The sequence below is a fragment of the Aegilops tauschii genome, chromosome 1, assembly GCF_002575655.3.
Source record: "Aegilops tauschii subsp. strangulata cultivar AL8/78 chromosome 1, Aet v6.0, whole genome shotgun sequence".
Classification (NCBI taxonomy): Eukaryota; Viridiplantae; Streptophyta; class Magnoliopsida; order Poales; family Poaceae; genus Aegilops; species Aegilops tauschii.
The window spans coordinates 148,267,421-148,339,509 of NC_053035.3; the positions used below are offsets into that span (position 1 = coordinate 148,267,421).

The 72,089-nt window shown below is 46.9% G+C and overlaps 1 protein-coding gene across 1 annotated transcript; it reads left to right on the forward strand.

The window, feature by feature from the left end:
* Nucleotides 1-36,574: 36,574 nt before the first annotated feature.
* LOC141027861 (uncharacterized) lies at nt 36,575-37,078 on the forward strand. The gene has a single exon (XM_073505404.1). It carries the CDS (start codon nt 36,575-36,577, stop codon nt 37,076-37,078), a length of 504 nt encoding a protein of 167 aa, XP_073361505.1.
* Nucleotides 37,079-72,089: the final 35,011 nt, after the last annotated feature.

The window sequence follows — 72,089 nt, forward strand, 5'->3', positions numbered from 1 at the left end:
CTTGGGGTGCCTTAGACATCCCCAAGATTAGGCTCTTGCCACTCCTTATTTCATAGTCCATCAAATCCTTACCCAAAACTTGAAAACTTCACAACACAAAACTCAACAGAAAATCTCATAAGCTCCGTTAGTATAAGAAAATAAATCACCACTTTCGGTACTATTGTTACTATTGTTAACTCATTCTTTATTTATATTGGTTTAATATATACTGTATTCCAACTTTTCCATGGTTCATACCCCCCGACACTACCCATAGAATCGTCAAAATAAGCAATCAACACATAGAAAACAGAATCTGTCAAAAACAGAACAGTCTGTAGTAATATGTAACTCTCGAATACTTATGTAACTCCAAAAGTTCTGAAAAAATAGAACAACCTAAGAAATTTGTTTATGAATCTTGTGCAAAAGGAATTAGTATTTTATCACGCTTCTGTTAAAAATGAGAATTGTTTCCCTGAGCGCAAAAGTTTCTATTTTTCAGCAAGATCAAATCAACTGTCATCGTAAGCCATCCTAAAGGTCTTACTTGGCACAAACTAAAACACAAAACCACATCTAACCAGAGGCTAGATGAATTATTTATTCAAAAACAGGAACTCAAAATATTCGGTTGTCTCCCAACAAGCGCTTTTCCTTAAAGCCTTTTAGCTAGGCATTGATATTTCAATGATGCTCACGTGAAAGATAGCAATGAAACACGAAGAGAGCATCATGAAACATGTGACAAACAAGTTTAAGTCTAACATGCTTCCTATTCATAGGGATTTTATAAGCGAACAAATTATCAAGACAACCAAAAACTAGCATATGTAAGGAAGACGAAAGAAACAACAGCAATCTCAACATAATGAGAGGTAATTTATTGACATTAAAATTTCTACAACCATATTTTCCTCTCTCATAATAATTATATGTAGGATCATAATCAAATTCAACAATATAGTTATTACATAAAATTTTCTCTTCATGATCCACATGCATGCAAAGTTGACACTCTTCCGAAATAGTGGGATTATCATAAAATAAAGTCATGACCTCTCCGAACCCACTTCTATCAAAAACTTCATATTGAACATTATCCAAATATGTGGGATCTAAAGTTTATACTCTTCCAAACCCACTTTCAGTATTATTGCAAACATTATTATCAATCTCATATTCATCATGGGGCTTAAATAAATTTTCAAGATTATAGGAAGAATAATCACCCCAATCATGATCATTGCAACAAGTAGTGGACATAGCAAAACTAGCATCCCCAAGCTTAGGGTTTTGCATATCATAACACAGTTGACATTAATAGAATTTATATTAAAACCATTGCAATTAGGCTTTTTATTCAAGGAGCTATCGTGAATCACTTCATAAATTTCTTCATCACAATTTTTCAGATTCACGAATTTCAAGCAAAACTTCTGTCGTGGGAAACCACGGCCACCTATGGGACCAAAAGCCCCTTGCTGGTTTGGCAGGGGGGATGTCATGTTGCACAAAGAGCAGAAGAGCGTGGGGCAGCATGGCAGAGATCACGCGGGCAATTTTACCCAGGTTTGGCGCGCCGTGAGGCGTAAAACCCTACTCCTGCTTTGGTGGATTGATGGTGGAAGAATGGTGGTGGAACGTAGTACACCTGCCCGGCAGGGTTGCATAGGGCGACAGTGGCTACGCGCGTATGAATGTGTGCGTATCCAACTTTCTAACCCTTTCTATGATTGCCATGGGCCTCCTTTTATAAGTTAAGGGGTCACCACAATGGCAAAGTAGTCATTATGCACTGATAAGATAGCAAAGAGTGCTATCATACCTAACCCTGCAGTCTGATAGGGTGCATTAAATGCGCCGCTCAACGTCACATCGTCGCTTGCCCAGTGAACCTTGCCGGGCTACTTTGCCAGCTTCACACCTGCTCGCTCGACATGTCGCAGGACGTTTGTCGTTCTTAGGCATCTCTTGTAGAAAGAGGTTGCCATGTGGCGAATGGCTGCCACTTAATCACTTCGTGGCTTGACACCGCACTGATTGACAACATGGGTTGTGGCGGAGTAGTTGGGTGAGGTGGCTTTGCCTCCGCGAGTCCCGGCAGGCCCTGCTGGGACGTCTTAGTCGTTTTCCTCCTGGGTGCCCCTTCCCTCGCCGAGCTCACCTGCCCAGCAAGGGAGGCTTTTCTCCTGGTGGTATCTTGCTTCTCTGGCCTGGTCTTGGTCCTCTTGATCTGCTTGTTGTTCCTTCGAAGATCTTGGTTTCTTGTACTCTGGCATGGCTTGGTGCCGTAATCTCGTTCCCGTGCTTGTGCGCAGTCTGGGCAGCAGACCTAGGGTTTGTTGGACCGACAGAAGCCCCCGGGCCTGCCCCGAACGCACTGCCGAGCGTCGTCGGGTTAGGGCTTAATGAGTGCATAGGCCGGGGCGCGGAAGAGGCTGGTCTCTTGGGGTCTTCTTTGCTTCTTCATTAATTTGGATTCTGGGTCAATTTTCGGCTTCCCCGCGCGTCGTGTAAAGCCAACAGTGGTGGGGCCGCCCTTTGTAATGGCCCGTGAATGACTTTAACGCACGGGGTAGAAACTTTAATTCACTCTTCCCACCACGCTCTTATCCTGAGCGACGTATGCTGCATGCATCACGCAGGGTAGATAACGGAGGCGCGTGGCATAGGAGAGCATCAAGGCGAGGGCTCAACCTTCTCGGATTGGTGGAGGAGGATGGCGGTCGCTCGTTGAGGGAGCGGCTCCCCTCTCCGGCCCGCCTATAAAAGGAGGGGCGAAGGGAGGGCGGTCGCTCATTCACCCTTGCGCTCCCCCTCCTCTGTTTTCTACTTCCTGCTGGTTATGTCAAAGAGTAGAGCTTGGGGCCAGGCCCCGGGCCCTAATTTGAGGTTTCATGTGGATCCGAGGGGAGTACTCGGGCGGGGCGGCGACTACGCCAGAGGTGGCAACTTTGGTGGGCTCGTCACCGGGTCGCCCGTAGCCATGACTCTAGTGGGAGGGGACGCGAGCGACGCCGTGTTGAGGCCCGTGGCGGGCATGGCTTGCGGTAGTCGGTCGCTCCCCATTCTTCTTCCCTTCACGACACAGGGAAGGAGTCATGAAAGGTGTTCGCCGCTCGCAAAGGTGAATCTGACTCCCCCTGGGCATTGTCCTCTTGCCGCGCAGGAGGGCTGTTTGCTCCCATACACGTCTTCGGAACGTGCGGGGTTTCTGACGTCAGGGCTGTCGGGGACGACCATGCTCTCTGTGGGCTGACTCAGGGAGCATGGTGCCCGATGTGGCTGCCGAGCTGAGGTCTTCGGGTGGTAGTGATGTGGACGGCGGCGGCAACCCACGATGCATCAAAAATGGGGACGACCGTTCCGATGAGTCGTGTTTGCCGGTGACTCCATGTCCCCCATCTGGTCCTCCGGCAGCGTCACCATCCATGCCTGCCCTCCGGTTTCTTCCTCCTCGCTGGGGAGCGGCGTCATCTTGATCCTGGGGAGGCACCGAATCCCAGCCGCGTACACCCCTGGCCTCCTCGACCTCTTCCTGAAGGAGATGGACAAGGGCAAAGGCATCACGGAGCACTTATCTTTTTTCAATCTTAAACTTGCCGGCACTTGCCAAATTTTAATTCAAATAATGTAATCTCTCGAGTCCATGTTTGTATTCTGTAAAGTTCGTACTTGTAATATCAGCATATTAATGAAAAAGATGAACCTTGCCGGGAACTCGCGCATGTATATGTCCATGCAGAGGTGGGATGCCTCTTTAGTTAAATAAACGAGTCTTCCCCGGCAGGCTATCCTGCCGGTACCCTTTTGATTTTTCTTGCCGGAGAACTGAGCCTACCAGGCAAAACATAAAGGGACCAGCCCCCCACCAACCTCTTTTCACCAAAGGCCACTGCGACCATCCTGACCGAAGCAACATTCGAGTCAAGGATGGGAGCACCTAAGTTTCAAAGAGCGGCGAGGTTTTCTTATGCGCAAGTTTTTGCTTACAGAACACTTATGGACAGGAGGTGGAACTTATCTGTTTGGCTTGTCGGGGATCATAGTGTTGGTCCATCTTCCCAACTCCTTGTAGAGGCCAAGTTCACGGCAGGAACCTGCAGCTTCATGCAGATGGGAATGATGCAAGATGCGATCCTATCTATATGCATATGAAAATGCTTATGCAATGCTCTTGGAATGCTCATGCATGCATGCAACTTGGTTGGGGGCTCCCCAACGCTTCATTTATTTCTCTAATGCTTAGGATCATTGCCTGGCTTTGTACAAGGGGTAACATGCAACTGAGGCAAGACCTGTATAAAAGGGTGCCTGCCGGGCAGGGCCTGATAGCCGCGCCTTACGGGTAGAACTTGTGGAGATGCTCAATATTCCATGAGTTTTGCAATTTAATGTCATCTCCGGTCTCCAAACAAACTGCGCCAGGTCTGGTGACTCGTACTACCTGGTAAGGGCCTTCCCTTGGCAGACTGAATGCGCCTAAGGACAAGGTCGCCTTCCTCAAAACACCGGCCATGGACCCTGCAGCTTTGGTAGTGACGCAGGGCCTGCTGATAGCATGCAGCACGCATAGCAGCCCGGAGACGGTTCTCCTCGAGTAGCACAGCATCCTCATGCCAGTGCTGATCTTGTGCTACTTCATTGTAGGCAAGCACTCGAGACGATCCGTTAATGAGTTCTGTGGGGATAACTGCTTCTGCCCCTTAGACTAGGGAGAAGGGAGTCTGCCCGGTAGCTCGATATGGTGTCGTTCTGAGGGACCATAGAACTACCGGAAGCTCATCGATCCACCGCCTGCCGTGCTTTTGCAGCGTATCAAAGGTTCTTGTCTTGAGTCCCCGCAGCACTTCAGCGTTCGCCCTCTCAGCTTGTCCATTGCTTCTGGGATGTGCGTTAGAGGCAAATGAGATCTTGCTTCCGAGGGTATGAACATATTGCATGAAGGCGCGGCTCGTGAACTGGGTGCCGTTGTCGGTAATGATCCTTGCCAGGACCAAAACGACACACCAATTCTTTCAAGAACTTGATAGCTGACTGAGCAGTCACCTTTCTCACGGCAGTCACTTCCGGCCACTTTGTAAACTTGTCGATAGCAATGAACAAGAATTCAAAGCCCCCGGCTCGGAAGAAAGGGCCAAGGATATCGAGCCCCCAGACCGAAAATGGTCATGATAAAGGGATTGTCTGAAGGGCTTGGGCAGGCAGGTTGATATTCTTGGAATGGAACTGGCATGCTTCACATCTCTGTACTAGCTCAACCGCATCTTGGAGGGCCGTGGGCCAATAGAATCCTTGCGGGAATGCTTTCCCAACCAATGCCCTTGATCCAATGTGGGAGCTGCACATGCCTTTGTGTATCTCAGCCAGCAGTTCCTTTCCTTCTTCCCAGCAGATGCACTTCAATTTCACACCATTGGGCCTCCTTCCGTACAGAGTGTCATTGACAAACTGATACATACTAGCCCTCCGAGTTACTCTTTCAGCTTCATCTTGGTCACCGGGAAGTTATCCGGTTTGGAGAAAGTGCACTATGTGCCTTGCCCAAGTTGGAGCATGGGGCTCGGCAATGAGGACTAGCGGCACCTCCTCAACTGCGGGGGCACATTCCTCGTTCGCGGGGGCCATGAGCCCAGCTGGAGGGTGCGGTCTGGCAGGTGGTGAGGAGTTGTTTCCGGTAGGGTCCCTACCAGGAGCGGAAGGCTCTACCGGGAGAGGCTTACCGGAGTCCATCTTTCTCCTTTTCTGGGCCATTGTTGCTGGGGATACGGAGGGCTGAGTAAGATGGAGAACAAAAGCCCCTGGTTCCATAGGAAGCTTCTGCGCAGCACACTTTGACAGATTATCAGCTATGTTGTTTTCCGCATGGGGTACGTGCTTTGTTTGTAATCCGACAAAGCGCTCCTCCAATCTTCTTACTTCCTCAACGTATGCCTCCATCAATGGGCTTTGATAATCCTTGTTGACTTGTCTCACCGCAAGCTGTGAGTCTCCCCAAATGATCAGCTTCTTAATTCCCAATTCCGCGGCAATCCTGAGCCCGGCAAGGAGCCCTTCATACTCTGTTGTATTGTTAGTCACCTCTTCCCGGGCAAAATGCATCTGGATGACATATTTAAAGTGCTCCCGAGAGGGGGCAACGCGAAGCACGCCAGCCCATGCACCTTGTAGGGAAAAGGCACCATCGAAATACATAATCCATTCTTGGGGCGCCTCCTTGCCGGGGATGACTATTTTGGCACTTCCTCGTCATGGGTTGGCGTCCATTCTACAATAAACTCTATCAATGCCCTGCTCTGGATTGTTGATGTGCTCTCAAGCTTCGGGCCAAAATTGGATAACTCCAAAGCCCACTCCACTATTCTACCGGTAGCCTCAAGGTTTCCGAGTATCCTTTGCAGCGGGAAGTGAGTGACAACCATGATCTCACGGGCTTGGAAGTAGTGGCACAGTTTCCTTGAGGCCATGATGAGACCAAAGATCAACTTTTGCACGCCAGAGTACCTCGATCTAGCCCTTGTAGCAAGGAACTGACGAAGTACACTAGGCGCTGCACCACTTTCTTCCTTGCCGTCTCCTTGTGGTCGCTCTCGCTGCTGTGCTCATTTCTCTCCTGATCCTTCTCTGGCTCTGTCGGTCCTTGCTCGCTCTCTAGTTTGTCCACTTCCCTCTGTGCCACCAAGGCTGCACTGACCACTTGGTTGGTTGCCGCCAGGTATAGCAGCAACGGTTCTTGTGGTTTGGGAGCAACCAAGGTGGGCACAGAGGACAAGTAGGTCTTCAACTCTTGTAAAGTTGCGTCTGTTTCTGGGGTTCACTTCATGGGTCCTGCCTTCTTCAGGATTTCTAAGAATGGCAGGGCACGCTCGGCTTACTTGGAAATGAATCTGCTTAGCGTGGCACCGCACCTTGTCAGGCGCCTCACATCCTTGACTGTCCTTCGCGCTTGGATCTGCTCGATAGCTTTAATCTTGTTGGGGTTGGCTTTGATTCCCCGATGGGACACGAAGAACCACAGTAGCTTGCCGGAGGGGACGCCAAACACACACTTCTCCGGGTTGAGCTTCAAGTTGATCTTGCGCAGATTGGCAAATGTCTCCTCTAAATCCTGGATAAGGGTTGCTCTGTCCTTGGTCTTGACCACAATAACATCCATATAAGCTTCAATGTTTCTGTGCAGCTGTGGCTCGAAACCAATCTGGACTGCCCTTGCAAAAGTACACCTACACTCTTTAATCTGAATGGCATGCGGATAAAACAGTAAGTACCACATGGGTGATGAACGATGTCTTCTCTTCGTCTTCTTTGGACATGAAGATTTGATGATATCTAGAATACGCATCCAGAAAGGAAAGCAAATCGCAGCCTGAAGTGGAATCCACAATCTGATCGATGCACGGCAGGGGAAATGGGTCCTTCGGGCAAGCCTTGTTGAGATGTGTGAAATCTATGCAAAGCCTCCACTTCCAGTTAGCCTTCTGAAGAACCACTGGATTCGCTAACCATGTTGGATGTAGCACTCCCCTGACCAAACCATCTCCTTCAAGCTTCTTTATCTCCTCCGTAATAAACTGCTGCCTCTCCAAGGCCTGCTTCCGGACTTTCTGCTTGACAGGTCGGGCATGTGGGCAGACAGCAAGGTGGTGCTCGATTACCTCCCTGGGAACACCAGGGATATCAGATGGTTTCCAGGCAAACACATCGACATTCGCCCACAGGAAGACAACGAGCACTCTTTCCTATTTGTCATCGAGGGTGGCGCTAATCGTGAAAGTACCATCAACGCCAGCCAGCCCTGCCGGGACCTTCTTCACTTGGGGTGCAGTGACCTTGGATCTTTTGTTGTTGGAACTCTCTGGCAAGTCATCAACAGGCGCAGCGTACTCCAAGGAGGTACGCTTCCCTGATTCCTTTGCAGCGTCATTGCTATCCTTCTTCTTTCCTCTGTCCTCCTTGGCGGGAACTGCTGCTGCCGCTGCCTCTGCCGCGACTGCGTCTCGGTACATCTTGTCCACGCAAATGATTGTGTCCTTCTCATCTGATGGGATGGAAATGACTCCTATCAGCCCAGGCATCTTCAAGGTGTTGTAGACATAGTGGGATGCCGGCATGAATTTAGCCAGGGCTGGGCGTCCAAGGATCCCATTATACGGCAAAGGGAGGTCGACCACATCAAACACAATCTTCTCAGTCTGATAGTTCGGCTCTCCCCCAAATGTCACCGGCAGCGTGATTTTCCCTTTGGATGACTCCTGCCGAGATTAACTCCTTGAAATGTGCCGGTGGCCTTCAATTCTTCCTCCGCTATCTGAAGTTTGCTGATGACTGCCGGGGAAATCAGATTCAACCCGGCCCCGCCGTCCACCGACATTTTTCTGACCTTGAGGTTGCGAATTGTTGGAGAGACCAACAATGGAAAACATCCTACCGTAGTGGTATGGTCAGGATGATCCTCTTCGTCAAAGATGATGGGAATGTGTGACCATTTGAGTGGTTTCCGGTCCCCTGGTGCTGGTTCTATGGCATTGACCTCACGTGCCCACCGTTTGAGTTGGCGGTGAGAGGCATCCAGAGATGCACCCCCGTCAATGCACAGGGCGTCAGTAGCCTTCTGAAACTCCTGCTCACTCGTTTCCTCTTCATCCCCTCCATCACTCTCATCATCACAGGTTTCCTTCTCTCAACCCCTAGCAGGTTTTCCTTGGTTCCGGAAGGGTTTGCCGGGGCGATTTGCTTCACCACCTCGGCCCTTACCGCTAGCGACATTCTGACCCTTTTCCTTCTCACGCTTCTCATATTCTGCTCTCTGCCTCTTAACAAGCTGCTCAACCTGATAACACTCTTGAAGGTCGTGGCCCTTGGTCCGATGAATCTTGCAGTACGACCCATCGCCTTTCCCGGCCTTCTCGGCAGCCGCAGCTTCCCGACAGTCGGCGCACACGGCAGCTACCTTGCCAGGGACTTCGGCCTTAGCCTTCTTGTCGGTACCAGCTGTACCCAATCCTTCGATAGACATCACTGCCTTATCCTTGCGTTTCTTACTGCGCTTCTTGCTCTTCTTCTGACTGGTGGATTCGTCATCATCCTCTGAGTCGACATTGATGCAATCCTCCTCTCCGAGCAGCTTCCTTCCCACCTCCATCTGAGCACACTTATCCACCAACGTGTAAAGATCCTTCACAGTCTTGGGAAACCGCATGTTCATCTTGGAATGGATCCTATGGTTGCGCACATTGGATTGGAAGGCAGCTGCTGGATGGATATTTGGGATGTTCCTGTGGATCTTGCTGAATCTCTGCAAATACTTCCGGAGGGTCTCTCCTTCTTTCTGTTGGAGAATCTGGAAGTCGCTGGGCCTGCCTGGCTCTTGATGGCCGCCGGTGAAGGCGCCAATGAACTCATGGCACTGGTCAGCCCACGACGAAATGGAGTTCAACGGCAGGTGCATTAGCCAAGACCTCACATTGGACTTGAGAGCCAAAGGGAAGTAATTGGCAAACACCTTCTCATCTCTTCCCCCAGCAACCTAAACAACGATGGTGTAGATGCTCAGAAACTTTGCCGGGTTTAGCCTCTCGCCATACATCTTGGGTATCTCTGGCTTGAACGTGCGAACGAACGCCTAGTGGACTTGCCGGAGCTCACGAGTAAAGGCAGGGTACCCAACCTCGAAAGGTAGGCTCCCGCCAATACCGAGCGCAGGCTCGTTAACATCGGGGCCATCGCACCCATCGGTCCGGCAGTGGTCGTCGCGGCATCGTTCAACGATGATGCGCACGTATCCCCTTCTCCTGTCCTCCGGGGCTCGCTGTCGGCCTGGACGTGCTTGAGGGTCGGAAGAGGCCATCGAGACGTCATCGGGTTCTTGATTCTGCGGTGCTCACGCTGGCTGCCGTGGCAGGGACTGCACCATGGGGGTGGCCCCTTCCGTACGGCCAGCAGCATGAGCTGTGGTCGTCGCCTGGGGAGGACGTGGCAGGCCAGCTGGCTACGAGCCCCATCCTTGGTGTGAGCAGACTCTGGATGGTGGCACGCCATTCGTCCATCTGCTCGGCCGCTGGCGGAAACCTTAGCAGCAACTGAGCCCACGCCATGGCCTCCATAGCAGTACTATGGGTGATGACGATGTAGATCGCACGGTCGCTCGGCTCCTGACGGTGCCAACAGCGACCGTACCACGTCCCCGCTGTTACGGGGTGGCCACCTGGATGGCATGGTGGCGTAGCGAAGGCGCTTGAGGGCCAACGGCTTCGCAGGGCATAGCGACTTGGTCGACCCATCCTGGGGGAGGTGCACACACTGCGGTCGCTCCCGCGGCGGGGGCGGCCGGAGGGTGGCGATTCGCCTCGGACCGAGCACCATTGTTGCGGCTGTGCCCGTTGGCGAGAGGAAGTGTGTGGACGGAGTAACCCCTTCACCCATACCTTATGGAGCATGGCCAGCGGGGTGTTACTGATGCTGCTCTCCTCCAGTGTCTCCTGCTCCTGCTTCGGCCGCGGGGGAAGTGGTGACGGTGCCGCCTGCTCCGACCACGTCCCCAGCAGCATCCACGTCCTCGCGTGGCTCCGCATCCCCTGTAGCATTGGTGGCTGTGGGCGGCGGGGGCCTTCGAGGTGGACGGGTGAGCCGAGGCACCGGATTTCTTCTTGGGCGCCATGGTCGAAGGCGTCGTCGAAGATGATGATGGCGATGAATATGACGCACTGCACAAGCATTCAGGTTCGCACAAGTGATCCCCCTACCTAGCATGCCAAAGATGTCGTGGGAAACCACGGCCACCTATGGGACCAAAGGCCCCTTGCTGGTTCGGCAGGGGGGATGTCACATTGCACAAAGAGCAGAAGAACGTGGGGCAGCACGGCAGAGATCACGCGGGCAATTTTACCCACGTTCGGGCCGCCGTGAGGCGTAAAACCCTACTCCTACTTTGGTGGATTGATGGTGGAAGAATGGTGGTAGAACGCAGTACACCTGTCCGGCAAGGTTGGCTAGGGTGACAGTGACTACGCGCGTATGAATGTGTGGGTATCCAACATTCTAACCCTTTCTATGGTTGCCATGGGCCTCCTTTTATAGATTAAGGGGTCACCGCAATTGCAAAGTAGTCATTATGTATTGATAAGATAGAAAACAGTGTATCATACCTACCCCTGCAGGCTGACAGGGTGCATTAAATGCGCAGCTCAATGTCACATTGTCGCTTGCCCGGCAAGCCTTGTCGGGCTGCTTTGCCAGCTTCACACCTGCTCGCTCGACACATCGCAGGACAGGTGTCGTTCTTAGGCATCTCTTGTAGAAAGAGGTTGCCTTGTGGCGAACGGCTGCCACTTAATCACTTTGCGGCTTGACACCGCACTGATTGACAACGTGGGTTGTGGCGGAGTAGTTGGGTGAGGTGGCTTTGCCTCCGCGAGTCCTGGCAGGCCCTGCCGGGACGTCTTGGTCGTTTTCTTCCGGGGATGACCCTGCCCTCGCCGATCTCACCTGCCCGGCAAGGGAGGCTTTTCTCCTGGCGGTATCTTGCTTCTCTGGCTTGGTCTAGGTCCTGTTGATCTGCTTTTTGTTCCTTCGAAGATCTTGGTTTCTTGTACTCTGGCATGACTTGGTGCTGTAATCTCGATCCCGTGCCTGTGCACAGTCTGGGCAACATACCCAGGGTTTGTTGCACCGACAACTTCATAAAGAATCTAGTGCACAAAACTCACTAGCAATTGGTTCATCATAATTGGATCTCTTAAAGATTAGCAAGTGGATGAGGTTCCATAAACTCTTTGGTTTTTTATTTTCAATAAATAGTTAAATACACAATTATTCTAACCAAACAAGCAAACGAGCCAAGTAAGACATAAAGTCAAACGAAAAGACGAACGCAAGAAAGGCGAAGAAAAGGGCAAATCTTTTCGAAAATCATTTTGGAAGTGTGTGAGAGGAAAATGAGAGGCAAGTGGAAAATAATGTAATGCAAGAGGTGACAGTTTATGATGAGTACTTGCTATGTCTTGACTTGGCGTAGATCTCCCCGGCAACGGTGCCAGAAATTCTTCCTGCTACTTCTTGAGCTTGTGTTCGTTTTTCCCTTGAAGAGGAAAGGGTGATGCAGCAATGTAGAGATAAGTATTTCCCTCAGTTAGAGAACCAAGGTATCAATCCAGTAGGAAACAACGCGCAAATCACCAGTACCTGCACAAACAATCAAACAATTTGCACCCAACGCGATAAAGGGGTCGTCAATCCCTTCATGGTTACTTGCAAAAGTGAGATCTGATAGAGATAGATAAACGGTAAAGTAAATATTTTTGGTATTTCGGGTTTATAGATCGGAAAGTAAAAGATTGCAAAAATAGTAGATCAAAAACTAATATTGTAGATCAGAATCTTGTATGATGGAAAATAGACCCGGGGGCCATAGGTTTCACTAGAGGCTTCTCTCAAGATAGCAAATAACAAGGTGGGTGAACAAATTACTGCCGAGAAATTGATAGAAAAGCGCAAAGTTATGACGATATCTAAGGCAAAGATCATGAATATAGGCATCATGTGTGTGTCAAGTAGAAAAAAACAATTCTGCATCTACTACTATTACTCCACACATCAACTGACTCCTGCCTGCATCTAGATTATTAAGTTCATGAAGAACAGAGTAACACATTAAGTAAGATGACATGATGTAGAGGAATTAACTCAAGCAATATGATGAAAACCCCATATTTTTAACCTCAATGGCAATAATACAATACGTGCCTTGCTGCCCCTACTGTCACTGGGAAAGGACACCACAAGATTGAACCCAAAGCTAAGCACTTCTCCCATTGCAAGAAAAACCAATCTAGTTGGCCAAACCGAACTGTTAGTTTGAAGAGAATTACAAAGATATCAAATCATGCATAAAACAATTCAGAGGAGATTCAAATAATATTCAAAGATAAGCTAATCATAAATCCACAATTCATCGGATCTCGGCAAACACACCGCAAAATGGTATTACATTGGATAGATCTCCCAAAACATGGCAGCGGTGGAAAAGTGTTTTTGTGGATGCCTCTGGTGTTTTGGGAATATATGTGAATATATAGGCGAAGGAATTAGGTCAGGGGAGTCACGAGGGGCCCAAAAGGGTGGGGGCGCCCCTACCCCTGGGCGCGCCCTCCGTCCTTGTGGCCGCCTCGTGGCTCTTCTGACTTGATCTCCAAGTCTCTGGTGTGTCTTCTGGTCCAAGAAAAATCATCGCGAAGGTTTCATTCCGTTTGGACTCCGTTTGGTATGCCTTTTCTGCGAAACTCAAAAACAAGGAAAAAACAGGAACAGACACTCGGCTCTAAGTTAATAGGTTAGTCCCAAATATAATATGAAATAGCATATTAATGCATATAAAACATCCAAAACAGATAATATAATAGCATGGAACAATCAAAAATTATAGATACATTGGAGACGTATCAGTGGCCCACCCGTCATTGACCCCCGAGGAAAGCCATCTGGTGCAAGGCACCTACGCACCTCAGATAGATTGGAGATCCCCGTGCAGTGGCGGAGCCAGGATTTTTGTTCTGGGTATGCAGAGTAAAAAAAATTTGGAAACGCAACAATATACAACACAAAAGTTCACATTGATGACACTAAGACTATACGTTATTTTTTGTAGAGTCAACATGTCAAATAATTTAGTTACATTGCAAGAATAATGGCAGTCACAATTTATGTCTACAATTGCCATTTTGGAATTGAGAGATGATTATTTAAACACATAAAATTCACTGCTCGCACTCTTCTTTGCCAACTATCCATACAAATTCTTGCTAAATACAATTGAATTATTAATTATACAATAGATCAATTAATACATTAAGGAGTATATATTATCCTCTATTCTGAATTGACTATTTGGAAAGTCAGAAAATTGAGAAGATGCTAAAAATGTTTGTTGATGTCGTTGTCGTGAAGTTGTAGAGCGTATGCACGCTGCCATCATGCATTGGACATTTGGGCTTGGTTGTTGCCTACCGTATGCGGGTGCCGATGACCGTTGTGTCAGTCTTCGCTACCCAACACAGTACCTCTTGATGCCCCAATCAGCGATCCCCCAATCCCTAGTTTTCCTTTACATGCCAATCCCTAGTTCTGGTTTCTTGTGAGGCTTTTTTTTAGGGAAAAGCCTTGTGGCAGTTTATTCAATAAGTGGAAGTGTTACATCAAAGAGTATATGAGGTAATAAGAAAGAGGGCATCTCCTCGAACCCTGGGGTGTGATTAACTTCCTTGAAAGTCCTTGAGGGATCCAATGATCCGTCCAAATATTTATCTTAGCACCCATGCCCTCTCGCCAAATATGACCTCTCTTGAATGTTTGGAGGCCCGCAACAATACTACCATGTAAAAGATGAGCCATTCTTGGGGCCTGCATTGATTAAATTTCCATATAGGTAATATTCCGATCTAAGTACTTGTGCGCACAAGGTATCGGGATGGTTAGTAGCCTCCAACTCTACTTTGCAAACATAGCAAGATTGAAGGGGTATAAGTCTCTGAATCACATCGGTCCTTTATTTTTTGAAGGCACATCCTCCGCCATGCAAACCAGTGCGTCCTTTTCTACTCTTCACTAGCCCCCCCCCCCACCAAAAAGCACACAATGCATCCATTATCGCCTTGCACACTTTCTTTGGAATTTTAAAAACAACCATAGCAAAAACTAGAATGGATTGAATAATTGCTTTGAGTAGGATCTCCTTTCTACCCATAGATATAATATTCTCTTTCCATTCCAGTTTCTTGCAGTCTGTCTCGAGTCACCGAACCATCTACGAGGCGCCCAGGAAGGTGCCGATCGGGTTGGCAGTTTTTTTTCGTCAATTGCCTGATCTCCTGTTTCATGAACTAGTAAACTTGAAACAGCTAAAGATGACATGCCGGCCCAGGCGAGGAAAGCAATACGTGGGAGAACGCATCGGGCGCAACTCGAGAGCTGCTATTACGCGCGTGGGCGCTCGGAAAAGTTGTAGCACGCACCCCTAGCTCCACCCACGCTCAAACTTGGACCGGCTGCCGGCATGGCGGGGCTCCCTCGTTTATTTCATTTATTTTTTTGTATTTTTCTATTTTATTTGGGTTTTTGCTTTTTGCTTCTTTATAAAAACTTCTGGATTTATAAAAAAGTTTAGAATTTCAAAAAATGTTCACGAATTCAGAAACAAAAATTCTCAAATTCAAAAACATGAACATTGTTTGAATTTTCATGAGATAATAAAATTTTATGAACTTCTCCTGAATTTTGATGAAAAAAATATTGAATATTTAAAAAAATTATATGAATTTTGCTCAACAAAAAATAAAAAAAATTGTGAAAACTTTTTTCAGTTTTGATGGACAAAATTTTGATATTTTTATGAACATTATTAGAATTAGATTAACATTTTTCGTATTTCATGAACAAAATATAAATTCAATGAATTGTTTTTCATTTAATAAACAAATTTTGAATTCCAGAACATTTTATGAATTTGATGAACATTTTTCTAAAATTCATGAACAATTTTGAAATATGATGCACATTTTTTGAATTCAATGAATAAATTTAGAATTATGTTCACCCCCGATTTGAAAATAGTTCAAATATCAGAAAATGTTCACCAATTTGAAAAAAAGTTCTCACATCTCAGAAAATGATCATGAATTTGGAAAAGAAAATAAATAAGAAAAGGAAAAGGAAAGAAAAAAGGAAAACGAAACGGAGAAAAAACTGAAAGAAATAACATGAAAAAAGGGTTTGAGAAGGTTCAGGTTGTAGAACCTTGTCAAGACCGGAATTGAGCTAGTTGGGTCGGCCCACATCTACGCAGCAGGGATGCGAGGCGTAAGCGCGCTGTCGCTATTGGGCCATCTGCTAGGGTTTTCTCGTGCCATCGTCGCCGTTGGCATCTGAGAAATTTAGGTCCCCTCCTCTCCTGTTGCCATCTTGGCGCTGAGAGGTAGGGGGCCTCGGATCTTCAAAACATCTATGTTCTTCGTCAACGTCTAGTGATCATCATTGTTTTGTGAGAATAAATTTCCTCTCATTCTTTTGGCAGTGCCACGAGGTTAGAGAGTTTTTTGCCCTTGAAATCCGATTATTCAGATCTGATGAGTTTATTTTGCTGGTCAAGCTTTTTTGTTGGTCTGGTCTTTTGTCGAGGCGAAATCTTTCATCGACACAATGATGAATAGTGATTCAACGGTCTCCACTTCTAGGGGGTCATCCCCGGCCCAAGTATGTTCATCGATCAAGGTTTCCCATCTTTTTGGATGAACGACTCAAGGCGCTCTCAAAAATCATTAATGGCAAGGTTCGTGCGGGTGATATAGTGACAGCTCGTTGCTCCAGTCCAATTGGAGTCTATTTACCATATTCTTTGGAGTATTCTTCGAGCAGAGATTGATACCGTGAAGTAAGTGTTTCTAAGGTATTTCTTTGTAATTCTTAGTCATAGTAGTTACTTTGTTTTTTTCTATCTTAGGTCCAAATCAGCGTACCTGGAATTATTATGAGTATGAATAAAGTTACAAGTATTTCTAAAAAAACCTACGCGCCAAATAGGATCCACGGCGTGACTATGTGTGTTTCCTATAAATTGCCCGCTGCGCGGGTTATGGACTGGCGTTTTTACCTTCCTTCTGTTAATTTTCAGAAACAATGGTGCGGCCGAGGGGTTCGAACTCTTGACATGTTATACCAAGGAAGGATAGCTAGCACTTTGTCATACAAGGCAGAAAAATCGTATCGTTCTTTCCTTCCCTCGAAAGAAAGGCGATCTCGCCAGCGCCTAATCGCCCGGGAGTTCCTCCGCCGCCGTCCTCCGGTGGCTCCCCTCCACTGACAACCTCGGTCGTCGGTGGTGAGAGGGGTCGCTGGATCCACACGTCTGGATCACTTTTACTGTCGTAGTTTAAGTTTTTAGGTTGTTCATCGTCTAGGCTTCGCCGACGGCGTTGACGATGCTGAATAAAGTTTCTTCAGATCCTACTCCGACAAGCTGATTGGTCCTATTGTTGGGGATGGATTTGGAAATCAGTCTATTCAAGTAAGGATGGCGTGGTGGTGGCATCCTCGTGCTGGACCAGTGTCCTCAGGCTCCGCCGTTGCAACGGCCTTTGCTCCAGCGCCGGCGCGGAGCTTGGGAGATAGTCCAGGAGCGGACCCAGATTATGGTCGGCATCGGCGGCATCTGGAAGATGGTGGATCCGGGTTCGTGGTTTGTGGATGGCAGGTATGGTTTTCTCCTCCGAAGTCTTAGTCGTGTAGGGATGCCAGATCTGGAGTTCGATGGCGTGTCTGGGGTGTTGCCCTGGTCTTACTCGTTCAACGGTAATGGTTTCACCTTTGGCGAGCCACCTTAGAGGTTCGCAAAGCTGCATACCAGTGATGGAGCCGCGTCGAGCTCGTGTGTGGAGGTGATCCGTTATTTTTTCCTTTGGTGGTTGCTACGGTGGTGCCAGAGGTAGGTGACGAGCGTTGCTGTCAAGCTCAGAGGTTTCTTCAGTCTTGTTTGTAATTTTACTTCTTGGCTGATTCCTTTGTGCAATGGCTAGCGTTCTGCTATTTGTTCAGATTTGCCATGTCGGGATGTACGTGACTTGTACTATGATCTTTATGATATAAATGCAACACATATTACCATGCAAAAAAAACTAACGCTTTGTCATCATTTACTTTGTTTCTTCCTTTTATTTTTTCTTCAGTTCAGCCGGAGCCTTGGTTCCCAGCCGGTTTTTTTCTTTTTTTCGATTTGGTTTTGTCTGGACCGGTGTTACTTTTTTCTTTCTTTTTCTAATATATTTATTTTCTTTTTAATTTTTCTATTCCTTTTCTTTGCTCAAATGCATGAAGTTTTTTCAAAATCGATGAGCCTTTTTTCAAATTCCATGAACGTTTCACAAAACCGATGAACTTTTTCCAAAATCAATGAACTTTTTTTCTAATTCGATGAACATTTTTTAAAGTTGATGAACTTTTTTTTCTAATGAACGTTTTTTAAAGTTGATGAACCTTTTTTTTCTAATTCACTGAACGGTTTTCAAATTCGATGAAATTTTTCCAAATTAGATGAAACTTTTTCAAATGTGATGAGCCTTTTTCAAATTTGATGAACTTTTGTTAAATTCGATGAAATTTCCTTGAATTGGTTTTATGATTTTTTGTGAACTCTTATGTAAAAGTCAACAGTCAATAACGACCAACCACTTTTTCCTAAGAACAACAGTACATATTGTAGGAAGCCGGTATTTTTTTCTCTATAAAAGTTAGTATGTACTGCAGCAATTTTCTGAGAGAAAAAAAACAAGTTATTGAATCAGCCATTGAGCGGGAGTCAGCGATCGAGCGGCGGCTAGCGAGCAAGCATGTGGTAACCAGCGAGTGTTGCTGGGCCAAGCCCATGCAACCGACGCAGTGTGCGCTGGGTTCCCCAACTGGCGTTGAAGGCGCCCTATAGGGGGGGTGGTCCTGGGACTGTGTCTCGCTTCATGTGAGATAGATTCAGCTCTCGTCTGAAGGAGCTCGCAAATGGCCCGGTCCAACTAGCGCGCAGAACCAAGCGCTTAACTAAATGGGTCGGGTCACCACGCGGAAGGCCACTGCCTCCTTTCTTTTCATTTTTTTTAGATTCTCTATTTTGCTTTTTTGCTTTTTTCATACTTTTGTTTATTCTTCCAAATATTATAAACATATATGTTTACTACAAAAAATTTACATAATTTTTTTGAAAATTTGTAATCATTGACTTCAAAAAGGAAAACGTTATTCTAAACCTGATGATTTTCTGCTCGCATCAACCGCGTGCTGCGGAAACCACACGTCTTGGTGGGGCCCGCCCACCTGCCAGCCTTGTCTCCTCACCCTCCATCGCTAACAAGATCTGCTCGATTTTTCCACCAATGTCAATTCCCTTTTTCTCATCCCCGTACATCTCACTGTTCGCCATGGCTGCACAAAGACCACACGTCGGTGTTGCCGTGCTGCGACGCAACGGTCCTCGGCGCTGGTGTTGCGATGCGGCGCTTGTCGGCGCCACCGCCGGCTGGTATGCAACACTCGTGAAAGTTGCACTGGCACGCGACCGTTGGTGGCTGCCGGCGGGTGCGATGCATCACTTAACGTTGTTGCTGGTGTTGTGACGCGGCGGTCATCGTGAGTTGTCGGTGATGCAACACAACCTCCCCTTTGCGATGCGGCGTTGCCACGTGGCCCTTGGTGACTGCCGGCAGATGCGATGCAACGTTCGACGTGGCTCTCATCATCAGATGTTGGTGTTGTGTCAGAGGGATTGACCACAGGTAGCCTCGTCAGCACCGCATAACACTTCAAGACATCGGGGCTAGCAAAGCCCTCGCACCTTCCGGACTTACTGCCGGCTCCTTGGGCCGGCTGGTCCAGGAGGCCGGCTGCCAGAAGACGGCGCGTTCTCAGGAGGTGGCCTCAGGGAGCCGGCGCGTAGAAGGCGGCCCTGCCTTCCCTCAAAGTTTGCACCCATTTTTTACAACGAGACAGGGTGTAGCTACAGGACCACCTGCTCCCCCCGAATCCCGAAGGGATGTGGCCACAGTGCGGACATACCAAGCGGACACCCCTCGCCCGACACGGCACTGTGGCCACGCTGCTCATGACGCGGCATACGTCAGCTAGGGCCATGCTCCCACGATGGGCGGTCGGTACGACTCACAGGCGGCGGGCCCTACGTGTCCGTGAGCAACTAGAAGATGGCGCACCTCGAGGGCTAGCCGACCTCTAGCAGGTGGCCCTCCCTCCCCTTGAAGTCTGCGCGCCATTAATCTGATGAGATGGAGTATGGCTACAGTAAGCGCCTGCGAGGCAGCGGGACTGTAGCCATGAGTCTCCGGACAACGCCTTCGTCATTAGGGGCGAGGATACGGCAAAAGGCAGTCAGCATGGCCCGCAGGCGGGCGGACCTACCTGTTGGCTGGGTTCATGGCAGCCGGCGGGACCCACCCGGCGGCGGGCCCCAGCAGCCGGCGAAGAACCCGGCGCCCCAAGGCACTGACGTCTGGGTCCTACACCCGACCGTATTACCATTATACCCCTAGGGGGTAGGCCTATATAAACCCCCCAGGCTCACCCATGCAAAGGGTTCAGCACCCATGCAAACACACACACACCCATAGCTAGAGAGGCAGAAGAGCTAGCCTTACCCTTCTTCCTCCTCTAGCCGAACAGCTCAAGGAGCAACCTTGTAGCCACCTATTGACATTAGTCATGATGCGGAGACCCCACAGAGCAGGACTAGGGGTGTTATCTCCACGGAGAGCCCCGAACCTAGGTATGACTCATAGGCGTTCGATATCTCGCTCACTCCCGCTTGCAGGGCCTCATGACGTACTCAAGTCCCCATCCATGATAAGCCACCCCTGGCATATGTCGCTAGATTACCCCGACATTTGGCGCCCACCGTGGGGCATAGTGCACCGTCGGTCGAAGACATGTTCTGGACGGGAACCCTCTTCCTTTCCGGCGAGCACGCCGTGGTCGGCTTGATCAGCCAGCCCGGCATGCCTGATGGCGTTTGCGTTAGTGTGCTTCGCGACGCTCAAGCAGCTTGCTCCGCGAGTTGTCTCACTGATATCATCAGCGGGATCAGCCTCTCCAACGAGCCTGTGACGCCCGGATAATTAAGCTACAGTAATTCCCTGTTAACGATGCCACGTCACTTCGATTACTATTGCTAATCTCGCGTTAGTTTGAAACCGATTGTAATTCAAATCCAAACTCATGCAAACAATAAAAGTTTTCGAATATTAAAACTAAAATGTTCGGAGTGAACCAAATATTGCATAGGTAATTATGGTGGAGAAACCACACCTTTATAAAATGTTTAAATACTATAAGATGAATAAAACAGCACCAAAAACTATTATTTGAATACCTTTTGTAATTAATAAAATGTCCAACTAATTTATTTGAGGACTAGAATTTTTGTGACCATGGACTAAGTTGAAATACTAATTTAGACCCTAAGTGCATATTTTACTAAAACTAAAATAAAAGGAAAAAACGAAAATTAAAAAATAAAAGGAAAGAGAAAAGGAAAGTAAAACAAATTTAAGCAGAAGAAGCCCCCCCTTTTGCTGAGCCTTGGCCCAGCTATGCTACCAGGCCGGCCCCCTCACCCCACTACTTAAGCCCCCACTCCCCGAGACCTAACCCTAGCCGATCCACTCCTGCCCACCTCCCCCACTCGTCCCCCACTCTCCCTCTCCCCCGATCCAATCGGGGTCGGGCTCGAACCCTGCCGCCGTCGCCGGAGGAACCACATCGCCGGACGCCATCGCCGTCGTCCTCTCCGTCACCGAACCGCGCCCGGCCTCGTCGCCTCGTCCCCGTCTTCCTCCCCGCGCCCACTGCCATTTCCCTACAACCATCGGTCAAGCGCCACGCCTCCCCTTTTCCCCCTGCGCCTCCACGGCCGCGTCGACCATGCACCGTTCGCGCCCGCGCCGCGTGCCCGTTGGCCGTCCACCGCGCACCACCCCACCGCGCTCAGACGCGCCCGCTCGGCCCCTCGCGCCGTCCCGTGCACGCCCAACGCTCGGCTCCCTCTGCGTCCCGCTCTGCTGTGCAGCCCTGCTGTTGCGCCCCGCTGCGGGCGCCGCTCGCCATGCGTCCGCGCCGTTCCGCCGCCGCATCGCCGTGCGGCCCCGCACCGGCCCGGCCGCGCCACCACCTCCAGCCGACACCGCATCCGCCCGCTCAACGCCGACCCCTCCTGCTGCCCACTGCTGCTCTGCTGTTGCTGACCCTGCCCATCGCCGCACACACCCAGCCGCTGCTTCCGTGGCCAGCGACCGCTGCCGTCATCCACGGCCTGGCTCCGCCGCCCGCCTCCTTCCCGTGGTCGTGCGTGCTCGCCCGCCATTCGCCCCGCCGTTGCCTCTCGCCAACGACTTCCCCACGTCGTGCTGCCCCTGCACGCTGGCCGACGTTCGGGTTACGGTCGCGCCCGGGTCCAGTCGCGCGAGCCCGCGCCCGCTAAGACCCCCTATCTATGATGAATGGGGCCCACGCCGCTGTACTGTTAGAACAAAAAGAAAAAGAGGAATTTAAAAAATATTATAATAAAAATATTAATTAATTAATTAATTAAAGAATTAATTAACTTCATTAATTTTGTTTAATTAAACTAATCAATTAACTAAATAAATTAAACCTGCCTAGTTAGTCTTAGACAATGACAGTAGGACCCACACGTCAGTTTGACCAAGTCAACTATCTAGTTGACTGCTGACATCACCCTGACATCACGCTGATATCATAATTACATTTTCTAATTAAATTAATTCTGTTAATTTTAAAATGATATTAAATCCTTAAAAATTAATATAAAATAATCTGTAACTCGGATGAAAATACTTTGTACATGAAAGTTGCTCAGAACAACGAGACGAATCCGGATACGTAGCCCGTTCGTGTGCAACACATCCCTAGCATAGAGAACACGCAACTTTTCCCCTCTGGTTCATTTGTCCAAAAATGTGAAACACCGGGGATACTTTCTCGGATGTTTCCCCCTTCGCCGGTATCACCTCCTACCGCGTTAGGGCACACCTGGCACCGCTACTTGTCATGTCATGCATCGATATGCATCCGTTTGCATTGTATTCATTGTTTGTTCCCCCTCTTCTCTCCGGTAGACTATGAGACCGACGCCGCTGCTACCCAGTACCCTCCTTCTTGCTAGAGCAACCAGGCAAGCCCCCCCCCCCCTTGATCAACCCGATATCGCATATTCCTTCTCTCTACTGCTTGCAATAGAGTTGTGTAGCATGTTCTGCTTTCGGTTAATCCTATTCTGCTGCATAGCCTGTCATTGTTGCTACAGTTGTTACCCTTACCTGCAATCCTAAATGCTTAGTATAGGATGCTAGTATTCCATCAGTGGCCCTACATTCTTGTCCGTCTGCCATGCTATACTACCGGGCCGTGATCACTTGGGAGGTGATCACGGGTATATACTTACATACATATTATATGATACATGTGGTGACTAAAGTCGGGTCGGTTCATACAGTACCCGCAAGTGATTCCAATGTGGGGGCTAAAAGGACAGGTGGTTCCATCCCGGTAGTGGTGGGCCTGGGTTCCCCACGGCCCCCGACTGCTACTTTGTGGTGGAGCGGCAGGGCAGGTTGAGACCACCTAGGAGACAGGTGGGCCTGGCCCTGGTCGGCATTTGCGGATACTTCAATTAACACGCTTAACGAGATCTTGGTATTTGATATGAGTCTGGCCACTGGCCTATACGCACTAACATACTACGCGGGAACAGATGGGCACTCGACGTCGTGGTATTAGCCGAAGCCTTCTTGACGTCAGCGACTGAGCGGCGCGCGCCAGGTTGGACTGGAATGCCTGCTCTTGTATAAGGGAGGCTAGGTCTACTCACCGGTCGCGTACGCAACGTGCAGGTGTGTAATGGGCGATGGGCCCAGACCCCTGCGCGCATAGGATTTAGACCGACATGCCGACCTCTCTGTTGAGCCTAGGTGGGGCTGCGACGTGTTGATCTTCTGAGGCCGGGCATGACCCAGGAAAGTGTGTCCGTCCAAAGGGGATTGAGCGTGTTGGGTAATGTGGTGCACCCCTGCAGGGCAGTTTATTTATTCGAATAGTCGTGATCCTTGGTAACAGGACGACCCAGAGTTGTACCTTGACCTTATGACAACTAGATCCGGATACTTAATAAAACACACCCTTTCAAGTGCCAGATACAACCCGGTGATCACTCTCTCATAGGGCGACGAGGAGGGATCGCCGGGTAGGATTATGCTATACGATGCTACTTGGTGAACTTACCATCTACTCTCTTCTACATGCTGCAAGATGGAGGCTGCCAGAAGCGTAGTCTTCGACAGGACTAGCTATCCCCCTCTTATTCTGGCATTCTGCAGTTCAATCCACCGATATTGCCCCTTTACACAGATACCCATGCATATGTAGTGTAGATCCTTGCTTGCGAGTACTTTGGATGAGTACTCATGGTTGCTTTTCTCCCTCTTTTCCCCCTTTTCATTCTTCTCAGTTGTCACAACTAGATGCTGGAGCCCAGGAGTTAGACGCCACCTTCGACGACTCCTACTACACCGAGGGTGCCTACTACTACGTGCAGGCCACTGCCGACGACCAGGAGTAGTTTAGGAGGGTCCCAGGCAGGAGGCCTGCGCCTCTTTCGATCTGTATCCCAGTTTGTGCTAGCCATCTTATGGCAACTTGTTTAACTTATGTCTGTACTCAGATATTGTTGCTTCCGCTGACTCGTTTATGATCGAGCACTTGTATTTGAGTCCTCGAGGCCCCTGGCTTGTATTGTGATGCTTGTATGACTTATTTTATTTTAGAGTTGTGTTGTGATATCTTCCCGTGAGTCCCCGATCTTGATCATACATGTTTGCGTGTATCATTAGTGTATGGTTGAATCAGGGGCGTCACAGAGTCCGCGCCCGATGCGGGAGCGGCCAGCTCCGTGAGCTACCTCGTCAACCTCCTCGGCTAGCTCTGCATCGCCAACGAGCTGGCCTTCGACTTGGAATCCGTCGGCTCCACCGACCCCTTCATTGAGCCCGTCGAGATGCTCATCGACTCTGACGCGGTTTCCACTGATGCCTTCCCTGGCAACGTGGTGATCATCGACGACCCGCTCCCTCCTGCCGTCGGCAGCACCGACGTCGGCATCATCACAGAGGTGATGGTCACCGGCCGCAGCGGGGACTCCGTTGGAGCGGCCCCAGGACCCGCCGCGAGCCGCCTTATAAGGCCTCGCCACCGCCATCGCAGCCAATGCCGACGGGGCGACGCTGGAAGCATTCCGCGTCTCATTCCTCGAGAGCGCCAACAAGCTGTCGGCCATGAGGCGCCGAGCTGAAGGCCGCCAGCGCGAGATCGCTCGCATCACGGGCGGCACGCCAGCTGCTAGCGAACCTAGCTGAGCAGGCACGGTACGGCAACACGGCACGGCTATCGCCAACATGCTAGGAGTTGGATGCCCAGTCTACGCTACCCCGATGGAGAACCTGCGCGCCGCCCAGCTGACGGCAGAAGAATTGGACAACCTAGAGGGCGACGAGCATCGCAGCCAGATGGCGAGCCTCCAGGATCTCCTCGACACAGCAGCCGCGTAGCAGGACGCGGGCAGCCGCGTGATGGAATCCGGCAAGCAAGCCGAAAACCAGCCCCCCCCCCCCCCGCCGTGAGCATGGAGCGACCTCCCGGTCCCCAACAAGTTGTGCTCGTGATCAGCGAGACCAGGAGTCGGCCGCTAGCTGCAGTTGGCATACCCGCCTCATGATTGTGCGCGACCAGCATGGCCGCCCACGAGTAGAGGACCGGCAGGATGAGCGTCTGCCTCCCCCTCGCAGGGAGAGGCGTGCCTCACCGCCGCCTGTGGATCATCCGACTCTCGAAGGCCGGCTGGGCCCCCGTGAGGGAGTCGGAGAGTACATCGTGCGCCTTCGGATCGAGCGGCTTGCTAGGTCCCTGGCCGTAGAAGAAGAGGATGCAATCGGCCTGGCCTGCTTCGGCCCCCACATTCACGATGAGCCCTTCCCCAAAGGGTTCTCGCTCCCTCAAGATACTCCCAAGTACAACGGCTCCATGAAGCCGGAGGACTAGTTGGTCGGCTACTCCACAGCTGTGAGCATAGCGAACGACAACAAGCGTGTTGCCGTGAAGTATGTTCCGCTCATGCTCCAGGGCACGGCCCAGACATGGCTGAACAGCCTCAAGCCGTATAGTGTCAACAGCTGGCTAGACTTCGCTGAGGTCTTCATCAGCAACTTCACCGGCAACTACAAGCGGTCCCCCAAGCCCCGCCAGCTCTCCATGTGCGTTCAGGGTCCGTCTGAGTCCACTTGCGACTACCTGACGCGCTGGGCCGAGTTGCGCAACTCCTGCGAAGGGGTGCACGAGGTGCAGGCCATCGAGTACTTCACTGCCGGGTGCAGAGAAGGCACTCTGCTCAAGCACAAGCTCTTGTGCGACGAGCCGGCTACCCTGGACGAGCTCCTGATCGTGGCGGACAAGTATGCCACTGCCGACTCCTCCATGAAGTCGGAGATCCGGGTTGACGCGACCGGGAAGGTGCTCCAGCCGGCTCCTCATACGCCGGCTGGTGACTCCAATCGGCGCCAGCAGCCGAACGACAACAAGCGCAAGGCTCAGCAGCCGACTTCCAGCATCCGGCAAGTGGCGACAGTCAAAGACCAGCAGCCGGAGTGGCAGCCCGGCCCCAAGCGTTAGAAGGGTGGCAAGGCCGCCTGGCTGCCCGCTTTCTCCTTCGAGCAAGCCCTTGACGCCCCGTGCAAGTTCGACAGCGGTGCGAAGCCATCTAACCACACCACTCGGAAGTGCAACTGGCTCACCCGGATAACAGAGGGCGAGGGCCTGCCGCCTCCTCCAGTCGGCCCGGTGCTGTCGCCTCCCCCGGTGCCGGCTCCCCGGCCAGTCGGCATGCTCAAGATGAGTTCCCAGATGCCAACGCCACCTACGTCGTCCTCACCAGTGAAGCCGACGACAAGCATAGCCGGCGCCAGCACCACCGTGAGATGAATTTGTTGCCTCAGAGGTTCCCCAGTTCAAGAACTGGTCCGAGAGGCCCATCAGCTGGAGCCGTGAAGACCACCCGGACGTGATGCCATCGCCCAGTGCTTACGCCATGGTGCTGGACTCCACCTTCTCAACGGAGAGGCGGGCTTGCCGCTTCTCCCGGATCCTGATAGACGGCGGCAGCAGCATCAACATCCTCTACCGCGATGATACTTCCATTTTGCATCATGCTTTTATATCAACATTTATTGCATTATGGTCTGTTATTACACATTATGTCACAATACTTATGCCTATTCTCTCTTATTTTACCATGTTTACATAAGGAGGGAGAATACCGGCAGCTGGAAGTCTGGGCTGGAAAAAGGAGCAAATATTAGAGACCTATTCTGCACAACTGCAAAAGTCCTGAAACTCCACGAAAGTTATTTTTGGAAATAATAAAAAATACTGAGCGGAAGAAATACCAGAGGGGGCCCACACCCTGGCCACGAGGGTGGGGGGCGCGCCCCCTGCCTCATGGACCCCCTGTTGGCCCTCCGGTGGCCATCTTCTGCTATATGAAGTCTTTCATCCGAAGAAAAATCAGAAGCAAGCTTTCGGGATGAGATTCCGCCGCCACGAGGCGGAACCTTGGCAGAACCAATCTAGGGCTCCGGCAGAGCTGTTCTGCCGGGGACACTTCCCTCCGGAAGGGGGAAATCATCGCCATCGTCATCACCAACGCTCCTCTCATCGGGAGAGGGCAATCTCCATCAACATCTTCACCAGCACCATCTCCTCTCAAACCCTAGTTCATCTCTTGTATCCAATTCTTTTCTCTAAGTCTAGGATTGGTACCTGTTGGTTGCTAGTAGTGTTGATTACTCCTTGTAGTTGATGCTAGTTGGTTTATTTGGTGGAAGATCATATGTTCAGATCCTTTATGCATATTAATACTCCTTTGATTATGAACATGAATATGCTTTGTGAGTAGTTACGTTTGTTCCTGAGGACATGGGAGAAGTCTTGCTATTAGTAGTCATGTGAATTTGGTATTCCTTCGATATTTTGATGAGATGTATGTTGTCTCTCCTCTAGTGGTGTTATGTGAACGTCGACTACATGACACTTCACCATTATTTGGTCCTAGAGGAAGGCATTGGGAAGTAATAAGTAGAAGATGGGTTGCTAGAGTGACAGAAGCTTAAACCCTAGTTTATGCGTTGCTTCGTAAGGGGCTGATTTGGATCCATATGTTTCATGCTCTGGTTAGGTTTACCTTAATACTTCTTTTGTAGTTGCGGATGCTTGCAATAGGGGTTAATCATAAGTGGGATGCTTTTCCAAGTAAGGACAGCACCAAGCACCGGTCGACCCACATATCAAATTATCAAACTACTGAACGCGAATCATATGAACGTGATGAAAACTAGCTTGACGATAATTCCCATGTGTCCTCGGGAGCGCTTTTCTCTATATAAGAGTTTGTCCAGGCTTGTCCTTTGCTACAAAAAGGATTGGTCCACCTTGCTGCACTTTATTTACTTTTGTTACTTGTTGCTTGTTACAAATTATCTTATCACAAAACTATCTGTTACCTCTAATTTCAGTGCTTGCAGAGAATACCTTGCTGAAAACCGCTTATCATTTCCTTCTGCTCCTCATTGGGTTCGACACTCTTACTTATCGAAAGGACTACGATAGATACCCTATACTTGTGGGTCATCAAGACTCTTTTCTGGCGCCATTGCCGGGGAGTGAAGCGCCTTTGGTAGGTGGAATTTGGTAAGGAAAATTTTATATAGTGTGCTGAAATTTACTGTCACTTGTTACTATGGAATGTAATCCTCTGAGGGGCTTGTTCGGGGTATCTTCACCCCGACCAGTAGAGCAAAGAGTTGCTCCTCAACCTACTAAACCTACTGAAAATGAAAATGTCTACTTTGAGATTCCTTCGGGTATGATAGAAAAACTGCTAGCTAATCCTTTTGCAGGAGATGGAACAATGCATCCTGATGAGCACCTAATATATGTGGATGAAGTTTGTGGATTATTTAAGCTTGCAGGTGTGCCCGATGATGTTATTAAGAAGAAGGTCTTCCCTTTATCTTTGAAGGGAGATCCATTGACATGGTATAGGCTATGTGATGATATGGGATCAGGGAACTACAAACGATTGAAATTGGAATTTCATCAGAAGTTTTATCCTATGCATCTTGTTCATCGTGATCGCAATTATATATATAATTTTTGGCCTTGCGAAGGAGAAAGCATCGCTCAAGGTTGGGGGAGGCTTAAAGCAATGTTATATTCATGCCCCAATCATGAGCTCCCAAGAGAAATAATTATTCAAAATTCTTATGCTCGACTTTCTGATAACAATCGCACCATGCTCGATACTTCTTGTCCCGGCTCTTTTATGATGAAGACTATTGAATTCAAATGGGATTTATTGGAAAGAATTAAATGCAACTCTGAAGAATGGGATCTCGACGAAGGTAAGGAGTCAGGTATGACACCTAAGTTTGATTGTGTTAAATCTTTTATGGATACCGATGTTTTCCGTAAATTTAGCACTAAATATGGACTTGACTCTGACATAGTAGCTTCTTTCTGTGAATCTTTTGCTGCTCATGTTGATCTCCCTCAGGAGAAGTGGTTTAAATATCATCCTCCCATAGAAGTAAAAGTAGCTGCACCTATTAAAGTTGAAGAAAAGACTATCACTTATAATGATCCTATTGTTCCTACTGCTTATGTTGAGAAACCACCTTTTCCTGTTAGGATAAAAGATCATGCTAAAGCTTCAAATGTGGTTCGTAAAAGCAATATTAGAACTAATACACCTCCTGAGTAGGTTAAAGTTGAACCTAATATTGCTATTGTTAAAGATCTATTGGCTGATAATATTGATGGGCATGTTATTTATTTTTGTGATGAAGCTGCTAGAATTGCTAAACCTTGTGCTAAAGATAAACATAGACCTATGGTAGGCATGCCTGTTATTTCTGTTAAAATAGGAGATCATTGTTATCATGGCTTGTGTGATATGGGTGCTAGTGCTAGTGCAATACCTATTGACTTATACAAAGAAATTATGCATGATATTGCACCGGCCGAGTTAGAAGATATTGATGTCACGATTAAACTTGCCAATAGAGATACTATTTCACCAATGGGAATTGTTAGAGACGTTGAAGTCTTGTGTGGGAAAACTAAATATCCTGCTGATTTTCTTGTTCTTGGTTCCCCACAAGATAGCTTTTGCCCCATTATATTTGGTAGACCCTTCTTGAAAACTGTTAATGCTCAGATAGACTGCAAAAAGGATGTCGTTACTATTGGTTTGGGTGATATGTCTCATGAGTTTAATTTCTCTGAATTTCGGAGACAACACCGTGAAGAGGAATTGCCTAGTAAGGATGAAATTATTGGTCTTGCTTCTATTGCCGTACCTCCTAGTGATCCTTTAGAACAATATTTGCTAGACCATGAAAATGATATGTTTATGAATGAAAGAAGGGAAATAGATGAAGTATTATTTAAACAGGAACCCATCCTGAAACTCAATTTGCCTGTTGAAATCCTAGGGGATCCCCCTCCACCCAAGGGTGATCCCGTGTTTGAGCTTAAACCATTGCCTGATACTCTTAAATATGCTTATCTTGATGAAAAGAAGATATATCCTGTTATTATTAGTGCTAACCTTTCAGAAAAGGAGGAAGAAAAATTATTGAATACTCTGAAGAAGCACTGCGCTGCTATTGGATATACTCTTGATGATCTTAAGGGCATTAGCCCCACTCTATGCCAACACAAAATAAATTTGGAGAAAGATGCCGAACCAGTTCGTGATCACCAACGACGGCTGAATCCTAAGATGAAAGAAGTGGTAAGAAAGGAAATACTAAAGCTCCTTGAGGCACGTATAATTTATCCCGTTGCTGATAGTTAGTGGGTAAGTCCTGTCCATTGTGTCCCTAAGAAGGGAGGTATTACTGTCGTTCCTAATGATAAAGATGAATTGATTCCGCAAAGAATTATTATTGGTTATAGGATGGTAATTGATTTCCGCAAACTAAATAAAGCTACTAAAAAAGATCATTACCCCTTACCTTTTATTGATCAAATGCTAGAAAGATTATCCAAACATACACATTTTTGCTTACTAGATGGTTTTTCTGGTTTCTCTCAAATACATGTGTCAGCCGATGATCAATCAAAGACCACTTTTACTTGCCCTTTCGGTATTTTTGCTTATAGACATATGCCTTTTGGTTTATGTAATGCACCTGCTACCTTCCAAGGATGCATGATGGCTATATTCTCTGACTTTTGTGAAAAGATATGTGAGGTTTTCATGGATGATTTCTCCGTTTATGGATCCTCTTTTGATGATTGCTTGAGAAACCTAGATCGAGTTTTGCAGAGTTGTGAAGAAACTAATCTTGTCTTGAATTGGGAAAAGTGCCACTTTATGGTTAATGAAGGTATTGTCTTGGGGCATAAAATTTCTAAAAGAGGTATTGAAGTTGATAAAGCCAAGGTTGATGCTATTGAAAAGATGCCATGTCCCAAGGACATCAAAGGTATAAGAAGTTCCCTTGGTCATGCCGGTTTTTATAGGAGGTTCATTAAGGGCTTCTCAAAAATTTCTCGGCCTCTGACTAATTTATTACAAAAAGATATACCATTTGTCTTTGATGATGATTGCGTAGAAGCATTTGAAATACTTAAGAAAGCATTGATCTCTGCACCCATCGTTCAACCACCTGATTGGAATTTACCTTTTGAAATTATGTGTGATGCTAGTGATTATGCTGTAGGTGCTGTTCTAGGGCAAAGAGTTGATAAGAAATTAAATGTTATTCAATATGCTAGTAAAACTCTAGACAATGCTCACAGAAATTATGCTACTACTGAAAAAGAATTCTTAGCAGTTGTATTTGCTTGTGATAAGTTCAGACCTTATATTGTTGATTCTAAAGTAACTATTCACACTGATCATGCTGCTATTAAATATCTTATGGAAAAGAAAGATGCTAAACCTAGACTTATTAGATGGGTTCTCTTGCTACAAGAATTTGATTTGCATATTATTGATAGAAAGGGAGCTGAGAACCCCGTTGCAGACAACTTGTCTAGGTTAGAAAATGTGCTTGATGACCCACTACCTATTGATGATAGCTTTCCTGATGAACAATTAAATGTCATAAACGCTTCTCGAACTACTCCATGGTATGCTGATTATGCTAATTACATTGTTGCTAAATTTATACCACCTAGTTTCACATACCAGCAAAAGAAAAAGTTTTTCTATGATTTGAGACATTACTTTTGGGATGACCCACATCTTTATAAATAAGGAGTAGATGGTGCTATTAGACGTTGTGTACCTGAGCATGAACAGGAACATATCCTACGCAAGTGTCACTCCAAAGCTTATGGAGGACACCACGCTGGAGATAGAACTGCACATAAGGTATTGCAATCCGGTTTTTATTGGCCTACTCTCTTCAAGGATGCCCGTAAGTTTGTCTTATCTTGTGATGAATGTCAAAGAATTGGTAATATTAGTAGACGTCAAGAAATTCCTATGAATTATTGACTTGTTATTGAACCATTCGATGTTTGGGGCTTTGATTATATGGATTTCCGGCCTCTAATGGATATACACATATTTTAGTTGTTGTTGATTACGTTACTAAGTGGGTAGAAGCTATTCCAACTAGTAGTGCTGATCATAACACCTCTATTAAGATGCTTAAAGAAGTTATTTTTCCGAGGTTTGGAGTCCCTAGATATTTAATGACTGATGGTGGTTCACATTTTATTCATGGTGCTTTCCGTAAAATGCTTGCTATGTATGATGTTAATCATAGAATTGCATCCCCTTATCATCCATAATCTAGTGGCCAAGTAGAATTGAATAACAGATAACTCAAATTAATTTTGCAAAACACTGTTAATAGATCTAGAAAGAATTGGTCCAAGAAACTTGATGATGCATTATGGGCCTATAGAACTGCATATAAAAATCCTATGGGTATGTCTCCATATAAAATGGTTTATGGAAAACCATCCCACTTACCTCTCGAACTAGAACATAAGGCTTATTGGGCTATTAAAGATCTCAATTATGATTTCAAACTTGCCGGTGAGAAGAGGTTATTTGACATTAGCTCACTTGATGAATGGAGAACCCAAGCCTATGAGAATGCCAAATTGTTTAAAGAAAAAGTTAAAAGATGCCATGACAAAAGGATACAAAAGCGTGAGTTTAATGTAGGTGATTATGTATTGCTATACAACTCTCGTTTAAGATTTTTTTGCAGGGAAACTTCTCCCTAATGGGAAGGTCCTTATGTTATCGAGGAGGTCTATCGTTCCGGTGCAATAAAAATCAACAACTTCGAAGGCACAAATTCGAAGGTGGTGAACGGTCAGAGAATCAAACACTATATCTCAGGTAATCCCATAAATGTTGAAACCAATGTTATTGAAATCGTAACCCCGGAGGAATACATAAGGGACACCTTCCAGAACATTTCAGACTCAGAAAAGGAATAGGTATGTGGTACGTAAGTAAACCGACTCCAAAACAGTTCTAATGGTAATTTTTCTCCGTTTTGGAATATTTAGAAAAATAGAAAAATAAGTAGCAGTCCGGGAAGGACACGAGGGCTCCACGAGGGTGGAGGGCGCGCCCTACCCCCTAGGCGCGCCCCCTGCCTCGTGGGCACCTCGTGTGCTCTCCGGACTCCGTTTTCTTGCACGATACGTATTTTGGTCAGTGAAAATTCATTATATAATCTCCCGAAGGTTTTGACTCCTGTATCACGCAAATATCCTCTGTTTTCGTTTCGAGCTGTTTCTCTGACAGATCTAGATCATCATGACATCTCCAAGCGCCCCCAAGGACAAGTTCTTCGAGAAGGTCATCAACCCCTACCTCGCGGAGGTTCTGCAACACCCTCAAACCATTGAGATGCGTGATGGGTTGCTGCACATCCGCGATGTTGAGGGACCACAGAGGTCCGGAAGGGTGGAGACAAGGCTTGAAGCAATGGAGCAACAAGTTTTCAAGTGCCAGGAGATGGTGGAGCATGGACTTGACTCCAATCACATAATGATCACGGAGTTCACCAACAACCACAAGCTGGATGCCAAGGACATTCGGGAGGCCATCTTCAAGGTCTACGAGAAAATTGAGCACCTCCAAGCCCAAATCTATGACCTGCAAAACCAAAACTGTGAGTATGAATATAGATTCAAGAGGATGAGTTTGGCTGCAAATTTAAGGATCCCGGAGACTCGATCATCCTTCTATGATGGTGAGCCTATGCCTTGGAAGATGGACGACAAGCCTACATCATCAACAATCCCTTCACCACCAAAGGAGACATAATCACATGGGTATGGGCACTCCCCTTGGCAACTGCCAAGCTTGGGGGAGGTGCCGCGGTATCGTATCACCATCACACTCCTATCTTTACCATTTTTCTTAGTTCGATCCTTTTAGTAGTATCTTGATCTAGTAGAATAAAGTTTTGGTATGATGTAGTTTTGAGTTTTATTTATGATCCCTTTATGTAATCGAGTCCGTGAGCTATATAATAAAGATTAGTGTTGAGTCAAGGGCTTGATTATCTTGCTATGATCTTGAGTGAATAAAAAAATAAAAAAGGGGAGAAAAGAACAAAAAGAAACAAAGAGATAATATTTGATTTTATGGAGAGTAATGACTTCACATAGAAAGAGTATGATGATTAAAAATTGTTGAGTGTTGACAAACATAGCTTTGGTCATCGTTGCAATTAATAGGAAGTAATAAAGAAAGAGAGGTTTCACATATAAATATACTATCTTGGAAATCTTTTATGATTGGGAGCACTCATTAAAATATGACATGCTAAAGAGTTGATGTTGGACAAGGAAGACAACATAATGGGTTATGTTTTCTTATATCTGAGATAAAGTATATTGTCATGGATCATCCAACATGTTGAGCTTGCCTTCCCCCCTCATGCTAGCCAAATTCTTTGCACCAAGCAGAGATACTACTTGTGCTTCCAAAAACCCTTAAACCCAGTTTTTCCATGAGAGTCCACCATATCTACCTATGGATTGAGTAAGATCCTTCAAGTAAGTTGTCATTGGTGCAAGCAATAAAAATTGCTCTCTAAATATGTATGATTGATTGGTGTGGAGGAAATAAGCTTTATACGATCTTGTGATGTGGAAGAAATAAAAGCGACGGACTGCATAATAAAGGTCTATATCACAAGTGGCAATATAAAGTGACGTTCTTTCACATTAAGATTTTGTGCATCCAACCCTGAAAGCGCATGGCAACCTCTGCTTCCCTCTGCAAAGGGCCTATCTTTTACTTTTATCTTCTACCTTATGCAAGAGTCATGGTGATCTTCACCTTTCTTTTTTACATTTTATCCCTTGGCAAGCACAGGATGTTGGAAAGATCTTGATATATATATATATATATATATATATATATATATATATATATCTAATTGGATGTAGGTTAGCATGAGCAATTATTGTTGACATTACCCTTGAGGTAAAAGGTTGGGAGGCGAAACTATAAGCCCCTATCTTTCTTTGTGTCCGATTAAAACTCCGTAACCACAAGTATTGCGTGAGTGTTAGCAATTGTGAAAGACTAAATGATAGTTGAGTATGTGGACTTGCTAAAAACCTCTGACATAGACTCTTTCTGATGTTATGATAAATAGCAATTGCTTCAATGACTGAGATTATAGTTTGTTAGTTCTCAATAAAGTTTCTGATTCATACTTTGCATTATGAATAGATTATTACTTGAGCATAAGAGATCATATGATAATATCCATATATGTTGCAGTTATGACAATAATCATGATGCCCTCATGTCCGTATTTTATTTTATCGACACCTCTACCTCTAAACATGTGGACATATTTATCGTTATCGTCTTCCGCTTGAGGACAAGCGAGGTCTAAGCTTGGGGGAGTTGATACGTCCATTTTGCATCATGCTTTTATATCAATATTTATTGCATTATGGGCTGTTATTACAGATTATGTCACAATACTTATGCCTATTCTCTCTTATTTTACAAGGTTTACATAAGGAGGGAGAATGCCGGTAGCTGGAAGTCCGGGCTGGAAAAGGAGCAAATATTAGAGACCTATTCTGTACAACTCCAAAAGTCTTGAAACTCCACGAAAGTTATTTTTGGAAATAATAAAAAATACTGAGCGGAAGAAATACCAGAGGGGGACCACACCCTGGCCACAAGGGTGGGGGCGCGCCCCCTGCCTCGTGGGCCCCCTGTTGGCCCTCCGGTGGCCATCTTCTGCTATATGAAGTCTTTCGTCCGAAGAAAAATCAGAAGCAAGCTTTCGGGACGAGACTCCGCCGCCACGAGGCGGAACCTTGGCGGAACTAATCTAGGGCTCCGGCAGAGCTGTTCTGCCGGGGACACTTCCCTCCGGAAGGGGGAAATCATCGCCATCATCATCACCAACGCTCCTCTCATCGGGAGAGGGCAATCTCCATCAACATCTTCACCAGCACCATCTCCTCTCAAACCCTAGTTCATCTCTTGTATCCAATTCTTGTCTCTAAGTCTGGGATTGGTACCTGTAGGTTGCTAGTAGTGTTGATTACTCCTTGTAGTTGATGCTAGTTGGTTTATTTGGTGGAAGATCATATGTTTAGATCCTTTATGCATATTAATACTCCTTTGATTACGAACATGAATATGCTTTGTGAGTAGTTACGTTTGTTCCTGCGGACATGGGAGAAGTCTTGCATGAAGCAACTCGGCAGAAATGCCCACGTCTATGTAGACGATATCATGGTGAAGAAGGAGAAGCGCGACACCCTTGTAGAGGACCTCAAGGAGACCTTCGACAATGTGTGCCATTTCCAAATCAAGCTCAACCAAGAGAAGTGTGTCTTCGGAGTACCAGCCGGCTAGCTCCTTGGTTTCCTTGCCTCTGAACGCGGCATTGAGTGCAACCCCATGAAGATCAAGGCCATTGAGCAGATGCAAAGGCCGTCCCGGCTACGGGACGTCCAGAGGTTCACCGGGTGCTTGGCATCTCTCAGCCGGTTAATCAGTCGGCTTGGCGAAAAGGCCCTCCCCTTGTACCAACTAAGGAAGAAGACCACCTGCTTTGAGTGGACTGACCAGGCGGACGAGGCCTTCCTCCAGCTCAAGCGGATGCTGACCATGCCGCCTGTCCTGGCCACTCCGGCTGCTAAGGAACTCATGTTCCTCTACATCGCCGCAACCAGCCGGGTGGTCAGTACCGGGATCGTGGTCGAGCGCCTAGAAGACAGCAAGGCACAGCCGGTCCAGAGGCCCGTCTACTACCTCAGTGAGGTGTTGTCCGCCTCCAAGCAGAACTACCCCCACTACCAGATGATGTGCTACGGCATGTACTTTGCCGCCAAGAAGCTCAAGCAGTATTCCAGGAGCACACCATCACGGTCGTCTGCACCGCCACACTTGCCGAGATCATAGGCAACTGATACGTCTCCAACGTATCTATAATTTTTTATTGTTCCATGTTGTTATATTATCATTCTTCGATGTTTTATAGTCATTTTATATCATTTTTGGGGACTAACCTATTGACATAGTACCAAGTGCCAGTTGCTGTTTTTTGCTTGTTTTTTACATCGTAGGAAATCAATATCAAACGGAGTCCAAACACCGTGAACCTATGGATTTTTTCTGGACCAGAAGACCACTAATGGGCTCGAGAAGCACCTGGGGGGTGCCCCGAGGGGGGCACAACCCACCAGGGCGTGCCTGGGGGCCCAGGCGCTCCCAGGTGGTTTGTGCCCACCTTGGTGGCCTCCCACACCCCCTTTTTAGCCTATAAATTCCAAAATATTTCGAAAACCCTCAGGGTTAACCTAGATCTGAAGTTTCGCCGTAGCAAGGCTCTATAGCCACCGAAAACCAATCTAGACCCCGTTCTGGCACCCTGTTGGAGGGGGAAATCATCACCGGTGTCCATCTTCATCATCCCGACGGCGACCACAATGAGGAGGGAGTAGTCCACCCTCAGGGCTGAGGGTTTGTACCAGTAGCTATGTGTTTAATCTCTCTCTCTCTCTCGTGTTCTTGAGACGTCACGATCTTGATGTATCACGGGCTTTGTTAATATAGTCGGATCATATGGTGTTTTCCCCTCTCTATCTTGTTGTGATGAATTGAGTTTTTCCCTTTGAGATTTCGTTGTTATGAGACCTCTGACAGTACTTTCCCTACAAGATGGAGGATCATAGCTCAACCAGTGAGCATCTGCTCAGAATGTCTGAGTACTAAAATTGCTTGAATCAAGTGGGAGTTAATCTTCCAGATAAGATAGTAATTGACAAAGTTCTCTAGTCACTATCACCAAGTTACTAGAACTTCGTGATGAACTATAATATGTAAGGGATGACGAAAGTAATTCCCGAGCTCTTCGCGATGCTGAAATCGGCGAAGGTAGGAATCAAGAAATAACATCAAGTCTTGATGGTTAACAAGACCACTAGTTTCAAGTAAAGGACAAAGGGATAGAAAGGGAACTTCAAGAAGAATGACAAGCAAGTTGTCACTCCCGTGAAGAAACCCAAAGCTAGACCCAAGTCTGAAACTGAGTGCTTCTACTACAAAGGAAATGGTCACTGGAAGTGAAACTGCCCTAGATACTTGGTGGATAAGAAGGATGGCAAAGTAAAAGGTATATTGGATATACATGTTATTGATGTGTACTTTACTAGTGTTTATAGCAACCCCTCGGTATTTGATGCTAGTTCAGTTGCTAAGAGTAGTAACTCGAAACGGGAGTTGCAAAATAAACAAAGACTAGTTAAGGGTGAGGTGATGATGTGTGTTGGAAGTGATTCCAAGGTTGATAAGATCACCATCGTACACTCCCTTTACCTTCGGGATTAGTTTTGAACCTAAAATAAATATTATTTGGTGTTTGCGTTGAGCATGAATATGATTGGATCATGTTTATTGCAATACGGTTATTCATTTAAGTCAAAGAATAATTGTTGTTCTATTTAAATGAATAAAACCTTCTATGGTCATACACTCAATATAAATGGTTTATTGAATATCGATCATAGTGATACACATATTCATAATATTTAAGCCAAAAGATTCAAAGTTAATAATGATAATGCAACTTATTTGTGGCGCTTCCATTTAGGTCATATTGGTGTAAAGCGCATGAAGAAACTCCATGCTGATGGGCTTTTGGAATCACTTGATTATGAATCACTTGATGCTTGCGAACCATGCCTCATGGGCAAGATGACTAAGACTCCGTTCTCAGGAACAATGGAGCGAGCAACATACTTGTTGTAAATAATACATACTGATGTATGCGGTCCGATGAGTGTTGGTGCTCGCGGCGGGTATCATTATTTTCTGACCTTCACAGATGATTTGAGGAGATATGGGTATATCTACTTGATGAAACATAAAGTCTGAAATGATTGAAAAAGTTTAAAGAATTTCAGAGTGAACTGGAAAATCATCGTAACAGGAAAACAAAGTTTCTACGATCTGATCGCGGAGACGAATATTTGAGTTACGAGTTTGGTCTTCATTTGAAACAATGTGGAATAGTTTCGCAACTCACGCCACCTGGAACACCACAGCGTAATGGTGTGTCCAAACGTCATAACCGTACTTTGTTAGATATGGTGCGATCTATGATGTCTCTTACCGATTTACCACTATCGTTTTGGGGTTATGCATTAGAGACAGCTGCATTCATGTTCAATAGGGCACCATCTAAATCCGTTGAGACGACACCATAGAACTGTGGTTTGGCAAGAAACCCAAGTTGTCGTTTCTTAAAGTTTGGGGCTGCGATGCTTATGTGAAAAAGCTTCAACCTGATAAGCTCGAATCCAAATCGGAGAAATTGTAACATCCCAAAATTCTAAATTTTGGAATGTTATATTAAATAAATAGTTTTGATTGATTGTTTGATTGTGGTGTGGTTGCTTGTGTGAAATTGAGTGAAATTTGAAACTTTTTGAAAGTTAAATGAGAGGGAATAAAAGGACTTTCCCAAACTTTCATTTTGAATTTATGACCTCCGTGAATTCAAATACTTTTCATCACAAAACCCTGGAGTGAAGATGGTATGACTTCTTCCATTTAAATAAATGAAAAGGGTTTCGGAAATATTTGAATTCCATTTGGAACTATTTCAAATTCAGAAACTTTAAACAACTCAATGATTTTCACGAGAGAAGATAAAATGACTTCTTCAAAACATATGAAATATGAGTTGGAAGTTTCAAAGAATCAAATTTAAAGTCCCTTTGAAAAGTATTTTCAATTTGGAGTTATTTGGATATTATTCAAATTATTTTTCTCCAAAAATAAAATATATGGAAAATAGGGTAAAATGATTCCCTACATTAGAAAATTGGAGAGAAATAAATTAGAAATCATTTCGGTATTTTTAAATGATTTGTATTGCGGTTTTATTGCAACAGTCGCACTGTTTGCTTTATTTAAATTATTGTGGATTTTATTTGACGCAAGAAAAATGATCATTTTGTAGAAAATCTTTTTCTGAAAATTTCGATATATAATATGCCTATATAAATTTTATTTTTATTTTCTTTATTCAGTTTTTTCTTTTCTATTTCTATAAGAAAACAAACTGCGTGTGCGGCCTATAACTATCCGTCGCGCATGGGCGCAATATAGTCAGCAGACAGGCCTATAACTATTTTTATTTTATTTTTTCGGTTATGCTTGGAGAGGAAAAAAATATTATTTAAAAAAAAAACGCGCACCGCAGCCCGCACTGTGCACGCGTGGCCGGCCGAACTAAAAGGCCCATACGGTGCCTTTCTCTTTCTTTTCTCCTCTTTTGGTATACGTTTAGTCCCACATTACCTAGCGTTTGACCGCTAAACCTCTTGTCCACCTATAAATATAGATTCATAAAGCCTCCAAAAATCATCCGATTCGGGTTAAATCAATATTTTGGTTTGACTAGATTCACTTAAGAAAAATTATTTCTTCTCCCCGGCGGGACTTTTGGAAGTTGTCTCCTCTCCTAAATCGTCTTTTCTCTACCTTATAAAGATATTTTTCTTTTTCTTATACTCCCGTGGTTTATTATTTCTAGACTAGTACGGTAGAATAATTAGATTTGAATTAGGTTAATGCCCAGTGAAATAGGAATCTAAAAATGTGAAAAAATTCAGAAATTATAAAGTAATTGCCAATTTGTCATCAGTTTTTATATTTATAACCAATTTCATATTACTTTCAAGATTTGTAGGCGTCTTGAAAGAGTTGCAGCCCATCAGGGCATAGAAAAATAAATAGGCCTGGATTGGGTATTCTTCAGAAAAAATAAACTGGGCTCATTTTCACAAAGAAAAAATAGCTGGGCTGGTCACATGGTGAACATAAAATATAAGCCTGGGCTAGTTGGGCCACAGCCCAGTTCAATCCCAGCTCCGTCTCAACAATAACAAAAAAAATACTGCTCGAGCAGCTACGTCCCAGGTGTCAGTCGATCTTGTGCTGTTCTCTTGTCTATTGACTATATACGCTCACAATGTTGTGGGTCCCAGATGTCAGGAAAACACTAGGAGGAAGCATTTTATTTTTCCATACGCCGACATGGTGGGCCCGTACTATCATCCTCTCCACGTACTTCTGCCGATTCCTGTTGTTTGTTGACCATGTTGACAACGCGAGAGGGCGGCACCGCGGCGAGCGCACCAAAGCGCGCGGAGGACGACGGCGAGGCCTCGGACATCGGCGTTAACGATTTAGGAGACGGTGGGGCGGCGATGCGTGTGCTGAGGCGCAGCCAGCCGTGGGAGGCGGAAGCAGGCGGCCCTGCCGGCGCTGGTTTGGTTTTGGCCGCTGGAGGAAGACAGGACTGAAGAAAGACGACAGACTGTAAAAGTAGCAGGAGTACTTAACAACCTTAACTGAAACCAGTAGGGGCACTTAACCACCATAGCTGAAAGCAGTATGAGTACTTATACAGGTTCAACCGTACAAAGCACGCCTCGAACAGTGCTACTTTGCTTACAGTTAACCAAGGGTGAGGCTGCCAAGCCCCAGGACAAGGCCCAGGTGCTACCCCGCGCATCCACAACCTTCTGAAAGCGGCTTCATCTCGCATTGTGGTCAATAAACAGGATATTCGCTTTAGAGCCATGGAAAAGCAGGAACATAATCTTCTGTCCTATTCTCCAAGATGGACGTGCCTTCATTATTTGAGACCACCCATGAATAAGTACCTTTTCATCTCCAAGGGGAATGGAGTAGGTCGATATAAACATCATGTTGTGACCAAGCGCAAGTCTGACCCGACCATGGTCAGGCATCTGTATAGGAACAATAGAACTGGGCAGTTTCTGTTTCAAGATCACAACTATAAAACTGTGTAGAAGCAATAGTTTATGAACAACATATATAATAGAAAACTGCTCGTACCATAAGTTTCTCGACACAGTTGGACCTGTTCAACGTGTGCAGCAGTGGCACACATATCCCACGTGGCCTTCCACCATTGAAACACCCCACAAGGACCTCAAGACGATCAATAAAGTATAGGAACTTGTGGATGTCGTCCCAGTCAACTTCAATGCCATCAGTAACAGCCGAGTTGTTACAGAATAACAAACAAGCAGCCTGCTTAACTCTGAAAAAACCTACACGTGCCACCAATTATAAGAAAATATTAGTTAGAAGTAGCATCTTCGTGAGAGATTCGTTGCTACTTCTAAAGTTAAATTGTGATTAGTTAGACAGAATAGGTGGATTTAGAAGTAATCGATGCAACAAGCAAGAACCAGATGCAAAACTAACATGGATGAACAATTGGAACAACGTCGGGGTGGAAGATCACAGTGAAGATGAGACCAGGTTCTGCTATTTCCATCAACATTCGTGCGCCAACTTTCAGTCTGTAACACTTGACAAAGTTTATCCTAGTTCGGCCATAAAGAAAGCAGCTATCTTCTTGGTTCATGAACCCAACTCGGAACTTATATCCATGGCTTGTCTTCACTGTGACCATTAAACTTGTGTATTCAGTTATGGCAAGGCCGAGCATCTTGAGTACATGTGTTCTGTCAGAGCAAATAATGCACTGCAGGAAAAATAATATGAGAACACAATGTATTCCCTGTCCAAATCAAGAAATAACTTCCTCCTTCACGTCAGTGTTGACCATCGTACTGGTAGTACCTTTTATCCAAATATAGCAATCCAAATTTCCAAATTAGTCGACAACATGTTCAAAAAAACCCCACCCTCCCGGATAGAAAAGAGGATTCTAGGAACATATTGTGCGCGTTTTAAAATCCTGTGTTAGGATGAGAAGGAACAAGTGTGGCGTCTCGCCGAGGGCGCAGAAACCTGTAGGATCCTCGCACTTTGGGCACTGCAAATGAAACACACTAGATTCAATAGGAAGAAAAATGCATCAACGGCGGCGGCTGCCATCCTAGGATTATCCGCGACCAAGGGACTTGGATTTATCGGGGATGGATGAAGAATTTGTACCTGGTTCTCCATGAGAAAACCCTATGCAATCGCCGAGAGGGGGTTTTCTCTGAACAAGCAGACAAGGGAGAAGGGGATTCAGGCCCAGTGAAATATTGCCGCTTCGTTCGTCCAACTTACTGCTAAAGCTGGAAGGGGGGGTTTGTGATTTGACGACTCATTGGGCATTACAGCGGCGCTACGACTGGGATGTGTCTACTGTGCAGTTGTGCACTCTAATTTGTGCATATGGCACGTGGACCCTGTTGCCGGATGCCCCACATATCAACGAAAGGAAGTAGAAAGACAGGAGTAACTAGTTACACAAAAATATATTTTTGACAGAGAGATACTCCCTCTGTAAAGAAATATACAAATCTTTTATATCACAACTTTATACATAAGAAAAATCAAGGGGAATATATATAACATATATAATTATAAAAAGAAGAGTTGTTTTTAACACGGTATAGACGAGTTGGTGATGATGGTGTGCCTGCCATCCTGCAATATAGGCCGTCCGATTTATATCTGACGGATAGGAAGGAAACTATGGCAATTTTGCAAAAAGGTACCCACACACCTCTCCACATTTGCAAATAAGGCCTTCCCTCGTTCATCCTTTTCTCTCACAAGATAAAATACTCATACAAATGCTTCTTGATGTTACGTGCAATGCACCGGCATTATGGGGGTTCAGCTCAGAATATAATACTGAGACAGGCTCACGGTTCTGGACTTTGGGCCCCAGGCCCACCCTGCATGTTTGGGGGGCCATGTGTTCTACCTCAGCGCTTTTCATATTGCAAGCGATAGGTACGGCGCTGGTTTTAGATGCTGTCCCAAGGCGAATACACAAAATTGAATAAAGCACGGCAGCTGTTGGAATGAAATCGAACGACAGTTCCTAACCAGCAATGAGAGTTGCAATTCTATCAACGATATACCATGTGATAAATAATACTGTCGTATTACTTATACACACAGGACACTTGTTTCACCATGCTAGATTATTACATCAAAATCTCTCGTAGGATAGATCAGTTCGGCAGTTGCGTGCTGCTACTGAAGAATTTCAAAGTTGATTTGGACCAGCTCTCCTTGCCGAGAAAGTTTGATTTTGAGATAATCCCCTACCGCAAGATATGATTTAGATTTGAACCTTGACCATCCTTTAGCATCAATCATCATGCGACCATCCTTTGTACTTAAGGTATATTGAGCAGGTTCATTCACACCAAGGCTGCGCATGGTAAGAGAAACTTGGCCGCGATCGCCCGGATTGTTGAATGACTCCCTCGTTTCTCTAGGAATTCTCTGTTTGCAAACAAGAAGACATACCCAAATAGTTAGATCAACACAGTGAATCATGCGAAACAAAATGGAAAGAAAAAAGAACGAAACACTTGGGCGGCCAATGCTTACCAAGAAGGTAGACATGTCGGTTTGTGTAAGGACTTTGGTATATGAATTGCGAACTGCAGCCCAGTCTATTGCTGGTGCAACTGCTCGTTCGGTTGTCGTTGCACGGGCCGGAGCAGATGCAAGTGCAAGTGTTGGTGCAGGTGCCGAAGCCGCTGCTGCTGCCGGAGATGGTGCTCCTTGTAGAGCTGGTGCCGGTGTCGATGCCCGATCCTCCGGTAGATCAGCCTGATCCGCTGACACGGTCGGTACCCAATCCTCTGTTGGATTAGACTGAGCTGCTGCCGCTGTCAGTGCTAGAGCAACTGCCGGTGCTCAATCCATTGCTGAAGGTGGTACCAATGTGCGAGACAGCGACGATCGTGTCCGGTCTGCTATGATCAGCTTTCTAACTTGACTAGGCTTCATGACCGTGATCCAATTTTTCTTCATTTCTTTTAAACGTGAGAAGGACTAATTGTGGCATTTTTGTTAAACCAAACTGCAGTTCATCATAGGGATTCAGCTTGTACTCAGACAACAGACTGATCCAATTTTTTCCAGTAATTTAAGTGATGGACAGTGCCTTCGTTACTAACACGACATAAGAAGTGAAACCTACAAATATAGCCATCGTAGAGCAAACCAAACGGTTTATTCTGTGATGAATGTCACATGGCAAAACCTGCATCATAAAATTGCAGGAAAAGAAAGAAAACATGACATTAAATCAATAAGATTTAGAGAGTAAATCAATAAGATTTACTTGATGTGACACGAGTGAATCCTTACCAGGAAATCACTATGTTGAAGTACTAAACAGAAGATTGATCTTCCAACTACGGGTGGCATGCAGGGGCCCCACCTACTCCCACAAGCAGGACAGTCCAAAGGTCGTGACAAATCGTATAGACCGAACATCCATGGGACTGGAAATCCTGGATGGTGCGATAAACCCTGCAATGCATACAGATATTGGAGTGTAACCATAATTGATAAACTGTCCTCACAAAAACGATGATGTGGATACTTCAAAATATACAGACTGAATTGAGTGGACAGACATTAACATAGACCGTTCTCAGGACTGACCACACACCAAAAGCGGCAGTACTAATAAACAATACAGGGTTCACAAACACAAATCAAGTACTGAACAATAGTACATACTACAGACAAGCAAAGTTGCACTAATTAAACTCTGCAGACTATTTCTTGCCACCGACCTACGGGATGAACCCCGCATAACTGACTAGGCCATGGACTTCGCGAGAGATGTCTACATGCACCATCACCATCTCGTCAACCTAGGAGAACCTAACAGAGTGGTCTTTCCACTCATAAACATGATCATGAAGACAGGCCGCATCAGATTTGTTGGGAAGCTTTACAAGAACCACACCCTTCGTAATCGAAGGCACAGCCAGGAAATTGGTGTGGTCAAGTACAACCTCGAGAACACGCCTGACAACAATGCTACAGGAAAAACTAGTTCAGGGCACGTGGCGACAAGGACACAGAAGCTGGATAGTTTAGCACTAGAACTCATCCTCAGGTCTTCCAATTCACACGACATGACTTTGAGAACTTCATCTCCACCGCGGACCTGGTTCTAATTCAAATAGAAACCATATTTTAGTACTACCTCTGTTCAGAAATATAAGATGATTTTTGATATTATACTCCATATATGACTACATATACGCACAGAAATGAGTGAACAAAGACACTAGAACATGTCTTCAAAGGCATGAGAGCAGAGGGGTTACTTGCAATATCCATAACACAAGTTACTAAGGCAAATATACCCTCTTCAAAGGTAGCATTGATGTTCATAAAGTACTCCCTCCATCCCAAAATTCTTGTCGTAGATTTGTCTAGATACGGATGTATCAAGTCACATTTTAGTATTAGATACATTCGTATCTAGACAAATCTAAGACAAGAAATATGGGACAGGGGGAGTAGTTGAAAGTAATCTATAAGAAATCAGTGTCAACCTCTCGCATGTTTTGGTCAAAAGAGGAATTTAGAACCGTCATTTGGCACACAAAAATCACATGCAAGATCACCCAGAAAGTTGTACTACTAGTACTAGTACTGCGTGTTAGATGAGAAAACATGATCAAGATCGAGAAAAAGATCGTCAAGAAGAGATATTACCTGGACTTGCTTAATGAGGGATCCCGGAGAGGGGGGCTTGGACAGGGCGACGACTTTGAGCTTGTCTGCGGTAGTCTCAGCGGGGTGCTTGCGCTTCTTCGTACCATGAGCCTCGACAGTTCTGGCCAGAGCTATAGACATCACTTCGGCCGGTGCTCCAGCGTCCATCAAGAAACTGCCAAATAGAAATAAAAGAAAAGAAACTATAATCACAAACCCAAAAGAAGAAAAGAGAGGGAGTTATAGGATCAGTCTCGGGGTTGCAAGACCGGGCCTTGGCCAGAATCAACACCATTGATGCGCTCACCTTTCCTTCTTTGGGAGAGAAGAACAATGGCAGAAGCAGGTCGGGGTTTTCTTGAAGAAATGAGGAACAAGATACGGGAGAAGCGAGTTGGGTAGAGAGGAAGCTGAGAGAGAAGAGTGAAATGATGGTTGCTTTGTCCGTCCAACTTACTGCTGGAAAGGAGGGGGTTTTGTGATTTGACGGCTCATTGGTCATTACTGCGGCGCTTCGATCAGGGTAGTCTACCGTCACTCTACTACGGAGTAATTTATTGCATGGCTGGTGGACCCCAATGCTGGATGTCCCACACGTCGGCGAAAGTGAGTAATTTAGTGCATGGCTGGAGGAGGATCCGCACGGTAGAGCGTGTCCACTATTTTTCTAAAGAAAAAAATGATTACAGCAAGCGTTTCCACTCTTACGACGGAGCTGGGCGAAACACGGCAGCCACTTGAATATACACAGTGCTCCTACTACCAGGCATGTGAAGTGGTTCATACGTCAGTACTACATAATCTTGTTGCTAGTGTAGTAAGATATGATGACAACAAATGATGTTGTGCGCATGTCAACTATATGAACAGTAATGTAGTAACATAGTATCGCTTTCTCGACTGTCCGGTTGAGAATGAATGGTGAGATCAATGTTAACAAAACTAGGTCTACAGCGCACGGAGAGTACGGTGCTACAGTACTCCACGAAACATGAACCATATGAAGCACGAATAGTGTTAGGCAGGGTGTATCAAGGGTGCACGGGATGGGGGCAAAAGTTCCCTTCTCGACCCACTTTTGGGTGTTTGGTAGAGTGCATGAAGGGTGCATGATTCCACACTAGTAGGTTAACACAAATACACGAAGAGGAAACAACTACTCCATTCGTCTAGGTGTGTAAGTGATCTTACGTTGTGCACTGCGACCAAGGCGGAGAGGAAAATGAGAAAACTTAATGTCTTTTTGCTAATTAATAGCATTGCATGCAATGAACTAACCACTGCATGTCATGTTTATTAGTCTCAAGTCATGGAAAGCATGCACGGCCCACGTCTCTTATTGGTTGATATGTCACAAAACAAGAAACAGGGAGGGAGTTAATGTACCGTGCCTAAGTGTTTTGGGATTATTTGGTTTTTGTAAGGTGACTTACACACCTAGACAGAGGAGTATATTGTGATGAGAATGCAACCAAACACACCCACACGCTTTGTGCTACAGTGACTGATCTGCACCATCTGAGTTTGATCCAACGGTCATGTTGCACCGAGACATGGACATGCTTATGCAGAGGGTGCCTAAAAACCACTGAAGTCCCTCTGCTTCTCGAGGCGCACGACGTTGGTGATGCAGGGGGCGAAACGACTAGAAGGCAATGCAATCTATGGGAAGGCGGAGGGAGCCAGCCGAGGAGCGGGGAATCTTTTGCTTTTCACCATGGTAAAACACCAGTCGATGACTTCTCACATCAGGGAGCAGTGGGTTTTATAGGCGGAGTCATCGTGACTAATTGCTTCCGCGCCTGCTCCCATCAATCAAAAAATTAAAAATCCTGCCGCGCCTGCTCCCGTCAATCAAAAAATTAAAAATCCTGCCGTACTCAAACACTAGAGCAACGCCGCAGTGGATTAAATTTACCTGCCGGCAAGTAGATAAAAAAGGGGTGAAAAAACCAATGTGGCGGCGGCCTAGCTAATCGGTCGAACTAGCCCAAGTAGCTAGCCACCGTGCTTCACTGATGTACTGGGCGGGAAAAGTGGTCTTTCGTGATTTGACGACTCATTTACTTGCTTCGGCGAAAACGCGCGGTAGGGCGTCCCACGTCAGGAAGAATATATGCGTGCACCACCCGGGACGACCCCGAAACCACGCGGTAGGGTGTGCCATGTCTCGGCACAGAGGAAAATGTGCGTGTAAAAATTTACTGTATCAGACGTAGTACCTATGGTTCGACCTCGGGACCCAGCCAGTCGGTCGAAAACACCCCACTAGCCACACAGCTTCATCATGCTAACATGGCAAGGAGGACAGGTGTGGTTAGCTCCGTCTCGACCAGCTACAACGTCTCTTGTTCTAGGCGATTCTTCTATTTTCCAAGTTTTTTAGTTGTAATAACACCACGGCAAGCTAGCGCCGCTCTTCGTGTGTGCCCGTGCAAAGGTTAGACGATGGAGAGAAGAGAGAGATCACAGACCTAGGACCCACCAGTAAGTGAGTCAACGGTCATGCACGTGTTGACGAGGCACTCCCTCTACTCTACTCAACGTAATACTGTATAAAATCAAGTTATGGAACAAAGCCAACAACCGTTGTTGTTTCAGGCTATCAACATACGCTTTGTAGTCCAGGTTGCCAGTTCGAATCTCGTCTTTCATATTTGTTAGTTTTAGGTCCAAATTTGATTAATGACAAGTGGGACCCCCGTGTGTTGTTCCGATCTTTCAGTGTAGGATGGTTTTTTTGAAAAAACACTTTGCGCGATTAGACAAGTAATGGCACAAGTTACACGTATTTTGCAAGTTTACGAACAAAAATGAGAGCGGCATAGAATATCACATCCACCCCGCAGCTTAGATGCTATGGTGATACGAGTTTTTACACCGTTGGAAGTGTGATCCAATGGCTTGGGAGTAGTCTTTGTAATTATGCGCAATTTCCAAACTCTCCAAAGGTTTTTTTGCAAATAAAACATTCAGGCCTCATGTGTGCCGCTGCATCTTGGATCCAACGGCTGCCCGTTGCTCATATTAGGTGCTCCCCGTAGCTTAATTGCCCGCTACGATGATATGAGCATCTAGGTCATATGATCAGTGATCAGATGGCACATGCGTAGTACTTGTACTTTTTGCGCAATTCCCAAACTCTCTCAGCCGTATATTGCAGAAACATCCAAACCTCCTACTGTGGGTCGTTAGATCTCCGTGAAGTCGTATCACCATAGAATCTATGGTGCAGGAGCACCTCATATTCTCCCGTGCAAGAAAACATAAGGTGCTCTCGCAGCTTGGATGCTACGGTGATACGAGCTTCGAGGTCATTTGATCTGAGATCCAATGGCATCTGAGCAGTCTTTGTGCTTGTAAGCAGTGGCCAAACTCTTTGGGGGCTTTTCTGCAAAAAACCATTCGAACCACCGAGGAGGTGTTGGGTCACAAATCCAACGGCTCCGAAGAGCTTGTATCACCAAAGCATCTAAGGTGTGGTAGCACATGATATTCTTCCATACATGAGAATATGATGTCCTCCTTCATCTTAGATGCTACGGTGATACGAGCTTCGAGGTCGTTGGATATGGGATCCAAGGGCATCTGAGTAGTTTTTGTACAAATTGTGTGCAATTCTCAAACTCATCAAGGTTTCCTTTAAAAATGTTAAGACATCATGTGAGCTGCTATATCTCAGATCTACAAGCTCCAAGCAACTCATATCAGCATATCTAAGGTATGGGGGCACATGATATTCTCCCGGGGAGGATGGGTGGGGGTGCACAACCAATCAGTGGTTGGGAGGGTGGGGACAAATATAATCTAAACAACCCTAAACAAAGCTTCACAATTTTATCTAAGGTCGAGGGGGTGACCCCCGACAATCATAGCTCCGCCTAATTAAACACAACATTTGCATGTACTATAGTACTAGACTTAGTATTCATGTTTCAGTTTCATGTTCGTTTTAAATATTGAATTGAGGACCATGCATGTCTTACATTTTACTCCCTTCATTCCTAAATATTAGTCTTTTTAGAGATTTCAAGTGGACTAGCACATACGGATGTATATAGACATATTTTAGAGTGTAGATTCACTCATTTTGCTCCGTATGTAGTCGCTTGTTGAAATCTTTAAAAGACTAATATTTAGGAACAGAAGGAGTATTTTTGAATTCGTGTCATACATGCATGGTTTGGAAAAATAGATGCACTATAATTATTGGGTTGTTGTGTTCGTGTGTGGGTGTCTCTGTGTGTGTGTCTGTGTGTGTGTGTGTGTGTGGTCATATGCTTGATACATACAAAGTTTCCTCACCTCCATATTGTTCATCTTTTAAATTTGAATTTGCATTGAAAGACTTACCAGAGATACCATGAAATGTGAAATCCACATTGAGATCACTATATCACAAACTCACTCTAATTCAACAACTCGTCATAAATCAATTACCACGTTGAGATTAGTATTTGCAAGGAAAATACGGCATTGTAATACACATACATTCGTTCGGCAATTTAAAAGGTTCCTTTCGTATTCTCGAATGGTAGGACCCAACGGCGTACCAGCCAGACCTTGGCTCGTGTTGATCCTAAAAAAACCGGGCTCGTGTCCTTCTGGTGGCGTGCGTGGTACGCACATTAGGCAACCCCAACCAGTCGAGCCTCCGCGTTTCAAGTCGAAATATCTGGCGGCCAGAATTCCAGCCCTAGGAAATTCCCCTCATGTCCCCGGTCCATAATGACTACCGATGAACAACGGAGGGATGCTTTAGTAACTAGACAACGTTACCTACCGTGCCGAGCACGGTTCAATTCCCTCGGTCGCCGCTCGCCAAGGTCCTGTCAACTGCATTGCCTAGTACTACTACTACACCAGGATGAGCACAGAATTGAGCCCGTTTGTTCGTGCCTAGTACTTGAGTTAATATATTAGGCAATGCACTGGTACGGAGGCATTATCCTTTTGCTCTGCATAGATAACTTGTCTGAAGTCTAACTAAGCAAAATGTTTGACAAAATCCTTTCTTAAGAAATACAATAGGACAGAGGTATGGCTTGAAAATTTATTGCATGATGCAGGTTATGATATTGTTTCGAATCCTAGATCTTAAATTTCAGAAAATCCAAAAGTGACCATAAATTCTTGAAACTGAGCATGGTGACGTGATATGGCAGAAATATTACTTCGTAATTTTTTTCTTCAATTTGAGACAAGCTGCTTATGACAAGTTGCACAAATGAAGAGCCAAGGTATTTTGGAACAAAGATCTGTCACGTTAAAGCGAACGCTTTCACTATTGAAACCGCGGGCGTTTACGTGCCGCTACGAGTCCCGCTTCTCATCGGCAGGTGCCGTCCGAGCAAGCGTGTGAGTCGACGGGAGGCGTGCAAGCAGACCGATGCGCCGGCGAGCAAACCGCTATGCAGGCTCACCGGGAGGCGAGCCCTTTGACCAGGCTCCGCCGCCCACCTTCGTCCCAACTGCTCCCACTTTTAATGTCGCTGGCACCGCAGTTTAAAATCAACCCCGCACTACCCGGTATTGCTACAATCTTCTCTCTTCCTCTCCGATTCTCCTTTCGTCTACCTCCAACCAGCCTGACCTAAACGTACGCCATGCCGCATCATGATGGTCTGCCCTTAGTCTCCCAGTTTCCTGAGGAAGACACCCAGCCGGAGTCTCAAGAACATAAGCCGCTTTGGGACGAGCTTGAACTGGCCTTGCAGGAAGACGCCGCGCCTGTCCCCGCTCCCGTTCTGGCTCCCGTCGCCCCGACTGCGCCAGCGCCCATCCCCGTGGCATTGATGGGCTGGGAGCCGCACATTGTCGCCGAGCTTGATGCCACAGGGTTCCACGAGGTCCCCTCCGACTTTCACGCGCCTATTGTCGGTGTCAAAACCGGCGGATCTCGGGTAGGGGGTCCCGAACTGTGCGTATAAGGCGGATGGTAACAGGAGGCGGGGGACACGATGTTTACCCAGGTTCGGGCCCTCTCGATGGAGGTAATACCCTACTTCCTGCTTGATTGATCTTGATGATATGAGTATTACAAGAGTTGATCTACCACGAGATCGTAGAGGCTAAACCCTAGAAGCTAGCCTATGGTATGATTATTGTTGTCCTACGGACTAAACCCTCCGGTTTACATAGAAACCGGAGGGGGCTAGGGTTACACAGAGTCGGTTACAAGGGAGGAGATCTACATATCCGTATTGCCAAGCTTGCCTTCCACGCCAAGGAGAGTCCCATCTGGACACGGGACAAAGTCTTCCATCTTGTATCTTCATAGTCCAACAGTCCGGCTAAAGTATATTGTCCGGCCGTCCGAGGACCCCCTAATCCAGGACTCCCTCAGTAGCCCCTGAACCAGGCTTCAATGACGATGAGTCCGGCGCGCAGATTGTCTTCGGCATTGTAGGGCGGGTTCTTCTCCAAATTCTGAGTACCTGTTGAGTAGTGTCCAGCTTCCCATAAATGTTGCACTCCTTGGCTATCTTCCACGTGTCGAGTGAATGCGAGAAGCCAGAGCATTTTTACATTTGCCACCCTGGCCATGTGAGTAAACTGTCTATTAAAGAGACGGGGATTCTTAGATCCAGATCACACCATCCTCCCACAGCGAGTATCCATCGGAGCGCGCCTGGCAAAATCCATTCCAACATGACCGGCCATCGCAGCTCCTCCTCTCGCTCCCGTAGCCCTAAGCCCGGCGATTGGAAGAGGTGTTCCGTCCCTCACAGCCAATTAGTAGAGTTACAGACCCAGGGATTTCTCCCTCCAGCGTATATGGTTCCCGTTCGAGCCGGGCTCGCCACCTATAATGGCGGGGAGCAAGCGGAGAGCTCCCCCAATCCATCCAAGGGGGAGCGGGTATGCCTTGTCCCTTTTTTACTAAGGGTACTTGGATTCCCAATTCATCAGTTCCTCCGTGGGCTCCTGGAGTTCTACGGCTTCCAGTTGCATAACTTTACCCCCGCTTCCATCCTACACATCGGTGGCTACGTCGCCCTTTGTGAGCTGTTTCTGGGCTGCGAAGCTCATTTTGAGCTATGGCGGAGGCTATTCTGCCTCGTGCCCCGTACACAGAAGGGGTCACTATATCAAGTGGGCGAAGCAGAAATATGGCGCATTGCCAGTACCGGATACCTGTCCGGTACACCGAAGAAGACATCCGAAGACCGGCCTTCGGGATGGTTTTATATGGAGGACGTCCCCCTTCCAGATCCTATTCGGATGGGCCTTCCTGAGTCGACAACGCCCCTTTGAAGAAACGCCGCAGCTGGCGCCCTCGGAGCTCCCAGGAGGAAGATAACGGGGAAGTCCTTTATCTGATGGGCCGGATAGATATGTTGGCCAAATCAGGATTGACAATAACTGAGGTTATGTCCATGTGTATAATGCGAGGGGTGCAGCCACTTCAATATCGGGGACAACCCATGTGGCAATTCAATGGAGAAGACGACGCCACCCACTACGGTCGTAAAGGCCCAGACTCCGTCGTCGCACTAGCAAAGATACTGTCCGATTTGTATAAAGGAGAAGAAGAGGAGTTCGCCCGTATTAAGCCACGGGATGGATTCTCCATGTACAACCCCCAAGCTGGGTGAGCTGCTACTTTCTACTCCAGTCCTTTCCGCATTATTTGTCACAAGTATTTACCTTGTTGTTTCACAGCAGGAACTGCGAAAAGCCGTGAGGGAGGTCCACAGCCCGTCTCCACAACCAGAGGACCCTGACCGGGCCCTCGACCCCGGACTCGAAGAAGATCCGGACACATTTGTGGAGCTCATCGACAGAACGTTCTATCAGTTGAGCTGCGACGGTACCTTGCTGGCCATCATAGCCGATTATCCTAGACTGCTCCCCGCGTCGCATGTAAGTAAAACCGGAGCCCTAACTTCCAAGAAGGATCCCTTTTTCTGTACTTCACCTACGACACACATATGGTGTTTTACAGAGAAGGCCCTCAGGACACCATGCCGAACCCGCAGTGATCCGCCAACAAGGGGCACCGAAGCCGGGTAGGCTTAAAAGGAAGGCGGTCAGGACTGAGACGCCGTCGCAGAGGTACGAAAGAGAACCCCGCTCCGTGGTGGTCGTCTTTTTTTAAAATATAATAACGCCCATATTTCCTGGTAGGAAAAACGCTCGCCGGACTATATCCGGAGAGGCTGCCAGTCACGCCTCCACCAGTCGAGCTCCAGAGCCGGACATAGAGGCGGACGCTAACAAGGGGCCAACGCCGGATGTTCCTCCTATAGAGGATGCGGTAGGCTATCCGCTACAAATTCCGAAGTGGAGAGCGCTATGAATCATAGGCCTCACCGGGCCATACTCCGTGACGCTTGTTTCTCCCAAGAGGCGTTGGATGCCTTCAACTCAGGAGACGCGTACATCCGAGCTGCTCAAAATGGTCTTGCCAGAGCCACGGACCAGTACGTAAAGGATATACGAGTAAGAAAATCTAATAATTATCTATATCAGTAGCCCCTGAGACTTGAAACAGTTGGCACAACCGATTTAAGGATCATTGTTTGCATAGGTTCTGACGGAGAAGAATAACCAGTTGTCTCAAGAGCTGAAGGAGTGCAAAGCCCAGCTTCAGGCCGCAATTGCCGCAATGAAAGAGTCCGAGAAGGCCCCATCAGGTAACACTTTCTTCCATTGCAAAGAATGTCATGTACCAGGTAGTGTGCGACATGTGTGCAAATCTAACAATAGATGCTGCAGTTGACTCCGGAGTGAATCAGGAGGCCGTGCCAGGGGATGCGCAACGTGCTAATCGACAGCTAAATGCTGGCGAGCGCGTGCTTACGCGGGTTAGGCAGGAGAAAAACGATCTCCAAGATGCAAATATCCAGCTGGGCGTGGAACTGAAAGATGTTCGAGCCCAGCTTGCGGACTCCGTAAAGGAGAATAAGCTGCTTCGACGCGGCATTTTCAGTAAGTGCTTGAACGAACTTTTAAAGAGTTCGGCGTAGAAGCCGGCTAACAGAGTTATATCTGTAGGTATGCTGACGGGTCATCCCGCAGAGGAAATGCCCGGGTCTGCAGGTGATCTTCTTCCAGAGCTCTCACAACTGCACGAACAAGTTCGGCAGGTGATGCGGGGCATTGCCCAAGCCTTGTGGCCATCCGCCTCCCTGCCAGGAGGCATGGGGGAGCTCATAGAGAAGCTCAAGGGAGCGCGGCGGTGCTTCCGATTATGGAAGATATCAGTCTGCCGACAAGGTGCAAGGGAAGCCTGGGCCATGGTGAAGACGCGATATACCAAGGCTGACCCAAACCACATGGCCGAGGTCGGACCTGTGGGGCCCGATGGGAAAGAGATCCCCCTCAGTTTGGTGTATGGCCAAGTAGAATTAGCCGCAAAGTATAACCAACAGGATTTTAGTCTAGACAACCTATTGGATGGTATAGAAGAAGAATTTAGTCAGTCTAAGTGACTATGTACTTCAAGTGACATGTATTGTCCCTAGCCGGATTGTAAATCATTTGTCATGGCAGACCTTTTCGCTTCAACCTCCGGAACCGATAGTCCGGAGTGTATCCGAATACCCGCTCAGTTATGTAAAAACCGGGGTATGCGTGGAAACCAGGCGTAGGGGTCATAAGTGCTTGAACAGACAAGTACCCAACTAGCTATGTTATATTACATGGATAGTAAGAAACATCTTCCAGGGAGAATAGTTCCCTTAAGGGTTCCTTTCCCTGGGTACGCATGTCCTAATGTGCATGTCCGAACTGCGAAAATAGACGCATGCTATAAACATATGGGGGCATGTATTAAAATAAATAAAAGTCATCTTTTGTTCACCGACCGAGTATTCCCTTAAGAACGCTAGCTTTCGGCTTCACCCAGTCTGAGGTACACATCCGGCTGACCCGACAGTAACAATCGCAGAGGTGCTCCCCTTATGCCCTAGCCGAATTAACGTGAACGTAGGGCATAAACACAAGAGCTAGGCAACCCAGCTTGGCCAAAACATAAGTCATATCGATGCATATAATGGCGAAAAAAGGTACATGTGGAAGAATAACACATGTGTGGGGCATAGAGCCCGGAGAATAGTTATATTAAGCTTCTGTATAAGAAGCCCCCAGGTATAATGAGCACGGTTAGCGCGTCAAGATTGTGTAGTCAAGACACAATTGAGCCTTTTAAGGCCTCGAAGAAAAAGGAAAAAAGAAAGAGATAAAAGACAGATAACGGATATGTAAAAAATTTACGGAGGTAAGGAGATGAACATAGAGTCCGGCACTAGGCGTAGAACCTTCGGAGTCTGGCTGCGTTCCATGGGTTTGGCTCGAGTCGATTGTCCGATGCATCCCGCAGACGGTACGCTCCACCGGTCAGAACTTGGTCAATAATGAAGGGACCTTCCAATTTGGGGTTGAGCTTGTTCTTTTTCTTCTCCGGTAGGCGTAGAACGAGTTCGCCAACGTTATAGGTTTTGGCCTGTACTTCTCTGCTTTGGTACCTTCGAGCCTGTTGCTGATAGAATGCGGAACAGGCTTTTGCCACGTCACGCTCCTCTTCCAGGGCGTCCAAACTGTCCTGCCGATCAAGCTCGGCCTCTTTTTCTTCGTACATGCGCACTCGAGGTGAGTCATGAATTATGTCGCAGGGTAGTACCGCCTCTGCGCCGTACACCATAAAAAATGGTGTGTATCCGGTAGTGCGATTCGGCGTGGTCCGCAGCCCCCATAGTACGGAGTCAAGCTCCTCTACCCAGTGCGTGTTTGATTCCTTTAAGGACCGCACTAATCTGGGTTTAATGCCGCTCATGATAGGACCATTTGCTCGCTCGACTTGACCGTTAGTTTGCGGGTGATAGACAGAAGCATAATCGAGCTTGATGCCCATGTTGCTGCACCAAAGTTTTACCTCGTCGGCTGTAAAGTTCGAGCCGTTATCGTTGATGATGCTGTGGGGGACACCATAACGGTGTACAACCCCGGATATGAAGTCTATCACTGGTCCGGATTCGGCCGTTTTAACAGGTTTGGCTTCTATCCATTTGGTGAATTTATCCACCATGACCAGTAAGTATTTTTTCTTATGGCTTCCCCCTTTGAGTGGTCCGACCATATCAAGCCCCCAGACAGCAAAGGGCCAAGTAATGGGGATTGTTTGGAGAGCGGTAGGCGGCATATGGCTTTGGTTTGCAAAAAGCTGGCAACCGACGCAACGTTGAACAAGTTCGTCTGCTCGGGCCGTTGGCCAATAGAAACCTGTACGGAAGGCCTTGCTTACAAGGGCCCGGGCTGCGGCGTGGTGGCCGTCGAGTCCAGCATGGATTTCTGCCAAAAGTTTCCACCCTTCCTCTTCGGAGATGCACCTTTGAAGGACTCCATAAGTGCTTTTCTTATAAAGCTCTCCCTCGTGGACCTTGTAGGCTTTAGACTGCCGCACTATGCAGCGTGCCTCAATTTGGTCCTCGGGTAGTTCCTGCCTAGTTAGGTAGGCCAGGAATGGTTCTGTCCACGGGGCGATGACAGCCATTATCACGTCGGCTGAAGGTGTTATTTCGGTGGCAGATCCTCCGATTGTGTCAGAGTGTTCGATATCTGGTGTTGTGGCCGGGTCCGGACTATTGTTACCGGTGTCCCCTTCCCATACCACGGAGGGCTTAAACAGCCTTTCCAAGAAGATGTTAGGTGGGACAGGGTCACGCTTAGCGCCGATACGGGCGAGGATATCCGCCGCCTGATTGTTTTCCCGAGCCACATGGTGGAATTCAAGCCCCTCGAACCGAGCTGACATTTTGAGGACGGCATTACGATAAGCCGCCATTTTCGGATCCTTGGCGTGGAAGTCTCCATTTATTTGAGATATTGCAAGGTACGAGTCCCCACGCACCTCCAGGCGTTGAATGCCCATGGAGACTGCCATCTGGAGACCATGCAACAGGGCCTCGTATTCGGCTGCGTTGTTGGAGTCTGTGTATAGTATTTGGAGTACGTATTGGACTATATCTCCGGTGGGGGACGTCAGGACGACGCCAGCCTCCAGACCAGCCAGCATTTTAGAGCCGTCGAAGTGCATAATCCAATTGGAGTACGCGCCGTACTCTTTAGGGAGTTCGGCTTCTGTCCATTCGGCGACGAAATCAGCCAGTACTTGAGACTTAATGGCTCGTCGTGGTTTGTATATTATGTCGAACGGGAGGAGCTCAATAGCCCATTTAGCAATCCGGCCCGTGGCCTCGCGGTTGTTTATTATGTCGTGGAGTGGCACTTCAGAGGCTATCGTAATTGAACACTCTTGAAAGTAGTGTCGTAGTTTCTAGGATGCCATGAAGACCCCATATGCTATCTTTTGCTAATGTGGGTACCGTGATTTGCACGGAGTGAGGACGGTGGATACATAGTATACCGGCTTTTGAAGCGGGAATTTATGTCCGTCCATCTCTCGTTCGACGATGAGCACTGCGCTTACAACTTGGTGTGTTGCCGCTATATATAGCTGCATTGGTTCGCCGACGTTAGGTGCGGCCAGGATTGGGTTTGTGGACAAAACGGCTTTTATTTCTTCTAATCCGGCCGTGGCCACGTCCGTCCACTCGAAGTGTTCGGTGCGTCGCAGCAGGCGATAAAGAGGAGTGCCTTTTCTCCTAATCGGGAGATGAAGCAGCTTAAAGCGGCCAGGCATCCAGTTAGTTTCTGGATTTGCTTGAGGTCCATTGGGATGGCCAACTGTGACAGAGCTCGGATTTTAGCCGGATTTGCTTCGATTCCTCTGTTGGAGACAATGAAGCCTAAGAGCTTTCCGGCGGGCACGCCGAAGACACATTTTTCCGGGTTGAGCTTAATGCCATATGTTCGGAGATTATCGAACGTGAGCCTCAAGTCGTCTATTAAGGATTCGACGTGTCTTGTTTTAATGACCACATCGTCTACGTATGCCTCAACTGTTTTGCCGATCTGTGTTTCCAAGCATGTCTGAATCATGCGTTGATAGGTTGCACCGGCGTTTTTGAGCCCAAAAGGCATTGTGTTAAAACAGAAGGGGACGTATGGAGTGATAAATGCCGTTGCGGCTTGATCGGACTCCGCCATCTTAATTTGGTGGTATCCAGAGTATGCGTCGAGGAAGCACAATGAGTCGTGTCCTGCGGTAGCATCGATAATTTGATCGATGCGAGGGAGGGGGAAGGGATCCTTTGGGCAAGCCTTATTAAGGTCCTTGAAGTCGATGCATAGGTGCCAGGATTTGTCTTTCTTTGGTACCATCACCAGGTTTGCTAGCCAGTCCGGATGTTTTATTTCTCGAATGAATCCGGCCTCCAGTAACTTGGCTAGCTCCTCTCCCATGGCTTGTCGCTTAGCCTCAGAGAAGCCCCGGAGAATTTGCTTGACCGGCTTGAATCCCTTTAGGATGTTAAGGCTATGCTCGGCCAGCCTGCGTGGGATTCCTGGCATGTCTGAAGGATGCCAGGCGAAGATGTCCCAATTCTCGCGCAAGAACTCCCGTAGTGCGGCGTCTACTGTGGGGTTTAACTGTGCCCCGATGGATGCTGTTTTTGTAGGGTCCGTTGGATGGACTTGGAATTTGACTATTTCATCCGCTGGTTTAAAAGAGGTGGACTTGGATCTTTTATCAAGTATCACGTCGTCCCTGTCCACTGTGGAGCGCAGCGTAGTTAATTCCTCGGCCGCGAGGGCTTCGGATAACGCCTCGAGTGCTAGTGCGTCTGTTTTATTTTTGGCGCGGAGTGCTATGTCCGGATCACTAGCTAGAGTGATAATCCCATTGGGTCCGGGCATTTTGAGCTTCATGTACCCGTAATGGGGTATAGCTTGGAAGATCGTGAATGCCTCCCGCCCTAGAAGGGCGTGGTATCCGCTATTGAACGGGGCCACTTGGAATGTGACTTCTTCGGACCTATAATTCTCCGGTGTGCCGAATACCACATCTAGTGTGATTTTGCCAGCACATCGTGCCTCCAACTAGGGATGATTCCTCTGAAGGTCGTGCTGCTTTGCTCAGTGCGGCTTATGTCTATTTCCATTTTTCAAAGGGTCTCCTCATAGATGAGGTTTAGTCCGCTGCCGCCGTCCATGAGCACTTTAGTAAGCCGGAAGCCGTCCACAATTTGACTAAGGACCAAGGCGGCTGGTGCTTGCGCTGTTCGGAATTTAGGTTCGTCACTGGCGTTGAAGGTGATAGCCGTGTCGCTCCATGGATTTATTGCTGCTACGTGGCAGACTTCGGCGAGGCTGCGGAGTGCTCGCTTACGTCTATTATTTGAGGCGAAGGTCTCGAAGACTATCAATAATGTATTGTTGTTCTCCATGGGATGGTGCTCTGCGGTATTGTTGATGAGGATATCTTCACCGCTCTTGGCCACCTGCCGGAGTACCCAACATGCTCTAAGGCTGTGTGTTGGTATGTATCCGATGTACTGTGAATTTTGCATGGCCCGTTGAGCCATCCCTCCAGTACGGTTCCACGCCCTGTAGTGGGCTTTTGTTTCTTTGTAATTGGATCGGGTGATTTATGAGAGTACACCCTTTTAATTCGGACGGGGGTTTTAGTGAGAGCCGGAGGATCCCAGAATTTTGTTTGGGTTTTCCAGGCGCTTTCCATCACACAGTACTTCTGTACTATGGCCGCCAAGTCAGCGAAGTGTGCTATGTCACGGCAACTTATGGCGTTGAGGATTCCCTTGTCCGTGCAATTTTTGCAAAAGAATGAAATTGCATCCTTGACCTTGTTCATTACAAGGAGGAATCTGACCCAATAGTGGTGTACTGTCTCCTGGGGCTCTTGTCTAATGTGGGAAAGATCGCTTATATCTCGGTGGGTGGGTGGATTTAAGTCCGAACCCTGACCTGATGTGAGACCCAGGGGCGGAGGAGTTTCCGATCTTGGAAGTTCGGGCTCCGGGATGTTGCCCAATAGGTCTGGCCTGCTGCCTGATTCTAGGTTCAGGGTTTGGGCGATGTCCTCCCGTGGACGGGTATCTGGCTCGGAGAGCTCGGGAATTCGGACATAATTGGTCCTCAAGATGGAGGAAGAATTGCTGAGTTGCTCCTCCACCACCGCTATCTGAAGGGTGACCGGCGGAGAGTTAATCTCCCTTTGGTTGGGTTTAAGCCCAATCCGATCATAGTCCGTAGCAACTCCCAAAGCGGCGATGCGATCCAAGAGCTCGTTCAAAGAGGAGAGCTCCATTGGATTCATCTGCTAGGTGAATTCTGAGCCGATGTGGAGGCTGTTTTCGATGACCCGAGAAGTCATCGTCGGCGCAGTGGCCGAACGAGCGGTCGTGACGAAGCCGCCTAGTCGGAGAGTTTGGCCTACAGCCAAGGCTCCCCCAGAGGTGATGTTGTCCTTGACAACGAGACGAGCCATCCGTCCTTATGATGACGGCACAGTGGAACTATCAATGAAAGCACCAATGTCGGTGTCAAAACCGGCGGATCTCGGGTAGGGGGTCCCGAACTGTGCGTCTAAGGCGGATGGTAACAGGAGGCGGGGGACACAATGTTTACCCAGGTTCGGGCCCTCTCGACGGAGGTAATACCCTACTTCCTGCTTGATTGATCTTGATGATATGAGTATTACAAGAATTGATCTACCACGAGATCGTAGAGGCTAAACCCTAGAAGCTAGCCTATGGTATGATTATTGTTGTCCTACGGACTAAACCCTCCGGTTTATATAGACATCGGAGGGGGCTAGGGTTACACAGAGTCGGTTACAAGGGAGGAGATCTACATATCTGTATTGCCAAGCTTGCCTTACACGCCAAGGAGAGTCCCATCCGGACACAGGACGAAGTCTTCCATCTTGTATCTTCATAGTCCAATAGTCCGGCTAAAGTATATAGTCCGGCCGTCCGAGGACCCCCTAATCCAGGACTCCCTCACCCGTGCACCTACCAGCGCATGCGCCTGCGTGTGCACTGACGCACACGCCCGTGCCGGTGCCCGTGCACCTGCCAGCGCATGCGCCTGCGCGTGCACTGACGTGCACGCCCGTGCCGGTGCCCGTGCACACGAATGTCTCCGCCGCGCCGTTGTCAGCGCCTGTCCCCGCGCAGGTGCCAGTGCCCCCCTCAGCGGCATGGATGGCCGCCATCGACCGATTCCTTGCACCAACGCTAGTCGCCTCCTCCCGCCAGTTGACTCGCTCCGAAGTCCAGAATATTTTGGCCTTCCTTGAATCTAGGCCAACGTCTAGGAGTACGCCAACAACGGCGCAAGGCGCCGCTGTTGCCGTTCTTTAGTGGCCCGACGACACACAGAGCACGGCAGAGGAGCCGCTTCCCACCGCAAGATGCCCGCGCCGCTGCCGCGTAATCTAAATTTGCCATGAAAAATGTTTGGATTGCCATGCTTAAAATCCGAATGTTTATCATTTCGGTTTATTTTAGATCGATCTTCGTATAATTTAAAGTCGGAGTCAGACTGAACTTAATCTATGGTTTGATCGATTGAATGTTCTGCTAGAGCCGTATCAAATTAAATATAAAACGTCATCAAGCCAGATGTATTCCTTGTCATCGAACGACCTAGACTGCTTCAATGTCGAGCGCTTAACACGTTTAGCGTGCAGTTAATTTCATGCCAAATATAGTGCTAATCACATAATAACACGCAAATAATATCCTACTTAATATCCGCATGCACTTAATATACTTCCAAATTAACGTGCATTGCACGTACACACTGACTAGTGCTGCTAGCACGTGAAACTGGTGCCGTAACTTGTGAACGCGTCCAGATATGGTCAACGGCAACATCGCCCGCGAGTTCTTCGTGTTTGCCCGTGCGTCTAAACGCAGAAGGAGAGGAGAGAGGGAGAGCACACATGGAACCCACCAGTAAGTGAAGGCGAATAGTACTAAAAATAATATTACATGTTATCAATTAAATAGGTTGTGGTAATATAAAAACATTATGTGAACAAAGGGAGGTACAACAAACATTGCTGTTCTACGTATGTTGCCTATTGACGATCGGCTTGAAGGCCCTGGTCGCATGTTTGATCCTCGTCCTTTATTTTTTAATTTGTGTATGGGTCCAAATTTGTTTCATGACATGTGGGCCCCTTGGTGTGTAGTTTGTAGCACTTTAATTTGTGGGTCGAAATTTGTTCCATTCCAAGTGGACTATCGGTATGTAGTTTTGTAGCTTATTTATAATAATTAAAGAGAACAACAGAGCTTTTTGCAGTAATACCATGGTGCGACATTGAAGGCGAGGAAGGACGTGCGAGAGAGCGATGACCGAGCCAGAGGGAATTCAACTAGGGGAGTTGCGGGGGTTGCAACGGTGTTTCGAGTAGTTGTGGGCCGAATGCTACGAAATATAATCTAAACCGACCGGAATAAATGCCTACACAAATTAATCCAAGGTTTGAGTGCCCCTCGCAATGTAAATAGCTCCGGCTTTGCGAGGGATGGAGAGTTAGCTTCAATGTGTGGAAGATACGGCGTGAGAAAGCGAGGTCAATCGAGAGACATATAGATAGAGAGACAAAGTGAGTGTGGTCCGACATTCATTGAACAAATATATATGCTCTGGAGAGATATTGTCTGATTGAGCTTTTGGCATGGGTGAGGGCTGTAAGATAGAGCTTGAGAGATGATCTAGTCACAGACGTGTAGATATATTTTGTGCGTGGGAGGAAGCAAGGTCAATCGATCACATAGGGTCGTCGTGTGATCAAAAGAGTGAGACGGGTTGGAGAGAGTGACCTAGATAGACAATGTGCGTGAGAGAGTATACAATGTGAATAAGTCGAATTGGGCTCAAACATGGTGATATATCATTTTTGTCCGAGAAAGAGCGAGGTCAATCGAGACATACAAAGAGAGAGAGAGAGAGGGAGAGAGAGAGGGAGAGAGAAAGAGAGAGAGATAGATATAGAGATAGAGAGAGAGAGAGAGCGAGCATGGCCCGCCAAGAGGTGGAAAGAGTGGGGGTGGCTTCGATGGACTGACCTAGATAGACAATCTGCGTGAGAGAGTATAGAGTGTGGCGATCGAGGCCTGAACAGGGAGACATATTATTTGTGTGTGAAAGAAAACGAGGTTAAACGAGACTCAGATAAAGAGAGCGAGATTGAGCAAGTGTGGCCCGCCGTGCAGAAGAAAGAGTGAGACAGTCTTGAGGGAGTGACCTAGATAGACAACGTGCATGCATGCGCACGAGAGGTTGGAGGGCTAGATACGCAATGCATGTATTTAGCGCGAGAGGGTGAGAGGGAGAGGGAGAGAGAGAGCTCGGCATGGGGTGCAATGGCGGGTGTGTGAGGTAAATACATTTCGTAACTGAGTGGAAAAGGGGGGTTGTGTTGTTGAGAGAGTTAGAGATCGACACATGGAGAGAAAGAATGGATGTGTGTTGGAAACCGATAGCTTCCTAAGGTGGTTAGGAGAGGAAGATTGACCGGTACAGGAAGTATGTAGCGTGTGTGCGGGGGGGGGGGGGCTGAGCTAAAAACAACATTTGAATGTAGATAGTACGAGACTTAATATCGATGTTTTAATTCGGTGTACATTGTAAGATTTGAACTGAAGACCATGCATATGGGTAATTATTTTGAATTCGTGCCATACTAGGTTTCGAAAAGTTGACATTTTGTCCTATTTTGTAGGACATATGTTTGAATCCATCCAAAAGTTTTCTCACTACCATGGTGTTCATCATATACATATGAATTTGTATTAAAAAAGTAGCGTGGATACAGTGAAATGCGAAATCCACGTTCGAATTGGAGATCGCTATGTGACACACACTCTAATTCAAATAACTAATTATGTGACACACACTCTAATCCACGTTACCGTGGATACCGTTTCGATTTTTTTTCAAATAACTCCTCATTAATTAATTTATAGTATCTCGTTTCAAATGACTAATTATTGCAAGGAAAACACGGGCATGGTAATACATACAGATTCGTTTGCAAATGAAAGAAGATTCGTTTGCATTCTCAAATGTAGGCGCACCAGGCAGACCAGGGTCGTGTCGTGGTGGTCGCGTGTGTCGGACGGACGCTTAGCACCCAGCCACCCACCCCCTCCCTCCCTCCCCCCTCCCCCCCAAAAGGACGACAACAAAATAAGTTCGCGCTTCCATGTTTTGGATTGAAATATCTAGCGGCCCCAATTCCAGCCCTGCAAAATCTCCCTTCTCCACCGTCCCCTTCCTCGCCCAAATTGCTCAAATCCCTAATTCGCCGCCAACCCAAGCAAAGTTCGAATCGCCCCTTGTCTCGTCTCTTTCCCCACCTCTGTGCCGGATGACGATGACGAAGATGACGGTCGCGCTTCACAACCGCACCGGAGCTACCTCATCTACGCCGTCGTCCACCGCACCGGGTGCTCCACCGACAATGTCGGCCGCCGCAACCGACGTGCCTCACAGACTCCGACTTCCACCGCATCAGGTGCGCTTCACCGACGCTGTCTCCCAGCTCACCGGGGCTACTTCACCGAGCACATCATCGCGCCTCCACCCCCCGAGGCCGCTGGGGCTACCACTCAAGATCAGCATCCGTGCATGGCCATCCAACACCAGCGCATCACCCTCAACGGCTCTGAAGTGACCCGCACTCTAGCTAGGCGAGCATGCCCAAATGCCAGCCCGAACTAGGTATCCACACATCACTCCCTTGTGCACTGTTCCGACGATGTTTGGATATCCTTTCACTGCTCTCTTAGCTTACACGCCTATCCAACTCTGACTTTAACTCTTATTTCTTCTCGAGATATCATCTGAAACAAGCAAATCCATTTTTTAGCGAAGCATGACGGCGCTATGGGATCTGGTACACATCCTGCACACCCGTATAACCTTGTAAGTATCTGTCCTCCGGTACAACAGCAAGGTCGATTCCTCTTATTTGATCAGCCATTCGCCGTGTCAAAAATGCAGAGGGGGTGCAAGGAGCACAAGGCCTGCACATCCAAGCAAGTTGTAACATGGACTTGTACATGGAACATCCCAAGCGCAAGCAGAGCTGCAGTGAGCCTGTACAACGAGCTAGCGTAAGTCCCTGCATTTCATTTACTTCGTACTGGCATTCGTGTATGATTTGTGTGCAGTGGCGGATCCACGAATTCAAGTTACCAGGGGCAAACATTTAACTTAAAAAATACGAAGGCACTTGCACTCTGGAAATCAACATAACTTGAGAAATGTGAAGCTACATGCACTTTGAAAACCAGCTAATGATCCAAAGTAGTTCAGATTATAAACACTAAATGATGCAAGCACCAAAAAACACAAAAATGCAACATGGTGTACAAGGACTACAAACATGGTCTGTACCTACTTGAATTATTCGTTCTCTGGTTGAAAATATTGAAGTGGAATTGCACCTATAACCAGTGTGCAAACTGCATATCAATATATCTATCCTGCACAAGTATGCCAATAGTTTCAAACAACAGATTAGAAAAGTATTTATGCTACGTTGTCATGATACGGGGACTTTCTGGTAGATGGCCTAGACGTTTCCTCAAGCCATGAAAATGCACTATATTTTGCTTGTCATCAATGCCTGAAAATCTCTATGTCTTTCTCAACATAGCAGATCATCATTAGACACTAAATCCTTCAATGGGAGCTTGCAAATGCTTGCATCAGATGCCTCATTAGACACTATATGTTCATCACCAGGAGCATGTAAAATGTTTGCATCAAATCCTTCATTACAAGTCTGTTCATTAGACACTTCAGGCTCAAGAACAACATGAGCTTGGATGGTTGCACCGGAAACTTGATTAGATTCATCAGATTCAGTCAGTTCAGTATTGATTGGGGGAGTTATAAAATAAGTAGAAATTGGTTTCATTTTCTCATAGATTCCCTACATACAAGCAGTTTTACAACACCGTCAGGTTTAACTATGGGCCAGAAATTGAAGAGTGAATTATATATAATCGGGATGTGATGTACCTGCTCGTTGCGCATGCTACTCTTGCAAGCTGCGACTGTCCGTTTGCGCAAGCTCGATGCCATGCTCGTGCCGCCGCCGCTGCCTCCCATGCAGGCTACACCCAAGGTTGGATCTTCATCTTCTTGTCCTTCCGTTCGCTTGAAGCCCGGCGACCGCCCTCCAATGAGGGCGCGAGGAAGTGCTGTGTCGGTCTATCCAGCGGCGGCTAGGTTAGGAGCGAACTAGACTGGAGGCTGGAGCGGATGAATTGGGATTTTTCCTGCTGTCGATCGATATGGGAGGCGTTCGTTTGGGCCGCGAGCCTGCTATAGGGCCTCCCTTGCACTTATGTTATTGGACTATCCAAATTGAAACATTTTTCTTCATTTTTTACATTGCCTGCTCGTGCGTTGGGACGAACAAAACTAGCCTGCTCGTGCACACTTTCGAGCCACCCGAGGCGGCCACCCATAACAGCCCCTACGGTGGCGTCGCCCCCCTTTTTGCGTGTATGATAGGGGTAGTGAAAAATATTCCAGTGGTGCCTTTGATTTACCCACAGAATGGTTAAATTGCTTGTTTCTATGAACTGAGTTCGCCAATAATGTGAAGGGTGCCAGTCTTTTCATCCTATTGTTGATTGCTTAGATCTCGATATGCCAAAAGTAATCGCATGAAATATACAGTAAAAGCCAGTGTGATGTGTGTGTCTACAACTAGTCTGACTACACGTCCTCATATAACATATCAAGGACGAACCATCTTACCAGATTAACCATTCGACTTACCAATGCAGTGTGGGAAGAAAGAAGTATTGGGACTGCGTAACCAAGCAATTGATGCCATGGACTCCTTCGTACAACCTTGTAAGAAGAAAAGAAGTTGCAATGTGCCTGAACAAAGAACTAGCGTATGTTCAGTTACCTGCTTCTCGGAATTTTAGTTAGCCACTTATTGCAAAATTGTTCAACTAAGTTGCTTGGCTTAATTTAGTTTGCTACTAATTACATAATGCCACAGCCTGTTAATCCTATTATAGACTGCGCCTATCTATGTGTTTGATACTTACTGTTAAGAATTACCTGTTTGCCTGAACTTAAATAGCTACTTGTTTGTTTAACTTCTTTGCTGCTGCAACAACGGGTTACAATGATGTTAATAACTGCTTTTCAGCATCGAATTGAAACTCTTTAATTCCTTGTTTGTTTAACTAGTTTGCTGTTATAACTCCCAGTTGAGATGTTTTACTAACTTCAACTTTTCTGAATCCAATCAGAACTTTAATGGCAAGACAGGTTAGTCGAAGATCAAAGAGCAAGGTCCCCATGGACGTTGTATCATCCCATAGCAGTGGCACCGGCCCAATCGTGCATTATGAATTGCCAACTGCTGATGCCCTAGAGGCTAAACTAGTGGTAGAAAGAGATTCTGCTTCTGCACTTAGATATGAAGTTGACATGTTGAGGAAGCAAATAGCACAATCAGTAGCAGTACTCAAGACAACCATTAAATATTTGGTGGATTTCAAAACGAAGCAAGCTGTGACTGACCACATTGTTAAGGTCCTGAAGGAAAAAAGAAAATTAAATGCCCACTTGGTAAATCATAGGTGAAATGTTCTTTCTATCATTGAATAACCTTTGTGTTGTTTGTTCATGTAATCAATCAAACCATTTGTTTTAGATATCATGTAATAATGTTTTTTTGTTTTTTGTTTTTTGGTTTGTAATTTTATTTGAGCACAAGTCTGTATTAATTGATAAGACTCGGAGACATTTCATTTTGATTGCTGTGCCAGACCTACAAATATGCCAATCGGGCTGAATGTGCATTCAGCAATAATAGTAGTATAGATGGACCATAAGTGGTACGCATCGGAAAGGGCCAAGATGTTGTAGTAGCTTGGCTAAAAAGGATGTTGTTGTAGCAAAGAAAAGTACGGCGGCCTGGCTTATGTATGTTAGTTGATATTATTGATCCATATACTCTATAAGTGTTTATATGTCTGTTAGTTCTGTACATTCTTGGTTGATTGACTCGGTATTTGAATCTTGATACATCGCTTGTGTACATATCTAAATGGGAGTACACATTATGCTGCGTGTGACATTTGAGTTGGACATGAAGTATTCCAAATATTCGAGTTCACCTTAAACTAGCTTCTAGCTTCTGAATTTGAGTATCAGCATTTGTAAACCATATTCATATATGACAGTGGAATACATCTTTGTCGTCCTTTTGAAGATATATAAAAACACATAGAATGATTTATAAAGATTCGTATAGGAATACAAAATGGATTCGAATTTAGTTGCCAGGATAAACGTGGATGCTTATTGTCCCAAAATTCGAAAGAAGCGGCAAAATGTCCACTCCCACGCCGGCTGCCCGAAGCCAAGTGTTTGGGAGATGGAAATTACTGTCTACCCATTACACGGACAATCCATCGGCCCGATTTCCACTGCTCTAAATAGGGGTAGGATAGTAACTTCAATTAGACGTGACACGACTGCCTCTATGTTGGAACACGCGGTACGCTACACTAGCGTCAAATAAAATTCTCTATCGCGCACTCAAGATCATGCTGCTGGAAATAGATCACGGGATCGGGTTTACCACTAGACGCGCAGTCACCACAGCGGAAGTAGAGTTGCTGATGCGTGTAGCCGATCTCCCGGGCTGTCTCCTCCTCGCGTTGCCGATCTCCCGCGAACAGCGAAGACCCATGAACGGTGATCTCCCGCGAACAGCACCTCGCGGTTCCCTTGAATGGTTCGTCCAAGCACCGCAGATGCGATGCCTCCAAGGTATCCACACGTATGGGGAGCAGCGTCGAGCGGCGGACTGCTAGGTCCAGTCGCGCGGCATGGGCATGGGGAGTGGCAGTGGCTAACCAGGGTTCAATCCGATCAACCCTAAGTGGTGTGCCCACTCCCCTTTATATAGACCTCCGAGGTGGGCTCAACACTTGAGCCCACTAGGAGTCCACATCCATTTTCCACTCAGATCCAATCCGAATGGGCTGCAGCCCCTTAAATGTGCGACCCTATAGGTTCACGTACACATGGACACGACTAGAGTCGATAGTTGGTAGCGGCTCCTAGCAGAACGTGCCAACTCCCATGTGGGCGCAAAGTTGTTTGATGAACCTCAACAATGTGGCATATGCAACATTCCCTTTGGCTCACGATATTTGTTGTCGAGCTCAAGGCGAGTACTTGTCACCCTTGTGTTAGCTCGACCTCTCTTCTCGAAACCATGATACAGATTCCCGAACTGGGTTAACACTTAACCCAAGTCGCATGGCCATGCTTTCCGAATCTGATCACTCGAGAGGGCCCAGAGAATATCTCTCCAAATAGGAGGGGCAAATTCCATCTTGGTCAACCATGTCTCGCGGCATGTCTGACGACTCACCTGAAAGCTACCTTTATAACTACCCAGTTATGGAGTAGCGTTTGATAGACCCTAAGTGAGTCGATCCTCATCCCGAGAACATGCGAGGACCTCGGGTCTAGGACATGGCATAGATATTGCACTTGAGACTAACAGATGACTATATCTCGCTGCGTCTCAAAGTGGGTCTGTCCGGCTCGGTGATCTCCATCCCCGAGCCCATACTATCGGTTTAGCATCTCCATGCACATGACTTGTGAAACATAGTCATCAACCGAGTCGTATACTAGTCAAGGATATGTGTCCGCATAACCTTATCAACTAGGGACCATTAAAATAATCGTCATACAATACAGAGTTCCACAAACAAGCCACATACTTATTGATACATATCATTGATGATGTTCAAGGACAATACAAAGGACTCATGAATACATACAGAAATATCATCATCACATGATTTCCTCTAGGGCATATCTCCAACATTCTCCCACTTGCACTAGAGTCAATCATTTAGGCATCGTATGCCCATGGAGCTCATGTGCGCCTCATGCTTCGGACGTGGGAGAGGCTTCGTCAATGGATCAACAACATTTGCATCCGTGTGTACCTTGCATATGTTTACATCACCTCTTTCGACAATGTCGCGAATAAGGTTAAAACGCCTGAGTATGTGTTGGGTTTTATGATGGTTCCGTGGTTCCTTGACTTGCGCAATGGCACCACTATTATCACAATAGAGGTCCAATGGATTAGACGCGCCCTCAACCACACCAAGATCAGAAATAAAATTCTTCACCCAAACACCTTCTTTTGCAGCTTCAGAAGCCGCAATGTACTCGTCCTCTGTTGTAGAATCAGCTACCGTATCTTGCTTGGAGCTCCTCTAGCTCACTGCTCCTCCGTTCAGAATGAACACAAACCCAGATTGCGATCGACTATCATCCCTATCTGTTTGGAAACTAGCATTGGTGTAACTATTTACAACGAGCTCATCCTCACCTCCATAAACCAGGAACATATCCTTAGTCCTTCTCAAGTACTTAAGGATATTCTTAACCGCTGTCCAGTGACTCTCCCCTGGATCAGCCTGGTATCTGCCCACCACGCTAAGAGCAAAACTAACATCGGGAC

Coding starts and splice junctions, on each gene's coding strand:
- LOC141027861 (XM_073505404.1), top strand. CDS start 36,575: ATGAAGATCAAGGCCATTGAGCAGATGCAAAGGCCGTCCCGGCTACGG.